The sequence below is a fragment of the Anoplophora glabripennis genome, unplaced genomic scaffold, assembly GCF_000390285.2.
Source record: "Anoplophora glabripennis isolate ALB-LARVAE unplaced genomic scaffold, Agla_2.0 scaffold68, whole genome shotgun sequence".
In the NCBI taxonomy this organism is placed as follows: Eukaryota; Metazoa; Arthropoda; class Insecta; order Coleoptera; family Cerambycidae; genus Anoplophora; species Anoplophora glabripennis.
Window position 1 is genome coordinate 379,820 of NW_019416739.1, and position 72,089 is coordinate 451,908.

Below are 72,089 nucleotides of genomic sequence, written 5' to 3' on the forward strand. Positions count from 1 at the left end.
AAACTGGATTAATTTTAATCACTGTCGTTGACGTCGACCTATTTTTGATCATTACTTTTTAAGTAACTCAGCACTTCGTTTTAGATCAATACTACTTTATTCTATCGCCGTTAGAACTGAAAGGTTTTTCAAATAATAACAAAATGCAGTTTCAGGAAATAAATAGAGTATTACGGGGGACTGGACGTACAACTTCTACAGTATAGTTTTTCCGAAGTCAGTTGAACATGTATAAAAACGCCTAGCAATAAAATTTAATGAGTTTCATAGGCGCCCCTAAGGAAGGTAAAAAATTATAATAATTTGTATATAATGTGTAGAAAATTTCTATTATATGTTCATTTGGCAAACCACATATTTTAATTATTTATGTCCTCTAACCATTTTATTATATTGCCATGTTGTAATAATATTAGTAAACAAAATATCCCTTTCGCAATTGTAATATGAATGATTAATAGAAGGTGCCTATAATACATTAAAATTACTGAATCAAACCTAATTCGGCACTGCTAGGAAATTTGTCAAACCACTTGTCAACAACTGAGATTTATTGCCCAGTCGCCCAGTGCAGCTGTGTTATCCACCGTTTGCCCGCGCGCCCATTCTTCAACTGAGCGTATACATTTCTACCACTTCCACGTTTATTTCGGCAAGACCTGTATATGGGTATGGCTAAATAAATGTGGGGACAAGATTTTTAAATATGTCAACCTGGTACATGTGCCAACCTCTTGGTTCTTCAATTGAGATCGGAAAGACTATAACATGTTCTATCTTTTAATCAAACGTTGCTAACATGAAATTAAACACTCATCACAATACTCGTATTTCTGCTTCTATATAAATTCTTCTAATTATTCTGTTCTCCAAAACATATTTGTCTGTTTGGTCAGGAATGTACAGGGTGTTGTTTAACGAATGGACTATACTGTAACTCAACTTTGTTCAAAAGTTAATAATAACAAACATACAAAAAAACGTTTTTTCCACAATATCATTTGACACTTAATAGATCTGGACCAAATTGGGTTCACAGGAGATTATCGTGATGAAGAATTCAAATTGGAGTAGTATTTTTCCATACTTTGTACCTGGCCCTTATTAAAGTAAATAAGGAACCTGTATTAAAACAATTAAAAAACTGTTAAAAACAACGATTATATCAATTTGAACTAAGAACAAGAAGAGTAACAAAATGTTACTACGCACTGATGCGTAGGAATTACTATTGGTACCAACTGTTTAATGTTCATGTTCATTATGTTTATGTTAATTTGTTGTAAAAATATTTCGGTTAAACATTGTTTTGTGCATTTAGAAATCAATTGATACCTGCTTTATATAATATTTTGTCGCTCAACTAATCTAATCAAACTTTGTTTAATATTTTCGAACTTGTCAGAAACTAATAGCTTCAGCACAACTTTGGTTTTGACCACTAATCAATATGTAATTAAACTTACAGAATTGTTTTACACTTGTCCATCTAATCACAGATTATTTTAAATGCTGGTTTCGAATGAATCTGACACATGTAGTTTTCATTGTAATTACTTTAAAAACAACCTCTGTTTGTAACAGAGTATGAAATTTTAAAACGAAAATTAAAACAGACAAGCTCAAGTGCTCAGTGGTTTGCTATCCTACCTTTAAGTCTTAGTTGATTAGCATGCATTTCAGATTCAATTTTGGGATGCCGCTCGCAGCTAAATTGTATTGCGTTTCAATAAACTAAACCCTCACTTAGCTTTCTGCAATCGTGAGAATTAGTTTCATTTCCAGCAGAAGTAGTATTAGGAATGAGGACCATGGTACAATATCATTTATTGAGGAGATATTATAGAATAGAGGTTCTGGAGTCGACTTTTAATTTAAAACAGAAATCAGATATAAACGTCTTAGCACAACAAACAGCATGGAAAACACCTTTTCTCAATACAATCTAAATCCAATAAAATTTCTAGGCGGCATGAATATTGATTTGTTTTCTAATAAATCAATTGCAGCTCGAACTTTTATTAATAACGAGCGTTCAAATAAAAACGTGGTCAAGTTGGTTCTGAAAATTTGGACGTAGGGCGTAGCGTATAGCAAATGAACTTAAACGTCATCTGTCAAAGCGCTATATCACCGCTATCAATTTGAATATTTTCGTTTTAAAAAGCGTTTAAAATGGTGTTTTCTCAAGAACAAAAAGTGTTTATCATAGAGTCCTACTTTAGAAATGGACGCAAGATTGATGGAATATGGAAGTATTCTATTGAGGAATGTTTCATAGAATTTCAAAATCAATTTCCCGGCGTTGTTGAGTACAAAATTTTTCAAAGTGCAGTTCAGCGTAGTGTTAATGTTTTTCGTGAAACGGGCAGTGTAACAAGAAAAGAAGGAAGCGGCCGACCTAAAAAGCGGACTGAAGAATTAAAAGAAAATGTCCAACAAATAATGGAAAATGCGCCAAGAACTTCTGTACGTGTTTTATCACAAATGGTGGGAGTATCACAGTCGGTACCTGCCACACAGTGTTAAAAAAAGATTTGCGTTTGTTCTCCTATCGTTTAACTTGTCAGCAAGAACTTCATGAAGTTGATTTTCCGCGACGGGCTGTATTTTGTGAATGGTTTTTAAACAACTACGGTGAACTTCATAATATCACCTTTTTTTCTGATGAAGCCTGGCTTCATTTAAGTGGTTACGTAAACTCACAGAATATGAGAATGTGGTCTTCTGAAAAACCAAATAACTTTTTTGTCGAGGGCCCTCTACACGTTCAAAAAATTGGAGTTTGGTGTGCTCTCAATCGAAGGAGGATTTATGGACCTATTTTTTTTAATGGTACTCTTACTGCGCAAAGGTATAGAGAAGAAATTATCGCTCCTTTTGTTAACCAGCTGGAAGAAAACGAAATTACAAACTTTTACTTTCAACAAGATGGCGCAAGGGCACATACGGCAGGCGAGACGATGAATATGTTGAGGGAAGTTTTCCAAAATCGACTAATAAGTCTCAATGCTGAACATGAATTTCCACCAAGGTCATGTGATATTACGCCGTGTGATTTCTTTTTGTGGCCTTAACTTAAAAACACTATTTTTGAACTGCCTATTCCTGATTTAAACCATCTGCAGGCTCGACTTATAGACAAGATTCGTGAAATTAACAATACCCCGAGCATCTTAGAAAATGTCTTTAATTCTTTGATGAACAGGTGTGAAAAGTGCTTGGAACAAGGACACTTTCAGCAGCTGCTTTAATTTATTGTTATAACAAGGAGGGGGACACTTTCCGCAGCTCCTTTAATTGTTTGTTATTGTTATCACGATTATTCTTTAAAATAAAGTTATATAGTCATTAACGTTATTGAAACTGACAGCTGCTATACAGTTCGTTGAGAAATGAGGTTAAGTTGGTCGCTATAAGCTACTCCCTACGTCCAATGTGTCAGAGCCAACTTCGACCACGTTTTTATTTGAACGCTCGTTATAATGAAATCACTTCGGATGACCGATACTCAGGCCACTAGAATAACTCCATGTCAACTACTTTGATGTATGTCTCACACTTAATGAGCATTTCGTGCAGGAATCCGATGATTTGAAACTTATTTGTTTGATCAGGATAGTATTTATATTGCTCTAAATGAAAGCAAACCATTTAAAATCTGACGACCATTTTTAAATCGTGAAAACATTGCGGAGTACACAGAGCATCATCTCCGTAAGCTTGTTTCAAAAGTTGAAACAGCTTCAAGCAACATAAAAATTAACAACAAATAACAAACTTTTAGCAGTTCAACCATAAATTTTAGTAACTGTTTTTACCCATCGAGAAAAAACAAACCGAAAATACATCGTGTTTCAATTATCCTCATCTTTTTTCAAATAACCTTACAAGAAGTCGATCGGATTCAGATTTGGTGATATATTGAGTTTTGTGAATGTATTATCTACCATTAAAAATTGTTTTTTAGCTGTACAAGGACGTATACTGTTTATAACTGTAATTATGTACACAGGGTGTTTAAAAAGGTGTTGCCAAACTTGAGGGGGTTATAGAGGACATTGTGGAAAATTTTTGTATATAAACCGCTAGTTGGAAATGAGCAATTTTGGCCCTGTGGCAATTTTTGTCTAAAAACGTAATATTATTACGTTGACCCCAAAAGGAATCGATATTTACGTAATTTTTATTAAGGATAACCCAAAAATAATAAATTTATAATAATTGTTCAAAATAATTCTATTAGATATTACGGATTATTTATTTATTTAATGGTAAAAATGGTAGAATTCAATTCAATTGTTGAAAATTGGGTTGGAAAAGTTTTTTCGTTAGATCTAGTAGTCTTTGAGAAAACTGGAATTCCACTCAAAATGAAATAACTTACAAATCTAAAAATGTCGGAGTATAAATTTCATTAAGAGTATGTTATTCATATACAATATTAAAATGTAATTAATTTGCAGATCGTCATTTATAGCGTTAATTTTTTTTAAGATCTTTCCCAGTCGAAATTGCCTAATATACATATAATATAATTTTCATACCTAAAACTTCAATAAATCGAGATTTATTTTACCCACTTTAGGTACAACCTCTTAAGAAGTTTCAAATGATAAGGGTCGACCAATACTTACTTCATAAGTTATCTATTTGTCGATATAAGATTGGCTTTTGAAGTTTCACGAAGGCAAAAAAATAATATAATTGTGATATTCTGAATTCTTTTATAATACACATATACGTTTCTTTTATTACCCGAAATCATAAAAAAAATAAAAGTAATTTTTCATTTTATTGCATGTTAAAATGTTGACTTGAAAATTCACATTTATTTTATTTAATTGCACTTTTATTTTTAAACGAAATGCCATATTATAATCATTCTTTTAATACCAAAATGTATCTACATGTCCAAGAAAATTTTTTTAGTTAAAGTGAGGCAAATTATTATTATACATACAGGGTGGTCCGTTTTTCACGGCTCACCATTGGCATCTGGGAAACTGTAAGATATACAAGGTCATTAAAATAAATCAAACAGATCAAAGATATCTGCTGCCGTTCCTCAAATATTGTGAAAAGACTGAAAATAGCGATTTTATAAAATGCCATCTAGCGTCCTTATTTCACAACAGAAAGAGCTTTTTGGTAGTAGGTGATATGAAGATACTAGGAATCCATTTTCGTCAAAAGAAAATTTCTTCGGCCACTAGTTCCAGTTATGCAGCATTCAATTGTTTTTTTTTTTCTTATGGGCGCCGTATTTGATCTTGATAGCAACAGATAGAGAATAAAATTACGAATACGTCAATCTGTACTATTTTATTTGAAGAATAACCCATAAAATTAAAGAAATCCGAAAATAAATAACAGAGACTACCAAAGTTTTATTTATTTAATAAACATATGTGATTATTCTTTACTAAAAAGCACAAAATAGTATCTAAATGTCTTGAACATACTCCTTGTGATCCAGTTGCATTCTACTTAAATTCCATACATCGTGTCCATCTCGGTTTAATTGTGCTCTGATCTGATTTTCCTACTATCAGATTTAATATCTTGACTATCCTTCTTCTAAAGCGAAAACCTCTTTTTCACAATATCGTGTTTTACTATAGACTTTTCAATTTTTTTTTATGTAAGTTGTGAGTGTGTTTTTATATCTAAAATTTAACGAGTTATAATACAGAAAATAAATTATTTTTACGGATAATTGAAATCTTTTTACATCCATTGAGTCGGCAGACTGCAAGTAATTCCATCTGCCGTTTTACATTACATTACAAGTAGTATCTACTGATTATGTTTCTTAAAAAAAGAAAGTAAGAAGTATGTAATAAATTTTTTGTTACAATATCAATATCTCCATTCTATTTTAAGTGTATACAATCTTCAAAAGAAGACAATGATAACTGACATATTTTTATATAGAAAACAGTACCATTATTTTATCAGGTGGAGACAAATTTAAAATTACATTTGGTATGTGAATTTTTTTCTGTCCTGAGTAAAACAAAATTTTGTTCTAAATTTTCAGACCAATTATCATTTATTTGTTAATATTTGCAAAAAAATCAAAAGATATACTCCCATTCAATTGTTTTTCTGTTGCTGAAAGATGTAATTCATGGCATAAGTTTTTTTCTGTTATTTTGCTATTTTCCTCTACAAATGTCATTAAGTTTTCTTCCCCAACATTAAGTATTATCTGATTGTTTGTGGCCACAAATGAATCTTTTGTGTACTTAATGTATATTTTGGCAGGACAATCCTCTTTTCCATTAACTGACTTAGGTACTTTGTTTAAAAACATGATTTTCAGTAATGCACCAGGGCGGATCTGTCGAAATACCCCATTTCTTGGATGAAAGAGGGGGCAAGCTAATTTTCATTCAGTACAACTTATATAATAAAAGTGTAGATCCCTAGATCTGGGCGAGGTCCAGAACTTTTTCAAAATTGCAAAAATTTAAAAAAATACTTTTTTTATCTTTTTTTTACTTTTGGAAGAATATTGAAGAGCAAAAAAAGTTTTAGAATAGAATTTTGCACAATATACTGTAAGTTAAAAATGTTTAAATTAATTATCGGTGTTGCAAAATAGCAATAATTGATGAATAAAGGCAATAATCAAGTTTTTTTGTATAATTTTTTAAAAATATTTTAATTGCTCCGAGGGCATTCTAATTTTGATAAAAAAACTTTAGAGTATAATAAAAGAACATACCAAATTTTATTAAAATCGGTTCTATAGTTTTCCCAAAATAATTTTTTTTGAAAAATTTTTTTCGAATTTTCAAAATATTGCACAGCCAAATAAAGCATAGAGAAAAGACCGCTGAATCTTTCAAACGGTTTTTGAAAAATAGAAATCGGTTGATTAGGACGGCTACAGTAAATTTTTAAATTGTATTACATTTATCAATTTACAATATAGTTTTTTTCAAAAATTATAATTTTAAAGTACTCGGAAAGACGCTTCTTTTTTAAAAAAGTTAAATTCCGTTTATTGGTTCTCGAGATATAAGCGGTCATTTCCGAAGACAATGCCGAAAACCGCAACTCGATCGGTTCATCAGAAAAAAATCTCCGTATTCTGGGTGATTTTGGTCTAACTTGCCTGGACTAAATGAGAATATTTAAATATTCAAACATATATGTTAACGGAAGTAAAAAGATAAAAAGTAAATGTCAAGAATTTTAAAAATTATGTGGAGCTAAAAGCTCACTTCCGTTATATGTTACATCGAAGTAAGGTTCACAGTAAATTTGCCTATTTTTTTTTCAGCTAAGTTATGAAATTACGTCGAAGTAGTTCTACATGAATCAACGGGTAGCTGCAGCTACTATTTTATTCATGGCCAAGAATATTTACAATCTAAAGTTCGTACTAGATTATCTCCAGGTGCATAAATAATCTCATCTGCATGTAAAAGTGACGATAAACTTTATGACTGAAACTTTATTGTCTATATAGTCTAATACCGGACACATTGATATCAACTTTATATGTACGATATATTTCAAATCAAGATAAAGCTCACACATTCAGAAAGGTACCTTTCAATGGACCAAATGGGCAGTGGGCAGTGGAAGAATTAAAAAATTATCAGTAACGGATCTAATAATTGTTAATATTTATTGGTACTGGACTGTGACAACAGATTTAACGTTTCCATAAGTGCGAAGATTATAATACAGTGTAGATATTCTGATTTTTACGCACCGAACAGATATTTAAAAGCCGTTTAACAGCGCAATTATATAAAATATAAAATTTCATTGACGGAAAATATTTGTGTTGACCTCATATCAAGTGATATTTATATATTTACAATTTTAAACCTACCTAATAAATCTAAATACTCAGTATTTGAAGCAAATTCAAAGTAGTATACAATACATATAAAAATACTTCAATTCTATACTGATTTGCATTGATCAGGTCAATAAATAAATTAATATAATTGACATATCACTGGCGCCTTGGCCAAAATATCGAAATTCTCCGCAAGACCACACCTATTTGAAAAAAATATGCATTTTTATATTCGGAATAACGTTGTCACAATGGAAACTTTGACATGGCGCCACAGCGCCTTAAAATTTTTTTCGGAAAAGTGTACGGGTCTTACAAAATTCAAAATTTCAAAAAAATCAAAGAGGTCGATATTTTTAGCTCATTGAAGCCATATGTAAACTATAATATGTATTTTGAGGCACTGAATCCGAAACCAGCATTAAACATGTTTATAATAAATTATTTTGTGTGATATGTTTTAAAGCACTGTTTAGGGTGCAATGATACAGTACAATTTTCGCATATAAATTTAATTTTTTTTTTTTTTGACAAAATATGCAGTTTGGTACACCACAGAATGATCTATTCCATCGTTCTTTTGAAAAGGAATGAGCTTTTTTAGGAAGTTTGCTATACCCCCTTAGTGATATTTTCTTGAATGATTCCAATATTCCTACTGCTACAGATTTTCTAAAATTGAAGTGATCCAACTTTCCACCATTTACTTTATAAATACGCCAAGCGTTTTGTTCAGCCATATCCACAAAATGACTTATTAGGGGAAAGTACTACACTTTTTTTCTCGAACTCTTTAAAAGCTGATGTTTTGATCAGCACGATAAACCGTCCATATTTTCGTTATATATTTTAATTGTATGGGGCTGTTGAACATAAACAATCTTCTCTTTCTGAGAATATTACCTGAGATGTTGAAAGAAGTTTCGTATTATTTGATGCTATGTTTACAATATTGTTATTGTGCCATTTGCATATGATAATTTCATTGCTTTATGTTGAAGCGAAGTCAAAGCTACCTCGAGGTTCCATTTCCATTTTCTGAGAAGACATAATTAGGCAGTCTTTGGGAATGCGGATTGTTCTTGTTTGTCTAACACCTGTCGGTTTATCGGCATTTACCATTAATTTATAAACAATTTAGCAATAATCTTTTATTCCAGTGGCTTCGTTTTTCCGAGTTCTAAGCAGAAAAAAATTTCATATCCATAAGTTATCAGCAACACAGCGGAAAAGCTGTCGCTCGCACGCGCGAAAAGTGACTGAAAACACGAAAAGTGGGGGAGGGGGCTTTCGCTCAGAGACTGAATTCGGAGGTTCAAAATGCGAAGGTACAAAAAAATTGCATTATCTCGGCTTCTAATGGACCAATTTTGATCTTTTTTTTTAATCCGATACCTTACAATTAATCAATAGCATTTGCCAAAATATTGAAGTTATCTTGTATAATGTGCAAATTCTCTTTAACTACCTGACTTCCACACATCTGCTGCCATTCACTAATGGGATAAGATTTAGTGAGACCGAATTTGAAAAGTACATGCGTTTCATGAAAATTTCGATTAATACATAAAAATATAACCAAAGAACGATCTATGGTCAGAGAACTCAAAGAAATAACTTAAGAAAACTAAAAAAAAAAAATGAAGAAATAGATCGTATAGTAGAAAAATATGATCATGTGGTGATCTGTCGCTGAAAATATGTTTCCTTTCATTCCTTCTATTTTTCTACACAATTGACTCTTTGGTTAACAAATTCAATGAGTAACCATCAAAAATCCATCCATCTTCACCAATTTTTAATTTAATATTATTTACCACTTCTGAAATATTGTTCAAAAATGGTTTTAAAATGAATTTTTTTGCTTAAAATTATCTGCTTCAGTTTGACAGATCATGTATACTAAAACAAGCTCTTTCAGTATTCTTTTTTTAACTCCATTTATCAATGAAGTGTTCGTTGCATCAATTATCTATAATATGTCACTACACTTTTCAAATCGGTCACCTTTGATATTTTGCACGTGTACCGAATACACTTCCAAGGAATATTCCGTTGCCCCGAGCCTGATTGTATCTCAACTCGAGTTCATAGGAGCGGAGCCGTTTCTATGGAGTTAACCTTCGGTCCTCGCCAGTTTTCCATGTTTGAAAATTGTAATATGAAATAAAGCACCTGTGAAATATACAATTCCTGTGCGCTGAACTAATAAACGGACGTTAAGAACTCCGTTCAAACGTCATTTTGTTATTTTTTAACAGAGTACCTACCTAATTAATTTGATACAGCAGAGAGGTTCTTTGAATTTCTTTTACAATTATTTAAAACAGAGGCAAAATATTTGTAGGCTCATGCATTAGTGTAGCGATAGAACAATGACTCTGTTATTATTCGAGATGCAGAAAGTATGTTTAAATAAAAATTAGAAACCAAAAAATAGTAAAAATTATTTTTTAGATACACAGGGTGATGTATGAAAACGTGATGGTCAAAGAATTAGTTTTTGTAGTATATGTTTGACAGATTACACTTGAAAAATGCCTATTTCTTCAGTATTACTGTGGTCTTATTACCGTGGTTTGTATCAATCTTACACTTGTTCAAAATGGTCTAAGTGTAAATGTAAATTTAGGATTAATGGGTATTGTTCTAATTTATGATGAAGTAAAGGAGAATAGCGGCTTCTCGCTTGTAAGCAGATGATTTGCTGAATATCACAATGCGCTTGTTGAACGATGGCACGAAAGAGAAAATTTGAGACCAAATCATGGAAGAGATGGGGATTACACCCTTCCACATTATATTGCAGTAGCTGAGGAACAAATGTAACATCTGAATTATTATTCGCTACTGGTTAGATTTTGTGGAAGATTTGTTACAATAAAAAGTTCAAAATACCCAATCTACACCGGATATCTTAGTTGCAGATAAAGATACACGAAATCAAATAAATAATGATCATAACTCATATCTAGGAACATGAAAAGTTAAATGATATTCAACTGAATCACTTTCAGCAATGTTTAGGCTGGACATTTTTATGATGGCTTCTTCTTCTCTTCGAAACAATCTGCCTGGATTTCTTGAAGACGTACTCTTAGTTGTTCGACAATGAATGTGGTTCTTGCACGAGTTGCGCTCCCTCGTCTTCGACAAAATGTTTGAGATTCCCTTAGTGAAGCATTACAACTGCTGACAATGATTTACGATCAGCAAGATCAGCGAGAAGAAAGAATATTTGTCTTAGTTCACCAAAAGTAGATGAGACGTATGTGCTTACAAGGGAGTGAATAAAATAATAATAAAGAGTTGTAATGTCACGTAAGTACTATGTTCTTTAAATAAAATACTGGTTAATATTTAGTGATTACATTTAACACTAGTGGAAATTAATACCAATAATAAAAGCAATAACTGAATTCATTAATATAAAATAGATGTGATAAAACTGTGTATCTCTATTACCACTAACAATTAATTACCATTAAATACAATCGATTTTTTATACTGCCTGCATTGCAGGTGTTGCAGTCGATCAAATCCAGTGGCGTGTCGATAAATATCTTTAAATATATATAGATATTTCGAAGCGATATTGTTTACTTCTTTTGTACTTGCATAGATCTATAGTATAGAGTCATTTACATAATATTCTATTCGACTTACCTTTTTTACCTTACCATCTAGGAAAAAAATGGTAAGGATGGAAGTGTTAGGAAATTTTCTTGGAGATTTCAATGAAATATATAAAAACATAATTTACGGTTGCATTTCAAATATATTAAATAAACTTTTGTGTTTTTTTAGAGTTAATATGTTTGTTGTTTTTAGATTCCTCCCATTTTTTATTACAATGTCTTATATTTGCTTTAAGTTTTTCATGTTCCTGATTTTTTCAGCCTTAGGTAACTCATCCCAAGACAAATCGGAAATAGTCTGGATTCTGTTAGAAAACATCAAAACAGAGGTGTTACAAAAATTATTACAGAGGAATACTAAAAAAAAGATGATCAAAAACTATTAATACTTTACATGAGAAAGTATACGAAAATTTTCAACGAAGAATTGTTGAAATAAAGAAACGAAAAACTACAAAATTTCGAAATGCCGCTATAAAAAATTACAGGTTGGATAAAGGGTTATTGAAACCAGTCAAAAAACCGTTTTCAATATCCCCAATTGTAAAATGTAGTTTCGTTTCCTTTAAGAGTGTTATTTTGCGGAAAAAATATTTTAAAAAATATATCAGGGACATTTTTCTCACAACATGTTTTCAATATTTTCATTTGATCCTTTTAAGAAATCTCGGAGATACAAACAATTAGGGATTGTAGCACATATTTGGAATTTAGAATTATGTTAAAATGTGTGTGGGATTATGTCATCGAGAACTGGAACATTTCCCTGTGGGTTCTAACACGGAGAGAGCTCCTCGGGGTGTTAATTCTTTTGTATAATTCGCACCGTTACAATATAATGCTCGTGGTAGCCTATTTTGCAATTCCACGGAAAGATAATTCGAAATTCTGACTCCTGTGCCTCGGCAAAGTATTTTTTATGTTATTAAATAATCCTATAATTACTGAAATGTTCATATTAACATGAACATATGGAGAAACTTGTCACAAATTTCTTAAGTAGTTTTTGAATAATTTATTTGAATGTGGCAAAAATAATACATTATATTCTTTATCAAGAACACCAAAAAGAATTGTAACTAAATAAAAATTCGTCAGCAACCCTTGTGGATGATTAGCATATTGTCTTGAGATCATAGAAAATTGGAACCGTTCGTAAAAATATTTGAAAATTCACATACAAGATGCTCCAATTGAAGAATAATTTAATTTTCTATTAACAGTATAATTTTTTCCTTACAAAATTTTGCCCAAACCACAATAACTGTTTCCCCAAGCGTGATCGCTAATTTATAATTTCTCAAATACTAGTTTTCTAACCCCACCCAACTCACAGCATTGCATTGCGCAGGACTTGATGCGCGCACTGACTGGGCGTAGGGGTTTTGATAGCAGGTCCGTTCCCGCAGAGTTTAGCCCGAGAATAACGAGAGCAGTACAAAAATTCTAGCTATAAATGTTGAACACTATGAATTCTAGCCATAAATATGGATCGCTTTCACCCTATTTTTTAGAACTTATTTAAGTTTGAAAAATTTTTCGTTGGAAAACCATTGAAATAAACAGATAAAAAACTAAAACTATGCTACAGATGACTTCAGACAATGTTGTTACCTACAGAGGACTTTTGAAAGGAATTATATATTGATGCACCGCTTATTTTCCACATAAAATTTTAACGGACGTGGAGAATATAGATCTGCTTGAAAATTTGAATTGCAAATAGAGAAAAGAACACAGAGATTAATATACGATCGTACCAATTGTCGTTGAAACAACAGGTATCCTACAAAAATGTTAGTCTAGTTATTTCAACCTCACATATATGTTTGATAGAGTTTAGTTTGCTTTGATTATAAACTGTATCCATTGTGTGATTTTTATTTCAGAACATATAGTTAATTGTGTGACACTTTCTATACACTGTTATTATTATCTCCTATTTTTACGCATTTTTTAAACAAATATTGTGCTCAGGTACATACAGAAAACTTTACGTATACCATGTACGATATATAAATCAAATAAATCGCCAGATATTAATTTTTAGAAAATGTTTTTGTCTCATCTTACAACAAACAGTTGTTAAATTATTAAAAAACACTAAATTAATAGTATTTAATTAATAATATTTAACTAGTTATTTCCTAGATATTAGTATTGTAATTAAATGATAATTGGGGCTTATAGCACATAAAAATATAGTTTTTGAGACAATTTTTAAAAATAATAAGCTTTTTAAAACGTTTTATTATAAACAAAGCTTCTGTTGCTCTTCAATATGTTTTCGACATTTGCATTGCTAACGGTTGGCAACCAACAATACGACATATGCTTTCATGGTGGCAAGCACCTAGGTATGTAGGTAGTAAATAAATATCATTAATAAAAAAAATGTTTCTTAATCCTTTACTATACAGCATGGATTGTTCGGTATATCTTCTTGTACATTTCTTATTTTGTATAGTTATAAAAACCAAATTATAAAAGATCTACAAAATAGCAATAGTTGGACAAAGTCACTTTTGTTAGCTCTTATGACCCATAATAATCTCGTGGAAGGTAAAGTTTAACTTTTAACTTAACCATTTGAGGTGATTATGTTTTGTAAAAATACCTATCTTTTAATTATTATCTTCCTAGCACTGTACAACGTATGAAAAAAAAAAATAACATGATAATTTTAGGAAGGTCTTTTGGTGTTATTGCATAACTTACACCTTTACCTAGAATTATTTTTTTAGATATCGTCGTAAAGGAAATAGGTATTGCTATTTGATGATTTGACAAATAGCTCCTTATAGTGTTTTCTGATTTTGTAAGAAAATATTCCATATCGAACTGGTTTACGTCTAAGGCTATAATAGTCTGAGAATAAGAGTAAATCTTGAGCTTTTCACTGCTTATAGAAGAAATTACATCAATAAAAAAGTAATTATTGATACAGAGATTGATGAACTAGGTATTAGTACAAGAAAAATTGCTACACTTCTAGTTTCTCGAAACTTTTCTCTTTTCATTCTTCTTATCTTCATTTTATGGTCCGGAAAAGCAACTGCTACTATAAATCGAATAACTATCACACTGAGCATATACAGGGTGTGGCGTGTATAATCTATAAAAATTAAACTACAGCTTCCTGATGACATTTATAATAGAAAACTCTTATACGAAAAAGTTCTATCTTCGAGTTTTTTTTTTTGTAAATTAAAGTTCATTTATTCAACTAAAATGAAGGCCGACCCTGTGTTATTTTTTAAAAACTTTGGAAATGTTTTTATGCGACCCGAGATGCAACCTTATAATTTAATCTAATACTAGTAATACTAAAAGAAGGTTAGGTTACATTGTCAAAAAATTTGTGCAGGCAACTGATTTTGTATTTGTATTGAATTCATTATTCACATCACTTAATTATTAAATATTAATCGACCCATCAGTGTTAAAAAGTAAAAGATTCCAGACAAAAGTTTTTATTTTGTAATTCCACGATAGTGACAGTGTAATTTTTATAAAGAAGTAAAAAATAAGAATAGCGTTCCGATTACATTAAACACGAGATTCTTATTTCTCACTTTGTATAATTTTTTAGTTTGTGCACAAATTAATTTTACAATGAACCAAGAAAACAATGTATTTACTATTTCCGAACGTGTCGATATGGTGTTAGTGTATGGTGCAGCCGGAGAAAATGCGCTCGCGGCGACTAGGTTGTACCGGGAACGACGCACAGTGGGGATATTTGTATGGAGGTGAGGAAAAAACATTTTTTTTTTAATATAGTAATTTAATGGCTGCTGTAATTTTATTTATATAGTAGAACATAAAATAATTCGGATTAAAAAATATATATATATTTGAGGGTGAAAAGTATCAAAACTAAAAAAATTGAGTTATATGCAGGAATCAACACTTAATACCAATATCTATTACTCTATAGGTATGTATTAGAAACCAAAAATATTATGTATGAAAATGCGTGTCAAGTTGCAGCAGCTAACGCTCCCCACCCTTCCGAATTTACGAACTCCAACAAAGCTAATTCCCTATGTAGCGTTCCGTTATAAATGCAACTAATTAAAAAAGAGCACCTAGGAACACTTGAAATTGATTTAAAATGTAGAAGCTGGTATTAGACAATGTGTTGGTAGCGGTTTCCAACTGTAAGCAAATGTAGCTAAAATTAGAGGTCCAAGTGTTTGGACTTTTTTATTCTATGTTCATAAAAATATTTTTAAACAGAAAATAAAAGTCTCTGCAATGTTTATTATTTCAATTTTAGCTTATTGAAATATCCTATTTTAAATAAAAAACAAAAATAAAAATGTCAGCTCAAGCAATAAAATAATATTCGTCTTGAAATTCTTAGGTTAAATTTCAGTCAGTTCAATAAAACATACAAGTAATAAGTTTGAAATGGAATGATTTTAATGGAGTTTGTTTGGTGCACGCAGTTGGCAACTATAGATGCTTACGGATGTGGTTTTGTTTGCGAACTCTTGCAGTAACAACAATGCATTTAAGATAGTAATTATTATTAATTTACAATAAGAAAATATCAGTTTTTTTTTAAATATCTATATTTCTTAGTTTGTACCGTTGCATTGAAAAATTCCCTAAAAATTGAGAAATATCTTTCTATCATTTAACGACGATTTGTCTATGCGGCTGGTCTACAGCATGTAACTCATCGCACAGCACACGGAAATGACGGTTCCAGAGAAAATATTTTGATCCATAATTGAACCTTAATTTACAAAAAAAATCGCAAAAATAGAACTTTTTCGTATAAGATTTTTCTATTACAAATATCGTTAGGAAGCTGTAGTTTAATTTTTATAAATTATACACGCCACACCCTGTATAAAAAGAGTGTTAACATTACAATAACAAATTAAAACTGAAAAACAAGTTTTTATTAAAAATTAACAACCCATTTAACTAACAGAACGTAAATTACAAATAAAAAGATATATATTACACATTTAACAATTATTAATTACCTATCTAGATTACATTCTCTTCAAATAACTAAATAAATTTCAAAAGCAATCAACATTAGTTATATAAATGGCAACCGATCAACAAAAAATATTATTTTATACACCTCCTAACAGAGAATAATGTAAAAATATATTTTATTTAAAACATTATTACAAATACGATCAGTATCTTATTGGAGTCCAAGTACCGGAATGTTCGTCTCTTCTGTAGTAATGAGGGCGATTATCCCTAAAGACAGTCACTGCCGGAAACTGGTTATCCTGGATATACTTCAGTGTGGCTCGAATCTATAAAAAAAACTTACTTAAGTTTTGCAGTACAGAAAGTAAATAGCAGTGACAGTGCAAACAGTACAATTCCTAAACTTTTTCTTAAATTTGATGCCCAAATTTGTCATCTTACGTCACATAGTGGTAATTTGAAGGACACCAAATGCAAGAAAAATGACATCAGTAAATAGCTTCAGACAATATCTTCTTCATGACCTCTTCTTCGATATAATTGACTTATCTGGAGATTCAAAGGATTCTTCCTTGTCATATTACTATTTGGCATTTTGTTTTTAAAGAAAATACTTACTATGAAGGAAAAATACTAAATACACACGATGAAGAGCTTATTTATTCGTTCACAATGTTACGATGCATAATACACAAATGGTGTCAGAAAACCATAATGGATTTTTATTGGTCCTCTACAATGGGATGCAAATAATCAAGAAAGTGGAGTCATTTAAAGAAAATCTCCAAAAGTTTAACAAATCTAACCCTTCCTTCCCAAACCAGATGGATATTTTTTAAGAAACTTTTCTCTCTATATATCAGCAGTGGTTCAATGTATTGTCCACAAAGAGTTTATTCCACAGGGAAAAATCTTAGTGCACAATTCTATCTTAGCATTTTGAACCGTCTGGTGCATCGTATTCGGCCAGAATATCGAGCAGAAGGAATTTGACGTTTGTCGCACATCGATCGACACTTGTGCCCGATTTTTTTTTTACTAAAAGTCGCATTTTAGCTGTCAACCTTTCTCCACACTCGCCTGATTTGGCACCGTGCGTCTTTTACCTTTTCGGAAAAATGCAATTGCAGATGATAGGAAAGCGTCTTGTGGACGTAGAAGCCATCCAAAAGATACCGATATCCTGAAGGACATCTCATACGTCTCACACTCATTCAACACTCATTTTTCACACGCATTCAACATGCCATCTCACACTCATTTATCATGCTTTTAGACCATGCGAATCGCTGTATTGAGTCAGAAGAGGCTTTTTTGAATAAAATAAATCTGTTCTTATTTTTAAAAGGTCCTGTTTACTTGAGAGGGCACCTTATATAGTACTATATTTTGAGAAATCTTTCCATTAGTGTAATATTTAGTTTATCTAGACCTGTACAATACATATTTTGAAAATACACACCTGCATGACAAAGTGAGGAGGTTCCACCTCTGGACATGTTGACAGATGTTGTAGAATGAAATCATCACTTTGTTCTAACCACAAGTCTACTCCTCTCAATGGTTCATAGTTAAATGGTCCAATCCTTAGCAGTCCTAAATTGCAGTCATATATGTCTAAGACCTAAAACCAAAATATAATAGTAAATTTCATCGGTATGATAATAAAATAATATTGCTTTTACTGAATCCAACACATCACTTTTTACAGAAAGGGGGATTTGATCAAAAAAGTTTGTCACGAATTCTCATTATTTGTTAAAGACGATTCAGTTAAGTCTTTAATCATTGTTTTTATGGCACATTCTTTTAGGTAGGTATATCTTCATTTCCATTAGGGATACATTCATTAATTTATTCATTAATTTTCCTTTAAAATGTATTAATTATTATTATTATTTGAATTATTATGGTGACTTGATATCAGTGATGTTCCTTTTTTATTATTATAACCTATTAAATCACTTGGGGGTGTCCTGTATTTAAAAAAATTATCAAAAGTTTTTAATTTGCATCGACAGCTAGAGGTTAGACGAATATTTTTCTTGTAAAATAATTTATGAGGTGGCAAGAGGGGAGTTGGAGCTCAGGCTAGCTATGGATGAGTTAAAGCAGAACAATAGCAAATATTTTCTGATTTCGCTACATGGGAAGGCTCCTTTATACATATTTAGCCACATGATTTAAGAATAAAACTAAAAAAACGTTTTCTGCCTCTCCTGAACAATTTCCACATTGTTACTTATTCTGATATACTTAAATATACAGGATGAGTCAGTCATAATGTCACTAATTTTAAGGGAAATAGGGAAACATTAGTAGAATACGAATACGTGATTTAAAAAAATAAAATGCATATTTGCGCTGAAAGAAAATATTTTCAAATTATTAGGTATTTTCCTTTTCGGACCGCTACTGACTACTAAGTCACAAAGGTTTACCGAGAGTGAATCTTGACCTACCGTCATATTCGGTCATTAATCTACCTTTTAATGCGTTTTTAATCCATAGTGAACGACAACGAATAAACAGAGCTTTTTAGCTAGACAAATAAATGAATAAGATATATTTTTTTAAAAAATAAATATTAACAAGTATTTATTTGTTAATAAAAACAAATGTATAAGGATAATAATTGTTCCCGAATGTTAGGTTGTTACAGTATTTTTAATATTGTCAACGCTATAACTATGTTTTATAATTGAATATGAGTTATTAGTATTATGTTCAATTAACTATTCAGTTTGTAGTACGTATTACGTGATTTGCTGCTTTTCAAAGAGTAGTATGGTACCTACTTGTTTAAAATGTCAGTACGGCTAAAAAATACTCATTCCTCCATAGTACGTTGTTAATAAAGTTGGGACCCGCTGCATTTTGATTTTGAAACCAATTGCAAAATTCAAAACGACTGAGGAAATCAGCTGTTTCGCTTCAAAGTTCGTTGCGTAGTAGGACGCCGATTAACGAGAGTTGAAATATAGACTAAACATATTTTTTAAATTCTCTGGCTTTATTAGGGTTTCCGAATACGTGGTTAAAATTAACGGCGTTATGACTGAATCGTATGTATAATACAAAACCCTCATTAAATAACTTTTTGTATATAATGTTACCTGCGGCACTCCAGTTAAATATCTCGCACATCGTAGTGCTTGGTCAGGACCTTTGTCTGGAAATGTGGCAGGAAAAATCTCTCCAGTCTTTATGTTAACGCCTATTCCATAAATTATAGGCCAATGAATTCCGCCTCTTATAGTCGTATTCAGTTCTCCGACACAGGCCAGTGTCAAATCTATCTCCATCGGATGTTTATGGAAGCAACCTGAAATTTAAAACACATGAAACGCATTCAACTTATAATTATTAATTCTTCACAACGAAACTCAAGAGAAGTGCGTGGCAATAACACGATTTTATAAAAAAAATGTTGCAAAATAAGTAAAGTTTGTTTTGTTATTTATGTTATTTATTTTTTTGTTATACTGTCCAACAGACTATGCAATTAATAAATTAATTGAAAGTTGATTCTAAAGAGTAGTACTGGAATGAAATATATCTGTTATGGACCAAGTGATCAATCGGGCATTACACATAATGCCCGGTAATTATGTAAAATGCCCAATATGAGTGTGCAATTTGATAATAATTATTCAAATAATCAAATTGACCGGGCATTATACATATTGTCCATCACCTTTTGGGCGGAGTAATACAAACATATTTAATTACTATTTTTTTATTATTATTGTCATTTAACTTAAAATAAACTAAATGTTAGACAATTTAAATAATCAGACTCATTATTTGGATTAATTAGCAAGGACTTCTACATTAAGAATCCACTAGTTTCTGCATTTAAAACTTAAGGAAAGTCATATTAAAAATATAGGTAACACAAAACATATAAAATTTGAAACAAACATTTCACAACATATCTTTGTTTTATAGAAGTTTTGACATATTATAAAACATAAAATAAACGAAAGTTTAAGCAATCAGACTCATTATTTGGCATAGTTAGCATATAATAGTTTTCAGCACTTTAAACTTAATAAAAGTCAAATGAAAATTTAGCTTTATTATCAAATTGCCCAATTGTCACGTAGCAATATAATAATGACCGTGCAATGTGATATATAATGAAGTTTAGATAGTAATTAATCACTTAGCCCGATAGAGCTAGACATTATTCATAATGCTCGCACATTATTAATAATGCCCGCATTAATCACCTGGTCCATAACATATCCATAACGTTGTCACAATTCCAGTCCTATTGAGTCTGTTAACGATTCAAGTTTTTTTCCAGTCATTTTTTATTAACAAAGCTATTTATTAGCACATTTATTGGTTACACTTTTTTTTTAATAAAATTTTTATACTTAAATATAACAAAAGAAGCGTAATTTTGAGTACATTACTTATTACATATTTTTTAACCGCCTTTTCAATTCTTTCTACTGTCTGTAAAAACTAATTAAGGTTAATTTGTCTTAATTTTTAGAACTCAAACATTTTGTGATTCTTTTATTCCATAAATCCGCAATAGTTTCAATTAACTTTCATGGTTTAAATAACACCATGGTACATAATCCAAATGGGAGGACTTTAAATGGCTATTATCTTTATGAGACTTGTGAATTTGCAACAATTTTAGATTATTGAGTAATTGTACTTTATTCTAATAAGCCGAGCTTTGAAATCTATTGTATGGAGGAAAATTACGGTTATGAATTAATAAATGTTATAGTTTGTTGAAGTTATAAGTGGTCACTTGGTCTAAAGTTATAGCCATTCGATTTTTTACATAGAGAAAATTGATTTAGAATGTTAACACCCATCTGTGTGACAGCTGCACCTTCATTTTCTTTAAATAAGAAAAAGTATCGAGTACGACTTCATTTCAATGGGCTTTATCATCACTTGGATGGCCAATAATTTATTGATAGTTTTTGGAAGAAAAAGAAAAAAATTATCCGTTTATCAAATTGATCAAATAAATCAATTTTGTTGTTAATCGGTTTGGAACTCAAAAAATGTAAAGAAGCAAAAAGTGAAGGTAATACAATAGCGCTACCTATTTTATTTGTAATATTATACAGGGTGATATATATTTTTTTGCCAAATAATGATCGATGATACCCACACCGCCACTGGGACGTTTCTAAAGCTGGTAATTTTTTTGTTTCATATCTACTGTCATATGCACACCGAAATCGATTAAATTATCTCAAGCGGTTTGGAAATAAAAAATTAAAAACTAATTTATTTTTTAATTACACGCTGTAGCCGAACAGTGGCTGTCTTAGGACCCCACATTTATGTAACAAAAAACCCTTATTTTTGGGCACAGACTACGCCACTGGATTTTTGACCTCTACTTAAGAAACACCCTGGATATTGGAATATTGTTCCTTCTTTTCTATTTCGACTTCATTACGATTGTATTTATGTAAGATATTTAATTTTTAAATATATAAATTTTTTAATTTCTGGTATTTTAATTTGATAATTTAAATACTTACTCATCACATTATAAAATAGTTCATCGGAATAATGTCGTGGATCACTAAATCCTCCTACTATCTGCAACTCTATGCGGCCTTCTGGATATCCCAGAGCTAATTCCTGTACTCTTTGGACCATTGTGCACACTGCTTCATCAGTTCCAGAGCCATCTAGATGAGCTAGCGCTACTGCACCAGAACCTGACATGAAAAATGTATTTTCAATACTATGATAAAATATTATTTTATTTTATTTTAACCAAAAGTCAATTCCCTATGGGACACAGCAAAGGACTGCCCTATTCTAAAATCAGGTGATGCATACGCAATAACTAATTTAACAACACAGAGTTTTTGCATAGATGACGATCGCAATCTGCCTGTATCAAAAATAATTTCCCTGAAGAATTTGCCAACGATAATACCCTCTTGATTCAACTCGGTAAAATTAACAGTTTAGGAAATATTTGTGATTTATGTCACAGTGCTCATCGAGTGGCGCCTCCACAATTTTTCGTTTTTAATTTTTAATTGCACAAAATTATTATGTTAGAAGCGTACATATTTTCTAAATAAGAGCCTAGAATATCTTACTGTCTGCTAATGTCATCTTCACTAACAAAATTTGACAAACACACTTTACACATAACACAAAATAGAAAAACAAAACAAGAATAAGTTAAAGTAAGTTAAAAAAATAATTTAAAAGAAAGAAAACTATCAAAATACATTTTAAATGTCGGCATTTTCCACCTTTACACACTTCCTAAGTCTGCGAATGTTATTTGTTTGTACCCGAAAAAGCATTTCTGGGCTATGTCTAATATTATCACAATGGAAATTAATTCTTTGTAGCAATTCATCCCTTGTCTGTACTGGGGTTGCGTACACTAAACTTCCCGATCGGGTTAAAGTCTGGAGAACATGGTGGCCATGAAATTGGGTCTCCTCTCCCAATCCATTTATTATTATTAACACAATGGATATATAATTTCGTACATCAATATTGAAATGGGGAGGAGCCCCATCGTGCATGAACCAAACGATTCTTCGGGTGTCTAATTAACATCGTCTAATAGTAGTTGCAAATTATTGTGCAGAAACTCCAAATATCGATGTCCATTCAGACGTTGCTCAAAAACATATGGACCTATTAAATTATTATTCTTTTCGTGTATAAACAAATAAAATTCGTAGGCTTAGGATGTGTGTGAAGGTGGAAGGTGTCGATATTGAAAATGTATTTTGATAGTTTTCTTTCTTTTAAATTATTTTTTTTACTTTTACTTATTCCTTTTTTGTTTTTCTATTTTGTGTTATGCATAAAGTGTGTTTGTCGAATTTTGGTAATGAAAATTACATTAGCAGATCGTAAGATTTTCTCAGATCTTATTTTAAAAATATGTATGCTTCCAATATAGTAATTGAGTGCAATTAAAAATTAAAAACAAAAAATGGTGGATGCGCCGCTCGATGTGCACTGTGACATAAAATCACAAATATTTCTTAAACTGTTAATTTTACCGAGTTGAACAGAGAGGGTGTTATTGTTGGCAAATACTTCAGGGAACTAATTTTTATACAGGCAGATTGCGATCGTCATCTATGTAAAAATTCTGGGTTGCTAACCATTGGGCATAGTCCGTCCCTGGCGTTCTGGACATAATGAAGTTTCACTTACAACATCAAAACCAAGCTTTACGCACGTATTATCGATCACTAAATTTGCATCATGCTGAAGTTAATGGTTTAGAGACTGTAAATGAATATAGCTTTTTAATTTTCACCTTTCGTAATTTGTTAACGAAGGCCCATATAAAAAAAATGTATGTGGAGAACTGATATTATTTTGACCTCATCTATCTGCACTCGATTTTTTGTATCAAGTACCGGGGCACCCTGTATACGAATAGGGTATTCGCAAATGTTTGACCAAATCGTTTGAAAAAAATAAATAGTTAACGACTTCAATTAAATTCTTAGAGATGATGATGATCGTGACGTTGACCTCTCATAATTTAGTATACCAGCAGGACTCTAGGCTGCGTAATGATCTGAGAAACCATTCGAGTGGATTTATCATTGCTGGTATGTGTAACAATTCGTCTTGAAGATTACACGTTCATAACAACCGTTGACTTAGCTTGAGGTGTAAATAAGTGATTGGGTGCGTCTAATGTGTTCGAGCAATTACGAACACATGCAAGCCTTTTGGCGCCCATATTTTTTAAGCAGAGACCGCATTAGATCGACCGACTGCATGTCTTTTCCAATATTTATAGATACCAGATATGTAAAATAATAATAGGTTATAGTCCAACCAAATTACACTTAGAGAAAAAAAAATTTTACCTGGACTTTTATAAGTGGAAACGAAAAAATAAATAAATCCGTGAGCGAGGGTGGTGGACGGTGGATTTGGGGGGTTGAATAGTGGTATTATTGCGATTATTGGCGAAAGTTGACATAAAAAAAGTATCTAATATAAAAGTTGTAGATCTTGCAAAAATCTACAACTTCATTCTAAAGCCTTCTTTTTATGGGAATATGTGAAAAGTGTTGTGTATTCCACGGAAGTTCGTGACATCGACCAACTGCGACATCGTATTGCCGAAGCTTCGAGAGGACGTGACAATGTTGCAACACGTGCGAGCGAATTGGATACGTCGCGCTGAATCTTGTGTACAAGCAAATGGTTGGGTACATCGAACATCTTCTATGAAAATCAGCAGTTTTTAAAAGGTGGCAAGTTACATTTTACTCAACACAAATTCGTGTATTTACCTCATTTTGACCTAACGGACATGTGGCAAAAATATTTGACATAAGTTTCATTAACACCCTGTAGGTATAAAATATAATTTGGGTGCAATGAAAAATATGTTTAATATTTCCACACATCGATTGTAAATTGTAAAATTTGAATTGTGAAAAATGAACTGAAAAAACTTGGAAAAAACTGTTTATTTAACATTTGCAGTACCATATAAAAGAAACAGCTATGCAGACAAAAATTGAACAAAGGCGTTTTATATACGGCAAGAAAAAGAAAGCCAGCATCGCTATAGTTGTAGAGCCGGCAAGGAAATTACTAGTTGCGAAACCTTTATAAAATGAAAATTACACAACGCAAAAAATAGACACGATTGGGCATTTCGATTTGTTATCATTACATTGGCATGTCAAATAAAATTGCCAATTAATTTTATTGCAAATTCCCCATACTCTTGGGCGCAACATTGTTATTATGATATTTTGTAACACCTGCTATCCAGTTCATGACTGCAATCTTTACCAACGTCAATTACGTGCAGGAAAATCTATAATATTAGTCGGTACACGAAGGTATGAGGGATTTTTTAAATTCTGTAAATAATTTAATCCGCATTGAGCAATGGGATATCGTACCAAACAGCGTACTTGAACACAGCGGTCAAATAAATACAACAAATTCGTAGAATTTGTATCTAAGAATATCAATTAATATCACACGTGATCACGTTTGCTGCATATAACGAAACAAGGTATTCTTTGTATTGTCTAATGGAAATCTATTATCTTTTGTCAAAAGTATGATGGAAACCAATTACAAAAGAGAGCAATTGAATGGGAAGGTGAGATCATATTGAAGATATATTATATGTAGATGAAATCGTCATTAGATCAAAGGAAATAAATATATTTCTCAAAAAAATATGTATATCCGTGCAATGAGGGAAATCGACAAAGTTTTGTTAATTGTAAGATAATCTTTATTACAATTGCAATTTCGCTTGTTAATGTTAAAATATCATATGCCAAGCTCAGTACAAATTATTTTTATTTTAACACGATTTTACAATTTTAAGTAGCTTCTTACTTTAGTTTTTTCAAATTAGGTTCAACAATTCTTAAACCATATCTCTTTATATGTTTCAATGAAGTAAACAATGATTCAGCATGATATACGCATGATAAGCACTTGATTGAGAAACTATTATTCAATCCCCACCAATCATCAACGAATACAGAATCGGTCAGATCGTATAATAGTCGTCATTTAGTGCGTATCATTTGTGGTTTAATTTTGTTACAGTTTTCTGATGTGTTGCAATAATATAAGACGTATAGCACCGACCCATCGAAATAGCTTATTTAAAACATTTAAAAGGAAAATTTCTTGCAAAAAAATCGTTAATAAACAATTTGGAAAAAAGCAAAAAATTCGATTTTCTGATTTTTGTACTTTGTTGCCTTTAGTTTTTTTTTTGAGTTAAGATAGGTATAGGCATTGTTTCATAGAAAAAAAAAAGTAGATACAATTTTCTTCAAAACAAGAGGTTGTAAAGTATTTTTGGATGAAAACTGACTGATATGGCCGTTCAAACTTAGCCAATTTCTCGATTTTCGTCGCGTTTACCTTTATACGTTTTAATTCTCATTTTTTTCAAAAAATGCAGGAAATAAGACGTTCAAGGATTTTCATCACATGACTTGTTCGAAAGGTCATTAAAAAAAGATAGGAGTGAAAATGCACTTTTGCAGTTTTTTTCATATAGCACGAAAACGAAGCAAAATTTCGGTATAGTTCATAGGAAAAATTTTGTACATAATTGAACTTCTCATCGAAATGGCTTATTTAAAAAATGTAAAAGGAATATTTTATGCAAAAAATCATTAATAAACAATTTTAAAGAAAGCAAAAAATAAGATTTTTTGATTTTTTAGTTTTTTAATAAAATAATTTAGTAAAAACTTAAGAATTTAAGTACAATAAAGTCCATTAATAATGTATATAGAACGTGTCGACGGATGGAGTTGACAAGAGGAGAAACTCTTTTGTTTTTGACTATATCGAAAAATGTCGCTCTTTATAAAAAGTTCTGCCCCTCGAAAATATGAGACTGTCATACAAGCAGCTTAGATTAGATATACAGAGTGCTCATAAATTAAAAAAAAAACACGAAAATACTCAACACTAAACAAATCTGTTTATAACCTCAAATAATGTCCTAATGCAAAATAAAAATTTCAATTCTGACTTTTACTCTATATGTATAGTTACGTCCCACTTCGAAAATTGAAATTTTGATTTTAAAATTTATATTAATATAATTTTATAATTTAGGTATATAATGCATTTGAGGTTATAAACAGATTTTATTAAAAAATGTTGAAAATTGCTTGAACGTTTTTTTTTATGTAATCAATACTCTATTATTTGTGAATCGTCTTTTTAACATGTTGATAATTTGAAGTAAAATATAATTATACTTACTCAGGTTCATTCAACCACAAATTGTATATATCTTTTTACAGTGATTGTACACATCTCACAAATATGTGGATATATCTTAAGTGTAGTCAGTATAACAGAGATAAAATTACCTAATTAGTCTAAACAGATAAAAGCGTCTCTAATATTTAGCGCGATTAAAGACGAGACGTAGTTTGGAGTCCCCAGCAACAGCGTGTTACATATTTATGAATATGCATCTAAACCGTTTACAATTTTTCTAGAACTCTGACATTATTTTTAATATATATAATATAACTAGGAACCTAAACTAATAACTTTTTAAATGTTTTAGGATGTACTGTAAACAAATGGTATTTATAAATACAGGGTGTCCGCAAATTTCACTGACAACGTTTAACTGCATATTCACGACGATAAATAAATACGATCTACGAAAAAAAAGTTAAATAAAAACTTTTTGGTTTTTTAGTTACAACCTTTCAAAGTTGTCAGATATAAAATTAATTTAATTAATAACGCTTTTGCCGATCGCATTAAAATTTGGCACATTTATTTGGACTATTAGGGCGTATTATTTCTTAAAGCTTTCTTAGTCAAATCGATATACTGGGTATTTTTAAAAAACGGGCAGCATCATTGAAAAGGTGATTTTATATTAAAAAATATTGTCTCTTGAGAAAATCGTCTACAGAAAGCCATTCTTGAGAAAAATGGCATTATTTGCAGGTTTGTATGTTTCGGTTTGCAAAGCAATGTCACGGATTTAAAACTTTGATATTAGTAGGCGATGAAAATAAGATGTTGATTGCTATGGCTATAAGGTAATGTCATTATGGTCGTGTTTCTTTAGGATTCTCGTCACTCCACACATGCAAATTATGAAAATTTACAACTCTGATCCTTGTAAAACAAGATTTGTCGGTGCAAAAATATTTTTGAAGCAAATTATTATCTTCTGCGAAGCCATACCAGCGAGTGGAAAAATTGTAATTGTGCGTTGGGATCTAAATTTTCAAGTTCTTGAGCAGGAGTTAAATGAAATGTCCAAAGAGGTTGCTTTTTAAAGTTTTGTGAACATTAGTTTTACATACATTTAATTGTCTTGATACACTGCGGACACTTCATAATTTGCATGTGTGGAGTGAAATTTGCGGACACCCTGTATTGTCTTCTTTAGGAATAAGAATTTTTAACCTTTTTTTATGTAAAGAGCTATTTTGTAATCATTATTTCTCATCTTTCATATAACTCGGGTTTGAATATATTGGAATTATTCATTAAGCTATTTATAACGCATGTTTGCTTTCATTTTCAAAATAAACCAACTCTTATCAACACCACGGCATTGTAAAAAATGGTAATTTGTAAAATACGAGTCGTTTCTAAAGGCGTAAATTATAATAAGAACGGCCTGAACCCAGAACCTTGAATAAGTTTCGAATCGCATATCGAGTGCCACATAAATTTCGATGTTTGTCTCCGAGGGACAATGATTTAGGCATTCTCCTTCATACTGAATCTCCTAAAAAATACTGTCGTCCCCATTCCACAGGTAAAAGTCCTTTAATTTAGGAGTAAAACTGGTTAATATGATGAAAGACAACATACTAACATGAAGATCAAATTAGAGATTATCGTTTTCTTTGAATAGAAAGGCCTTTTGCGCAAATCATGAAAATCGTTTTGTTCAAAATTTTATGGCAGTAATTTATTTAATTGATTTACTGCAAATGATTGCAACACATTTTTAACAGTTCGATACACGAATGTCATAACAAAACTTTATACATATTGAAGATATACTCGTAAATCGTACTTGTTTTTAGTATTTAAAAAAACGGGGAAAATATAATTCATGGAGCTGACAAATTCCACAATTTCACAAAAGTTTTATTTTAATACAAGTTTAAACACATGTTTCATTATTTTCTATTAGGAAATCTTATATTTTATTTAGAGTCCGGATTTTTGAACAATTTAAGTTGTAGAACTCTATCCGGTAAAATAGGAGTAAGAGTAGTTACCTACGAATAGTTAGAGCAGTTTTTAAAACAGTCAACTAGTTGTTGGCACACTGACGGTTACAAAACTCCAGACGATACTGGAGCCAATATACAGGGTGGGCCATTAGTGTGAGAAAGTAAAATAACTCCTTTGTTATTCGTAATACAGAAAAAAAGTTTATATAAAAGTTGTACAGAATCAAAAAACCTAAAGGCCAAAATTAATTTAAAACACACAGGGCAATGAGTAAACATGGGACACGCCAAATATTACACTTTTTAAATGGAACACCTGTATATTTTTAAACATATGGATTTCTGAGAAAATTCTGTATATAAATATAAATACAAACAGTTAAACATTTTAGTGCGGGGTTGCCAAGTTATGTAGAAAATTCTTGAATTTTGAAAAAACATGACCTCGAAAAAAACTTTCAACTACTAACACTTAGGGTTATAGGCAAATGTTAGGCAAAGACTCCTATATTAGCTAATATGGATATTTTATATAGGGCATTATTATAATACGATCATTTTAAGAAAGTTCAAACTTGATTTTCTGAAATTTTTCAAATGGGACACACTGTATTTTATTGTTCTATTTTATTCACATATCAGTTCACATCAAGTTTTATTAAGTATGTTCTACACTTAAAGTTATTAGTTTTTAAGATATGGCAACATTTCTGGGAAAAACTAATTTTTATTATTTTCGGTCGCACGAAATGGCTTTGTAAAAAACTGTCACTTTGTGTCAACCTGTCAGTTCATAATTTATCATTCCATTTTGAGTTAATTTTATTAATTAATATGTATTTGTGGTATTCTATAAAATAATAAAAATTAAGTTTTTAATGTTGCTATATCTTAAAAACTAACAATTTTAGATATAGAGCATGCTTAATAAAAGTTGAAGTGGACCTATATGTGAATAAAAAGAACAATAAAATACATTTGAAACATTTTAGAAAATCAAGTTTAAAATTTCTAAAAATGATCTTATTATAAAAATGCTCAGTATAAAATATCGATATTAGCTAATATAGGAGCCTTGTCTAACATTTGCCTACCTTTAATTATTTCGTTCCAAATGTTAGTAACTGAAAGTTAATACAACTTCTTCAAGGTCATATTTTTTCCAAAATTCGAAGAATTTTCTAAATAACTTGGCAACCCCGCACTAAAATGTTAAACTGTTTTTATTACCATATATAGAATTTTCTTTAAAATCCATGTTTAAAAATATACAGGGTGTTCCATTTAAAAAATGTAATATTTGGCGTGTCCCGTTTTTGCTCACCACCCTGTATGTATCAAATTGCAGTTTAGGTTTCTTGATTCTGTATAACTTTCATATAAATTTTTTTTCTGTATCATGAGTAAAAAGGGAGTTATTTTACTTTCTCACACTAATGGCCTACCCTGTATATGGTTCCAATCCGAGGACCAGTCCATAAATAACCTATGAAAGTATATTTGGCTGTGCCGTCGAGTTGTGTGTGAATACTGAAGCATTAGTAACATACACTCTAGTCAACTTAGCTGTGATAGCTCTGGTTGTAACTCAACAACTGTATGGAACCATAAAAAAAGCTTTAGCGAGGTAAGGAAATAACAACACAGTCAGTCTGGTTTGGATTAATGGTAATTCAGAATGAGGTGACAAGCTCTCTAACAAGGGAGGGTGATGTCTCGAATTTAACTTGATCAGAGTTAGCTCTGGGTATAATTTCGACTACTGCCAAAAGGCCCACCTGGCACGAATGGGAGAAAAGAACATTGGTCTTCAAGCCAGTTAAGATATCACCAATATAAGCTGGGCTTAGTCGAAGGGGCTGAATGCTTATTGTTTAAAGAATGAAGAAACGGCAGAATACATCTAGACAAAACTTCTGGCAACGAGGTCATTTGCTTTATTAGGAAGTTAAACCTGTTGGACGAAATATAAATTAGGATAAGGAACTCAATATAAACTAACCCAATCCCAATAGGTAATAGTTTTAGTGGTAATAAGGTTTTGAAAGAATCTCGTGATTTCAAAATTCAAATCTATTTAAGTAGAATTGATCTGTACAAGATTGTAGACTCTGAAATAAAGCAACAAAGACTACAAATCACAGGAAATGGAGTTTCTCCCTCTTTCACTAAAAATATATGTGTTTCCTCCTAAGTCGAGTCTATGCTATAACTTGATGAAGTATTTTCTGTCATTTTAGCCTTAATATAATATCTGAAGCTACTGACATTGAGAGATTAAAGTTAGAAATAAATATAGGAAAGTTGGGATAGTGCTATAAATCAATAAATAATAAAATCATATCAACAAATGAGTGGATAATACTGAGAACACTGTTAGCAACAACTCCTGAATTTGTCGAGGTTAATTTTTTCGTTAAATTATTAAAAAATATATATTTTTTCCTTTATTTGAAAAAAAATAGTTATTTTGTAGTACCCAACTTTTATAATGGAAATTAATAAAGTATTAATAATTAATTTCAATTACCTTGCTGCATTTGAAGTATGTATAAATGAAATATAAAACATTAGATAAAATTGTAACATAAGGATTGACATTTTTATCAATATTTAAAATTTTCTTACCAGAATGACGAACTACCACGATAAGGCAAGTGGTAACATCATCAGCTCCGAGAATGCTTACATTTTCTAGAATCGAACATGTAATTAGTTGGTTATAAAATTATGTTACTAGTTACTCACTGTCATGGGGAACAGTAGCGGCTAGTTCCCGTTGTTGGACATACAGTAACCCGACAGGTCCAATTATTTTGTTCGGCACAGCCAACAGTTGTGCTGCGGTCTCTCTATATACGGGGTGGGTGTGGTAGAGAGATCGCGTATCCGGAGGACAGTCTTCTTGTAGGACCCCATTTAGAACTAGAACCATTCTGCAACTGAAATTAAAAAGAACTGTAAAAATATTTTGCGCTTTAAATATTGAAAATAACAAAATTGCAAAGATTAACAACAGATAACAACATGTTAGGACTTTATCTAATATGAAAGTCATAATTTTGATATAAGAACATAGTGCCACAAAATAAATGGTAAAGTGAGAATTCTGAATGGATTCACAACAATTTGACAACAAAAATTTCAATCGTGACAAGATATCACAAAACGATTTTATTAATTTTTGGCATGATTTCGTATAATCAGTACAGTATAATGAACTGGCTGCCATGCATTGGGTATATGGAATATGTAGAGTAATTCATTAGCAAGGCGATATACTAAAAAGTTTCCTGGTCCAGAATTTCTCACTCCGGTATATTTGCTGTAATAATTAACCGAAGATATCGAGGAAAAGATGTTCAGTTTTAACTCATATAGAAAAACGTGAATTTGAACCTCTACAAACTTTGGAAATTCTGGAAAAAGAGCTCGACAAGTATTTGCAAATGTTAATGGGAATTCCATTCGGCGAGTGACAATTAATATTTTACCAAAAATGGACAGCATTTCGAATAATCCCGATGTGTATTTCTCTCTTACATAGTATTGTCGATGATATTGGATTCTTGTTAAAATAATCTATTATTTGACTGCTCCAATTATTACTATCTCTTTCATCGTTTTTTCTTAGCATGTCGCTTTTCAAACCTTCAAAACATTCTCAAATTAGTAATTATAGAGAAATATATTTCATTTGGTAGTTGTCTTTCGGGATAATTTACAATATATCTGTTGAAAGTCACAGTTGCTTTATATTTTTATTACTTTTAATAAAGCACTCCAACATTTTTCTTCATTGGAATAACGCAAACCGTAACTTTTTCACTCAACGCCGTGGCACTAATGGTAAGCTTTTACAAAAATTTTAAACTATTCTACAGGGTTTTAAAAGTTTGACTGCCTTAATTTTAACAGACGATAGAATACATTAAAATAAACAAAATAATCTTTGGACAGCTTTTAGGTATCATTGAAAAAATTCTAAAGTAAACAGAATAAACAAAATAATCTTTGGACAAAAACCGGCTCGATTATTTGGGGATTTTCCCGGGTTATTTCGTTATCCTCCGTTTCAAATTGTCTCCAGAAAGCCATACTAAATTACTAGCTACAGATATATAGACATATAATATTTATTTCAATAACTATTATCCTTTACTGGTTACGATATGAATAAATATTAATATTAACTAATAATTAATAATACGTATTATACCAACAATGAATTTACCACGCCAAGCACTGCTCTTTACGGCACTGACAAAGCCAAGTGAACCGCGTTTGACACCAAACTAATTATAAAATACCATGCAAAACATATTTACGACCTAGTAGACCAATACAGGTTTGCTTTGACGACCAGCGCGCCGCCGTCGATTCTACATCAGGCGGATTGGTCTACCAATATCGGACTCGCCCAATGGCTATTCGAGTATAAATTACGAGACACATCATGGCTAAAGCATAGGAAGAAATTTTAAGAGAAGTGCAGACGGTCTTGTGCTTTGAGATTCACAGGTTCCAATTGATATCGTAACAACTATACTAAGCTGTCCAGCGATACGCAGGTCAGGTAGTATCTGGAATTGGACCGTGTCTGAGTGTTTTTTGCGTACCACTATTGAGGTGTTTTCCGGCGAGTGCGCGAAAATTGGATTCGATGGTGTCGTGCGTGTTTCGATTTTTGATAAATACCTAAATTATTTTTAATACGTATGATTATTTGGACGACGTGAATCTTTGGGTACTTTAATTACATATTTTTCAAATTCATAATTGGATTAAAAGTTAAGTTCCTTTTTTAAGATATTCATAATTACTAGAATTCGAGTTAAAATTTAAACACAACACTATCTTCGTACTACAAAATCGATACATTCTATTTTCTTTATTTAAAACTAGAAAACAATTAATTGTCTTAAAATTTACCAAATTTTTCACAATAATAATTGTTTACATTTTTGTTATTGCGTAGGACAAGCCTGCAGCCAGCACACGTGGTGTGCATCAGCTGTGTAGCATTCGGTTAAGCGCTGTTGCCACGTTGTGATGAAACTCCCCAATATTAATACTCGCTCTATTTTGAGAACTATTAATCTGACGCCTCTGTAATATACAACTTTTTTGTTCATTTATGATTATTCTATCTCATACTGAAGTCATTACTTCTTACATTACATTACTGTAGTCAAACTTCTTACATTTTGTGTAATAGTTTCGAAGAATTATGCGGCGTTGCTAGATTTATTAAAAATATTAAAATATTAATTTTTAAGGTTGATTTTGAATTTTTTTGGTACTTATATATTTGAAAAAATAAACAAATGCTCAATTTGCTCAGTATAAATTCAATATGGCGCCCATAAGAAAAAAAAATTGTTGATGATGGTTTCTCGCAACCGAAACGTTGCATGAATATCTAAAAATAAAGTAAAATTCCTCGAAAAAACTTGCTGTGAAACAGTGTTTTTTGCTATTAAATTATTAATAATTCTATAAGTTTTTTTTACTCAAAAACAACGCATCGGAGAACAAAAACTCAAGAGAGTTCTTATCTTTCAAATTGAAGGGGAATTTCAAAAATAATTTTATTTGCGGAAAAAACCATTGGCGTATCATTTTATTAATATCAAAGTCAGTGCTCGTACGCACGCCACCGTTAAAATAAAATAATGTTTGAATTGAAAAACATGCTTCTTTATTAACTACCACTACGTACCAAATATCACTGAAATATCTCAAGCGGTTTCGAAAATATTAATCGATTTCCTTCTTTTTCCTAAAATTTTAATACCCCATATCCGCAACGGAACATTTTTGGACCATACTTTATAAAGCAAACTATCATTAATTTTCCATGTAGAATCACACCCTTAATATTCGCATATCATTAAGGAACGCCCTGTATATACTTTTAACTTTTAGATAATTATATTTTTTAGTGCATGTAGTTGTTTCTTTAGATTAATAAGAATTTGAAAAATTCATAAATATAATATGAATCAGCTTATAAAACACATGTAAACACATTTTAATGCTCTTAAGGTCAATAATTCTTGCAATATCTTGTGCGAATGAATAATTCTATATCCATTCCCAATGATAAGCGACACTGACACTCATTAATAATATAAATATTTCCAAAATATTATTAAAATTATATTTCATTGTTATTTACGTACTGCCATCAAGTATAACCGGTTACGATAATAATTAATTACTCGAGAAAACTTCGCAAATTATACTTGCTTAAGCGCATACTTCAATTTAAATCGGCCATTAATTGCTGGCACTACAACTTTGTACAGACCGTAATCCACCTGAGAAGTATCATACGATGGACCGCAAGACTGGACACTCCATTTATCAATACCAACGGGCACGAATAAATTAACATTGTCTTACGATGAACAGCGGGATTAAATGGCATTAAGTGATTTATCATAAAACGCCGCGAGGAAATCCAATATCCGCATTTTATGGGGCATCGATGTATCACTGGACATAAGCGATTCACTTCCCGTACCTTGGTCGTCTACCACGGAGATTAATTTAATGGTGTATTTATTGCGTTAGTTGAACATGAGTCATATTAAGCTCCTGTCACAATAGTAGTTATTTTTGAATCGTTGCTGCAAGAAACTGGAATCGATTAACAATGACTACTGGAACCCTGTTTTAATGTCGGAAACTATAAAGGAAAGAGAAAATTTTAACAGATATATATTTGTTAATAATGAGTTGTCCGACAGGATTTGATTCTGATTGTGAGTGTTCGTAATATATTTGAAAAATAAATCATTATTAATGTCAATTATTATGTATATACAGGGTGTCCCTGAAAAGGATGGACAACAATTGACCACAGGTTCCTGTAAAAATAAGAATATTTAGTCTAACTTACCTATTACCAAAGTGCATGCCTACTGAGATATAGCCTTCTAAATATAGAATAGATAACCTAGTTTTTTTTTTAAATAATTTGAAAACTATTTTTCTTAGAAACCTCAAATTTGGTACACTTATTTTTTTGTATAAGGGCAATGTAAATAAAAAATTTGGTGATCAAACATATACAGGATTTTCTCTTTCTAGCGCCTGTGCGCCACTGGCTATCCTGTAATTTTTTTGTGTGTACACCAGTGACGTCAGAATTTATATTTTTTTAAAATAAGCACTATTTTGTAAGATTTTTTGCTTTTACAAAATTTTTATATCGTTTATGGATTTCGAGTAAAATTAGCAATAAACACATTAAATATAGGCAAAAATTCCGATTTGTAAAAAATAATTTTTAATGAATAATATAATGAATAATGAAAAAACTTCACATTAAAAAAAAACAAAATTAACTACACATTTTTAGTCTGATCAATCAATAAAATCAACACTAGTATTTTAAATAAACAATATCAACTAATAATGTAAGAAGTCAACATTAACATTTTAAATAGACCTAAATTGATATTTATAATCACATTAAAATAATATTACAGTAAATGCTCAAAGTGACTTCCTTGTTCTTGAACGCAAGCATTAATTCTTAGGAAATTAAAATGAATTTTATCCAATAATTGTGCATTACCTCTCATAACATTAATTTCATTCTGTGCTCTTTCCTATAATTCGTTTTCTGTATTTACTGAAAAGCTATAAACTGAGGTCCTCAACACTCCCCAAAGGAAATAATTACATGGGTTTAGGTCCGGGTATGAGGTGGCCATTTTAAGAGGGCATTAGTTCCTTCAAAACAAACAAATACTGTGACATTAGTTTTCCACTGATGACATATTTTTGGTAATATTTGAGTAGCCAACTGTTCCCTTATCTAGTAATTTGTGGTTTAATGCACGCTCAAGTTAGTCGCTCATTTATACACATTTCTGAATACCAGAATTGAGAATGAGATGAGGGCACCCTAAGTTGAGTGAAGCATAAGTTTGATATGAGTGAAAGGTTAGTATAGATTTTGGGAAGCCTCTGAATTTGACCCAAAACTCTTTAAAATAAGCTAACTTGTTGAAACTAATCCATTTTTATTAAAATATGTTGAATCACCAGCATCTTTGTACACAAAAAGAGTCGTCTGTACTTTTGTTCAGACTCTGGTATTGTTATAAATTAGGACCCACTGTCAGTTTGGCGCTAATATCCATCATTTTCGTGAAGATGTCCCCCAATTCATAAAAAACTGTTTCATGAATACTTCAGTGAGGGCTGCTTTCGCTGTACAGCAAGAATAAAACGCTCTCTCAAAAGAAATAATAAAGTATTTTATTGAAAACTAAGTTGCATAGAAGAAGACGTATTGACGGAGTGAGTGTTCGTTGGAGGGTCCCCTATGTGTAGTCGGTCGTAGGTATATGAGTACGCATCTGGTCGCCGGCGCCAGCCCGCCGTAGACCCTTCTTGGAAGGTTGGTACATCCGGCGGCGATCTTGACGTAATGCTTAAAATGGGTCACTTGCGAACATGTGTACCCACGCCAAAAAGGTATGCGATTTAGGATATTAGTATTCGATAGTATTTTTTTTAAATAGGACATGCGCTTGTAGTGAACTCTTTTGTCTTCAAGAGATGAAGGTAGTGAAAACTTCTTTCTCTTTTTACTTCTAACCTTACTTTCCTTTTTCATCTTTCAAATTTACTTTGGTCATTAATCACCTACTGTTTTTAAAAGGAGTTGCAGAATGCTGTTTGTCACCTTGATAATGAAACTTCTAGTTTCTGTGTACAAAGATGTTGAAAAATATTAAGGATGTTCCAAATCGTACTCAAATCACCCTCACAAATGAGTGCTAGATTAGTGATTTTTTAACTTTTTTACTTATTTTGGTAGGTACCGAGCTAGGTATGCTAGGTATGTACTTTACTATATAGAAGTAATTTTTTAAGTTTCCTGATACCATTTGACTTTGTTCTGAAATAAGATGCTAGATGATAAGTAGAGAAGATGATAGAAATATAGTGAAGAAAGCATACGTACAGGTGATCAAATGGTTTCCAATAGAGCTCCTGAAATGTTTCTTATAACTTTTTTATAACCTTCCTGAAGTACCTATAGAAGTAATGGAGAAGTTTACATAATTTTTATGAGGTTTTATAATATCTAGTGATAAAATTTATTAAGATATTTTATAACTTCTCAGAACCTGGAACCTAGAAGTGACGAATTTAAAGTAATTACCAAGAGTCACTGCACTTCACTTTATTCACCTGGCAATGACTTCCATTGACAACAATCCAAATACTGAACAAAATTAAAGTCAAGCACTAATTCAAACTAAACAGCCGATTTGAATATGTTACACCAACAACGTACGTTGCTACGTCGACTCTATCAGATACAAGCTTAATTTACCTCATTTATAGGAAAACAAGCACAGTACGCGCCTAAAGTATGGAATAAATTCAGTAAAAACGAAACAATTTTTTTTTGGGAAAAATCCTCGAACAGGTCGATTTTTAATTTAAAAAATACATATTTTGGCATAAAAGGCGATTTTCAACCGTCATTTGTTTTCGAGTAATGACATTTTTTTTAAATAGCAACCTCTTATTTTTTTTCTTGATTCTGAAAGATCGTTTTATTGTTGATCCAACAGTATTAAAATATTTACCAAACTTTCCAAGTATTGTAAGCAATATAAAAATTATTGTTGAATTTAAAGTACCTATTATGGCACATTTAACTGTTACACAAAGAATTGAAATTTTAATTCTTATCGGATGCTTATGGGATAAGACTAGAACGCAGCAGGAAGTTTGCGATTTATTTAATGAAAAACATCCAGATCGCCGTATCAGCCAATCAACAGTCAGTAAGATATAATCTAAATTTGGAGAAACTGGCAATGTTGTAGATATTCCAAAACCTGGACGTCCAAGCGTTAGTGAAGATCACAGTCAGGACATTTTGATAAGTATGGTAGATAATCCTTATAATACTTCACTATTGGTTGCATTAAACAATGAAATTAGTCAGACCACAATGCTACGTATCCTGAGGGAGGAAAAATATCATCCCTACAAAATTCAACATGTGCAGGAACTCAATGAAGACGATCCCCACCGCCGCTTACACTTTTGTGAAATTATGATGGATTTATGTCGAGTAAATAGAGATTTACACCGGCAAATACCTTTTTCAGACGAGGCCACGTTTTGTCTCAATGGTACAGTGAACCGTCAAACTTGCAGATACTAGAGTAGAAAAAACCCTCATTGGATGGCAGAGACACATACCCAACACCCACAGAAATTAAATGTGTGGGCTGGAATAGTTAACAAGAGAATAGTAGGGCCTTTCTTCTTTGAAGGAATCTTTATAGGAGAAAGATATTTAGAGTTTTTACAAAATGACCTTGTTCCAGCGCTTGCAGTAATTTTTCCTGACGATAATGACCCTGATATCCCTGATGACACCATATGGTTTCAGTAAGACGGTGCACCTCCGCACTATGCGCGCCCTGTTCGAGATTTTCTGGACAATTGTTTTCCTGGGATCGGCAGACGACGACCGATAGAATGGCCCGCGAGATCCCGAGACCTTACAGCCCTGGACTATTTCTTATGGGGCTACTTAAAGTCCAAAGTGTACGTTAATAGACCACATAATTTAGAACTCCAAAATTGTATTATAGATGAAATCACAGAGTTACCCCAGAAATAATTCTTAATGTGCGAGTAGAATTTCTACAAAGATTTGCCTATTGTCAAGAAGTCGGTGGGTGGCAATTCGAACACTTAATTTAGGTAGAAAACTTAATGAATTGTATTTATTTGACATATGAATTGTTATTTTTTTAATGAATAAAATTTACGTTTTCTAACATTCAACCGTCAATTACTCGAAAACTTTCCTATGTAAGATGGCAACATTTTAATACTGTCGGATGAATGAAACGATCTTTCAGAATAAAAAAATAGGGGGTTGCTATTAAAAAAAATGCCGATGACGTCTTTACTCGAAAACAAATGACGGTTGAAAATCGCCTTTTATGCTAAAATATGTATTTTTTAAATTAAAAATCGACCTGTTCGAGGATTTTTCCCAAAACAAATTTGTTTCGTTTTTGCTTACCGTGGTATAGGAAATATAACCCTTCACGTATTTAACAAAAAATATTGAGTATTTATTTTAGATATAGTATGCAGATTAGTTTCCGATCACAGCTGCGTATTGTCAAAGAGTAACTAAGGAAGCTATAACTTTTCTTTTCTTTCAATTGACACAATCGACACTGGTACTTTTTCATACAAAATTACGTTTCGGACAGCTTTTAGGTATCATTGAAAATATTCTAAAGCAAACAGAATTAGAATACACAGAAGTAAATAAATATTTCCCGTTGAGTTACGCCGCGCCGTCGCCATGTGGGCGTCGTCCATTTATTTTGTGTATTTTTCACTCTGTTGATGCGATATGACACGTTGTGTCGCAGCGGACAAGTGATGTCTAGCCAAGTATTAATCAATTATTAAAAACGGAGTCATATTCATACCATTAAGCTATATTTAAAACAGTAAAATTAATTCTAAGTATTTTATAATAAAAAAATATGACATGATAAACTTATGATGTTACGAATTATTTATTAAGATAAAATGTACATATACTAGATATAGGATGATAGGAAAATAATCATGCAAAACATAATTATTTATTATTTAGTTCACGTTTGGAAATCATTTACCCAAATTCCATAGCTATATGTTTACTAAATTTAATTGTTTACGATAATTTGAAACTAATCAACAACTAGTTTATTATGGAGCAACTTTTGATTTGATTTCTTCATGAATGCAATATTTGATCCAACAATCAACATGGATTTTAAACATTAGCTGTTCAAAATGTTAAGATGATGTACTGACAACAGAGTTGCGTATCCACGATTTATTCCGACCATAAAATTGTTGAGATGGAAGTTCCGCAAGGATCTATACTGGGACTTACATCATCTTTCTAATAAATAAATGCGCTTGGTGGCACGGTATTTCACAAGATCTACTATTACGCTGATGATCATTCATTACTTTTATCTGACAAATCACTACATATTATAAAACAAAGTCCTCTGACGCGTCTGTCTGTCTGTCTGTCTGTCTGTCTGTCTGTGCAACTACTGCACCGATTTTCATGTTGTTTTCACCAATGGATAGAGTGGTTCTCGAGGAAGGTTTTAGTATATAATTTGTTAAGTTTTTGTATACATTAACGATATTTGTTGGAGGTGTCGGAAAAAAATAAGCAGTCTGGGAGCTTTCAACGAAAACGCTGCCTAAACCCTTTGAGATATAACAAATAATGTATGGTGGAATTGTGTATCTTATATAGGTCTACGGAAAATCCGCGATGGCATATGTCTATCTCTTAAGGAAAACATACTATATCAATTTTAATACTTTAAAAAATGGGCAATTATAAAGCGGTAATTGGAAAGCTATTTACACAAATACGGTATTAATCCTTATTATTTTAAATACGTTAGTTGGCTTGAGTATTTCATAAAGATTATTTTTTCCCTATACACCATGCAAATTAAATGAATACCTCAGGAGATATAGCAAAATCAAAATAATGCGCGACGAAATTAATTTCGTGTCGCCGTGATTCGACCGGTGACCCCGCGCCACGCGTCCGAGCCGGGGGGGGGGGAGGTGTCCGAAAGTTTATGTAGTGTATCAATGTATGGTGGAATTGTGTATCTTATATATGCCTACAGAAAAGTTCCCGATGGCATATGTCTATATGTTAAAGATAACATACTACCTATATCCATTTCAATACTTTAAAAAAGCGGTAATGTAAAACTTATTTACAGAAATACGGTATTAATCCTTATCATTTTAAATAAGTTAGAGGCTTTAAGCATTTCATGCACATTATTTTACTCTTTTACATCATATAATTTAAATGAATATCTTAGGAGTAATCGCAAAAAAATTACGGACGCGAGAATAAAATTCAAGCGTCTCGCTTCGCTTGATGCGATCGCCGACCCTCCCCCCGCACCGTCTTGCCTACTGTTTAGCTAATACGAACGATAACGCGCGCGTGATCCTTTAATAAAATGACTTAGAGCGAATGGAGGTGACGACTGACGACTGTGATTTTTTCTGGGTGTTGTTGGAAAGTTATAATTGCGTTCGATATTTTAAGGTCACATTTTTGTTTTGTATTTGTTGCCTTTAGGTAGTCGGAACATACATAGATACTTGCAAACATACTTTTATTTCATTGAGTTTTAATAATTTGTTTGTTTTTTTCTTATTGTGAATCATTTAAAACTTCATAGTCGCATTTTTGTTTCGTGTTTGTTTTCTTTAGGTAGTTAGATACCTAACTACTTAATTATTAATTAAAATTGATAGTCCTGAACATAGGTACTCTAATTTAATTCGTTTTGTTTTCACATTGTTGGTAGTTACCTATATTGTTTTAAATTTAAAGGTTTTGCATTTTTAGTTTTGAGTTCGTTTGTTGTCTTTAGGTATATAGATATATCGTGAATTATTTTAAAATTAATATTAGGGTCGCATTAGATGAAAGATGATTGATTTTTTGTTTGTTACGATTTAACTCAAATACTACTCAACTAATTTTACCGAAAGCTACATCTCCTCGGAGTAACATAGACTATTTTATATTTGCCCGTGCGAAGCCGGGGCGGGTTGCTAGTTAGGTATAAATTAAATATACGAGTACATCAAATATTTTGAATTATTAGTATTGTGCTGACAATCAAAAGTTAAAGATAAGCAAACGTCATTTAGTTCGTTTCCACGATTGGCAAAAAAGTTCTGGTCATTTGGGTGTGAAAATAAAATGGCAAATAATGGGATAGAAATAACTGAACCTCTTGGAACAAAAGTTTATTTAATTATTTTTTTTCACATGTGGCAAATTATTAAAACAAATAAAGAAAACTAAAACTATACCGCAAGTAAGTATCTTCATTTAATTAGAAAAAAATATATATACGCCAGCAATTGATAAGCTTTTATCTGAGTCTCGATTAAGATATGACCATTTATTTTTGGATCAGTCCTACTTCAATAGACGTTTGGGCCGAATGTACTTGAATATCAAAAAACATCCCTAACGAGTTACAGCCCATTAAAGTTGGAGTAGAAGAAAACTAAAAATACACGATCAATGCTAAGATATAGCATGTTTTGAAATGAATATAAGTAAAATGCACTGACGGTATGGGGGTAATACAAGGTAACCTCCCTTTGATTCACCCTGTATTCATTTATACTCTATATTTTGATGGCATACAATATCAGTGGACAAATAATTTGATTCTAAAAGTTTTTGTATTGACAGGATGAACATTAAATGAAAAAATTGGAGGGGATTCATCCCACTGCATGTAATATTGTTAATATTAAGCATTTTTTAAACCATCTTATTAAAACTACTGAAATGTGATATTGATAGTAGTGTTAATAATTAAGGGTATTGGTTCACTTAAAATAGTATACTTATTTACAAAAAAATTTAATTTAATTTGTAAAAAACAGACTAATTTTACTTTTAGTGAACAGACAGATATGTTGTTCAATTTAGGCGAATGTCATGGCAATTTGAGAGATGCTTTAGAAATAATGATAGTGGTCCGATATATCGATATATAAATTACAATAAAGAAATATAAGAAAAATTTCTCAACGCTTACAAGGTCTAACAGTCCATAGTGTGGCGAATCTTATGAGGGCAACCGTTAATGCTGTACCATATTCAAAAAATGCAAAAGTTACTTGCGTTTTGAAGAAGAATGTTGCAAATGTTGAACAGAAATCGCAATTTCTCTAATCTTGTATTGTTTACTCATGGAGCAACAACAACAAGAAGAAATGGTATTTTTAACACCCATAATATGTTTACCCGAAGTGATTAAAATTCTCAAGAACAATAGGTACGTACATATTCAGTTTGAATGTATGGATAGCACAGAACATGCCTTGTGGCACCCTCTATTATCGTCTGGGAGATTATCGCAGGTTTTTAAAAACAATTTAAACGACTTTCTTGATAAGGCCCCATAGGAAGTGTGGTTCTGCACGATTACTCTTTGATTGTACTCGGTGATTGCGCCAAAATTTTCCCACGTGGCCAAAATGCCACTGCTTAACCACCGCGTTCTCCTGATCTTAGTCCCCTGCCATTTTTATCTTTGGAGTCTTTAATTTTATTTACAAAATTAACTTTAATGCTATTAAGATGTAGATTTCCAATAGATGGATTTAGTAAACAAGAAAGAAATCAGTGACGTTTGTTTATATTTTAAAACAGTTTATTGTTATTGCAAAAGCTTGTAAATCTTTCTACAAATCAATGTAATCTGATATATTTCATACTGTCTTATGAATTTTTATATGTCACCCTACTACTTTCGAATACTGTAAACACTTTCCTATATCATTGATACATGGCTAATCGAGAGAGGGTCCAAATTAGATCCCTGTGGTACTTCTGAAGTTGCAGAATTGAATTTGATTTGAAATTATTTAAAATTTATGTAATAAATAATTAAAATCAGCTTTATTATACACCCACTTAGCAAATATTTGAAATTATTTTCCTTTTTGACGTTAATATAAATACACTATTTAATTGTGTGATATTTGCAATTAGATTATATAAAATAATTTCCACTTTTTCAAATGTTAACTTTCTATTATTTGTTACAGATATTTTAAATATTTGAGTTAATAACTGAATTTTGTAATGTAAGTACATATTAAAAAAATTGAAGATATATTTTAATGAATCAAGGATATTATGGCTATATATTTATAGGCATACAACTTTTTTAATTAGATTTCAGTAACCAGAGTTACTTTGATAAATTGTAGTACATTGGAAGGTACTTACCAGTAATTTGAGAATGTTAGACAGAAATAAACACTATAGATACTAAATTATAATGAAATTAAAACGGTTTAAAACTAATAAATGAAGTAATTCGCTGTTTTTAAACGGTCGTATCGAGGTCGGAATGAATAACAGACTGAGCAATAATTTCTCGATAGCTTATCGCATATTCCACATATATTTAAAAATATTTTATATTTGTAGACATTACTCTGAAATGAACAACTCTTCGATTCATAATCAAATAAATAGTCTATATAAATCTCGTAAACAATTTAATTCGGTTAATTTAAAAATTATTAAGCATTTTGAGTGGACGGATCTTATTGGACGAGACAAAGAATATTAGAAATTTTATTGAATGTAAAAAGGACAGGTAAATTGTTTATTAGTCCCAATTTCATGGATGCTGATGGTCAGCAATTGAGTTTCTTTTCACATAAACAATCATTCAAACAATTGATCGAGATCTAGGTCGAGCAAAGGTTCCAAAGCCATTAATTCTGTTTTAATTTTTTTGGCATATTGGCAGTGAGTATTCTTGTGGTGTGAATGTGTCGAAAAATTCATTGCACAACGGTTCTATGTCTGCATAACAAGAATCACACTAGGTTGTAATCATGGCTGCCTAACACGCGAACACCTACTACAACAGTTAAAATAAAATTATTCTAGAATATACTTCCAATGAATGGTATATACAGGCAGGTAAGAAAGAGTGGTAGGAAAGCCATTAAAACCCAATTTAGGAATTTCTAATTGTTAGGACATTTCTAGTACGAAGGAAGAGATAGATACCAAATTTCCTCCACTTGAGGTTCCAATAACAATGCAGTCGGCCTCCTACCAGGCCAGAAATCCTTGCTGCATCATGGGTAACCCAACGCACCGTGAACACCAGACGACGTTCCAGCGCAATACAAAATATCGCGGACCTTTCGAAATTTCCACGTATCTACCATAATGCATACAAGGTAAAGGACAACACGCGTACGAAGAAATCAAGAACGGCGAGCCACTGCGGCGAACGGAAGCCTCTCAGATGTTCACAATGATCATCGAGGCTTTCCCCCGTGACAACCGATACAAGATGGAGGAGATGAAAACTTCGTCGATCTTTCGAAATTTTCGCTAGACGGATCCATCTCAAAATCCACCCCACGACAGGCCTCCGGGTTTGTATTAACAATGACACTAAACCGGACTCCGTGACAGTAGTTTTGCCGGAATCCACTCCACTGGTGAACGAACGTGCGCCCGCGACATTCGCAGTTCTTCAGCCAGGGTGAGAGTTTGCACTCGTCATTCTAAAATAATTCGTATTCATACCACATTCTGTTCTATCAACCAGAATACAAATAAACGATTTCTGTCAACCTTATTTCTCGAGTTAGTTCTCTACAAAAAATACCCAAACCTCGAGCTCAAACGCTCTTAGCTCCACGCTGAAACAAGCTTTCCAAAAGAACCAAGTGCTATACAGGATGATACAAATCAAACATTTCCAAGTGTCCTAAATTGGAAAACTAAATCAGTGTAGTGCTCCAACGGCCGCATAGATCACAACATGTCCAACAGCAGATCGTGAAATCTCCACCTGAGTTCCTAGAACTCAGTACGTCAAGAGAGAAAGAAACGAGATGCTAGGGAACTATCCAGCCCCAAGCAAGCGTGCTGTTTTTCAAATTACAGCCACTCCATTATATTTTTTGGAAACTTTGAGGAGTTGTATCTTTTAAGGGGTGGGCATTTTACTAAGCTAATTTTTATGCAAAATGTGTTCCCGTTAGTTGTAGATTACCCAGCTCTATTAGAATAGACCAAATAACTTTTTTTAAAAGATAAATCTGTTATTTTTTTGACAATATTTGAAGTTCCGCTTAATAGATTCGCTAAAGCGATAACGGAGTAAAAGACAGCCACGAACGCTCTCAATATTTCAGATCACATAATAGAAGTATTAACTGCAGTAAGATTTCTTTGGCAAATACAGAAACGAGGAACCGATAACAATCTCAAACACCACAGTCGTGATAATAATTAGATAAATCTTGATAAATGTAAATTCAATTCGAAGCTTAGCCTTATAGAACGAGTTCCAGTAAGTAGTTCCCAGTCAACAAATTTATGTTCCTATTATGTACTTGGGTTTAACATAAATACGCACTTGACAAAGTTTCTTTCTGTCGTAAATATTAACTTACCTTAGTATGTGTAAGTAAATAAGAAACGACAAAGCGTACTATCGCCAGACCTCGTGTGAATTAGTTAAAAAGTAGATATTTACGCATTATCTCGAATTATGAATGCATTTATTCGTATACATTTATAGGAGCTTACAATAATCTTGAATTAAGTAAATAATCTCCTTTCGACTGATGTAAGGTTGTCCAAACTTATCTCTAAGAGTTTTCCAGAAAAATCAGGTTCTTTTCTAAAGTTCGAAAAAGTAGCTATGTAATAGCGTCAAGAAAGCCTTACAAAACCACTTTTCTCTCACATTTTATCAGGCCTGGAGCCGACAGTGTCAATATTTACTGGCATGTTTAAAAAGTGATTTAACAAACAGAAGTAAACCACTAACAACAACTAAAACAAAACCCAAAACGAAATAAACTGAAACTCGGAACACAATAAGGAGAAGAATACTTATGCCGCTGATTTACATCAATTGCTCGAAAGAATTCAATAATACAATAATATACAGGGTGTGCTATTTAAAATAACAAAGTTATGTAACGCCCACGCGAAATGGAACACCATGTGAACATAATTCCAGGCAACTTTTATTAAAACCATTTTTTTTTAATAAATTTTACAGTTGCAGAGTTACGGAAGAATCCCTCTTAGGAGGAACACCCTGTATATTGAAATATATGAGAAAATTACCTGTACATAATCATGTTTATACATATTTCAAGGCACGTGACAATGAACAATAAAATTTATTTAATACCGGGTAAAATATTTGCAATTTTAAAATTAAAAAGTGATACGAAATTCTAGAAATAAGGTAGTCTTGGTAATAAATTCCAGAAAAATAAAATTTTTATTAATATACGAAGGTCGTTTCAAAATTTTGCACACCGTTTTATGATTCAACATTTTTTTATTTCACATAGTGACTCTACCGGCCTTCAATGTAATCTCCATTCTTTTCAATAACAGTGGTACAATGTTTCGGCAGGTCTTGTATTCCCATCTGGAAGCCATCTTAGTTGATTTATCTGATTACCTTACTTACTGCACCAGAAGCTTTCTCAATGGTATAAAAACTTTTCCCTTGGAGCGGTTTCTTGAGTTCCAGAAACAAATCACAGTCTGGTGGGCTCATGTCAGAGTATAATAGGGTTAATGGTAAAGGATTTCCCATCCAAAATTCTCCAAAACCCTGCGTACGAGTGCGGCAATATGCGGTTGTGCATTATCATGCAGAATTAGCATTCCAGATATGAAAACGTTGGCCCTTCTTTGGCAAAATATTTCGCAGAAAGTCCATGTAGTATCGCCCTGTTATAGCAGTCTCTTGGGGCGCTCTATCTGTTGCTATCACTCCATTTTTGTTAAAAGCCATAATCATCATCAGTTTGGCTACGGCATTTTGTTGGCCGAGTCAGGATGTTTCAACTGGAAGAACTGATACTTCAATTCTGGCTCAAAATCTCGAATCCATGTTTCATCTATGGCAAGATCCTGTTTGAAGACTGATCTTGCTCAGTCCCGTAGAGTTAAAGCAATTGTGCGATTCTCTTGCGTTTCGCTCTTTGCTTTTAAGTCAGATGATGAGGCACCCATTTTGCAGCGACCTTTCTTTTCTGTAGTTTCTCGGTTATGATTCTGAAATATTTTGCTAATAATGACAGCGGAAATGTAGTCTGTTGTAGTCACTCCTTGGGTTGTCTTCAGTATTTGTCCTGCCTTCGCCGAAACGGGAGGCCCACCGTGACAGTGTGCGTCGATCCAATACTCTATCCCCACAAACTTCAACTAGAGCTTTGTGAATGTCCGAACGTGTTTTTCCTCGAAACCTCCATTACTCCATTTTAGAATTTCTTGCTTAACACAAATTAACATAACACTGAATCTACGTGGTGATAGATGAACGTTTGGTTCATAACTTTCATTTCACTGTTACAGATTCGTATGAGCTCTGAACTTTGGAAAATGTACTGCGTTTTCTAGCATCCATACAGCTTTGTTAACATACGAGTGAAATCTTGATGGTTTCAAACGACGATTATTTAAAAATTTAATTCAATTTGGTTATAAAACAACGAATAGATTTCCTTATAGGGAATATGTTAATATTTAATAAATTATCGAACAAAACAAATAACTGTTATATCCGGAATGGCTGGTCAAGAGTACTCCCGATACTCTTTCTTTATGGAAGATTGATTGTTAGTTGATGTGTAAACATCACGTTTAAAAATCATAAATAAATAATTAATACTTGACTATAGAAACTTTTTCTCGACGTGTCAGATTAGTATTGAAAAATGTTGTAACAATTTGTTGCGATAATAATAGCCCCCATTCAAAAAAGTTTCTCAGTATTCAGTTATTTGTTGTGAGAGTGATTTTGGTAATACTACTGTCAACAAATTACTAGAAATCGTCTATCAATTGCAAAAGAATCTTAGTTAAATCATTGTATGAATAAATTAGTACCACTAATTTAGCCAGCGTAAAAGTTATCGACAGTGTTAAAAAATGTAGTGTTTGTCCGATTTCTTTATACGGTTGAATGATAAATTAACATTAAAATGGCTCCTTATTATTCTCAGTATTTGGTGAATACCGTGTGTTCCCTAGCTTAAGGCACAATTTTTATTGAGAAAGGAAAAATATTCTTGACTATCGTTTAGAGAAAAACATTGAAAAATTCAACTGTTTCATAAATATGTATATCCGAGTGTATGTTCTCTCGCACTGTCGTCAAATTGGTTCTATTTGATCAGAATTTAGACAATTCTATAGTTTCAAAGACATCCTATCCCCACGATTATCATTATTTGTTAAGAAACGACTTAAAATGTTGGTATTTTCCAGCAAAGTTTTTCATTTTAGCCTTTTACATACACCTTGGGAAACACTAGAAATTGTTATTCCTCTAAACAGTAATTGAATTGGAAATATTTCCTTAATACATTTGCATTATTTTCATTGTTTAATAATACGGACTGATCGACTTCCTGCATGTGGTAATGGATTGTTTTGCAAGCGTATACAGCGAGTATTCAACAATTCTCGGTTATAGGCGGAATACATTATCTTTTCAAATAGTATACTCATTGTCAAATACCGCAGCTACATTTACATTGCTCACAAAAGGTAAATTATTGCTGTGGAATACCAAGGAATGGAATAATATTTCGTGACTTAATATTGCACTGCTTCTACAATTTATGTTAACTCTTACAGGGTACTTACGTATGAATGGAGAATGTGAGACGGTTGAAGCAGTTCAGCTAAATAGGATGAGTAGATTTTTAAGTCATATTTTTTCCGGAATAGATGATGCCTTAATTCCGTCCAATTGTTTCCAAAGTAAATGAATGTGTTTACATTTCATTATAGTTTATAGGCGATTAAAAACTCCACTTACATACATTTTTGAGTGTCAGTTTATCAAAAGTTCAAAAATGTATCACAAATTAGTAGACATATTCTTAAAAAGAAAGTATCATTGTGTTGAGAATGAAAACACCCTCAAACATGTCATAACGTGCTTCTCTTCAAATATTTCTTTATTGGAACACTTTGATTTTTGTTACTTCTATAATTTGAGAGCTCTTCTATCTTCATCTTTCTACATCTTTGATAACTGATTTGCGATCGGTAACAACCCGTTTGCAGGTCAAGCATGGCCCAAATTGCAAGCAAAAGTTTAAATGCAGAAACACAGATCAGGTGTTGCACGTGTTGTGTAAACAAAGTATATTTTAAAATGACGTATTGAATGTTTTTACGACACAGCACACACAATTACACACACTTGGTTAAAAATCCAAACAAGTATTTTGTGTATTTCTCTGTATTTTTTTTTATCTTTCATTGTTGGTTCCAGAACAACAGTAAGATTAATATAAAAGATACAAAAAGTTACAATCGCGTTCATTGACACAGGTGTTAAAACAATGATACTAGTGTCATTTGTAGTATCTCTAAAATCACTAACGTCATTTTTTGTTTTCTATTTTCACACATCATTGAACAAATGTATTCAAGCTAGTACACAGATATAAACATCAACCTTATTCGGGCGCTGGCCAAGTGCCACTGTCACCAAGAACAACCTCTCTTAGTTTGGGAATTCCGGGCCACATTATACAGGGTCGGAAAGTCCCCATGGTTCATCGGCCGTTACGTGAGAGCGATAAAGTAAGTCATAGAAATCCGTGCGATAGAGAAAGATAGCTATAATGAAGGCGTCTAATAGTCACCGCCCATTTCGCCCTTCTACCAATAAGATCCACTTCTTATTTGTGGAAGATATATTTTTAAATCTGAAAATAATAACCGTTTACAAAAATGCTTTCCTCTTCTCCGCATGTTGTTTTAAACCTCAAAAACGAATCATGTGTATTAATTTCCCGGTAGATGATAGATCGTATATATCGCTCAGCATAGTTTAAGACGCCTGTTTTAGAGTACGATTAGATACTTTACAGCCTATTTTTGTATGCTTCCATGTACAGATAACTTCCGAAATTGTGAAATCACAGATATTGAAACAAAGCTCAGTTGATTTCTTTAATAAAGTGGTTATTGATTTATTCGAAAGCTGTGACAAAACCACTTGTAATTATCGGGTATTGCCATATGGACAAAAATACAAATAATTCATTGTATTAGACACTTTAACTCCACATTTGATGTATCCGGTGCATACATTCAGTTTCCATATTACTAAATTCAATTCACATATACAACGGAGTCATTTTATTACAACTACACATTATAAAATCAGCGGACTTTCTCGTAGAGTGCGTGCAGGTTTTATTTTTGCCGGCATTTTCGTTTTGTATTTTATGTATTCAAGTATCGAGATCATCGTGCGGATAAACTGATCTCGGTACCTGATAATTATACTGTATTTACGATTTGAAGTTAACTATTTTATACGGGTAACGGTCTTAATAACTCACGATGGTATTGGAAAAAATAAATATTTCATGGAACGTTTTAGATATGCCTTCACGAGTTAAGAAATAGATCACAATAAAATATGTAATTCATATAAATCTAATTTATAGTGTGAGATTTCTACGAGTTTCGTTGCAAACGTTTGTAGTTTTTAACTTAAGCAAATATTTCACATAATATGGGGAGAATTTCCATCTTTGTGATAAATATATTCAAAGAATCCATAAAGTAGAATAATTCACAACTATATACAGTGTGTATCAGCCAAATGGAATAAATTCAATAATAAATAAATGGGGGCGTGTTCGAAAAATGCTCGGACACGTCGATTGGTATTTTTAGTTGCGCATTTTTTTCAACAAAAACTTTTTATACAAGGTGTGCCATACAACAGTGGTCAATACCAACTTTCTTATTTTAAATGCAACACTCTGTATGTTATTCAATTTTTGGATTCTTAAGAAAATTCTAGGCATATTTCATGTACAATGTCCTATACATATCTTCAACTGTTTCGGAAATATTAAGTGTTTTCAGATTTATTGCAAAAATTAACATTCAAAAAAAGAAAATTATTTGATTACGGGAATTCGCTACAACGTACTTAAATCTAACAAGTAATACTGTTTATTTATTGATAATGTAAAAAAAGCAAAAAAAAATGTCAATGTAGGAGATATTCAAAATGCTCGACGCCAACGTCTTGGCAACATCCTAATCTTAAATAGAAATTTGTTCTAACGTTACTCAACATCTCAGGCGTGACCGATCTAATCGCAAGCGTTATTCGTCTTCTTAAGTCAGCGAAGTCGAGGGGTTTAGTTTTGTATACAATACTTTTGACATATTCCCATAAGAAGAAGTCTAACGGTGTCAGATCAGGGGATTGTGGTGGCCATTCCATCGATCCGCCCCTTATTTTCAACCCTAAGGGGAAATGTTTTAAAGAGAAGTTATTTCCCTCTAAAAGATTAGCCCGAATATAAAGTGTTATTTCCCTCTAAAAGATTAGCCCGAATATAAAGTTTTCGTTCATTATATTGCAAAAGCGATTCCTGACAATTTTTCCGTAATTCGAGCGAAAACGTCCGTCACTAAAGTCACGTTTTTTAGTAAGCTTCTACAAAAAAAAACATAATTCCTGAAAACAAGTTGAATCAGGAACTAATAGGACCTTTATAGAAAATAAAAACAAATTTGGTGCAAACTTTACTTTGTGTTATGGTTATAGTTATTAGGAAGAGCAAAATATTAATAATACCTATCTAACATTTATTAGGAAGAAAGAGGCAACGAGTTAGACCTTATAATGAAAGTAATATCGGGCTCCTCATGTTATAAACGCCTGACATGTGCATGGTAATCAATTAAATACACGAAACTGCCTTCTGTATCAACTCATAAAGTGAATTCACGAACAATGCTGTCATCACTTAGAGGCTCATTCACCAGTGCTGAAGTTTATTATTGCGGTTTATTACATGTTGACTTAATTGTGTAGGTATTTAGGATTATTTTATCTGCCACTTAGGTATCTTGAATGAAAATTCAATTCATTCTAAGTAAAATGTGGATACAAAAGGATCTCTTTGTGGTAGCTGTTTTATCAAATTTGATGTCAGAATAGCAATAATATCAGATATTTCTTTAAATGTTAATGACCAATGAGATAAGTGCACGAACGAAAATAGGTATCTCATATTGAGCTGGAAGTGCTAGTTTTTCTGCTTTTATGCATATACAGTGTGCCCCGTTTTTCAGGTTAACACCTCTGGAAATGTGAGAAGGCTGTGAACTTTCCGCAAGCCAATTTTTTTACAAATAGGACCCTGGTGGGGGGTTATATTCTACTAATCGTTTATAGATATGACAAAATCCTGGAAAGTCCATAGCCTTCTCACATTTCCAGAGGTGTTAACCTGAAAAAACGAGGCACAGTGTATATACAATTTTATGTTTAATTCAAAATTAATAAATAAGTGAATTAAAAAGAAATAAATGCAAGGTGTATTTATTTGAAGCAGCGGAAATGCTACAACATAATTTTGAGGTCAGATTGGGTCATATAGATCTTAGTATAAATTTGCTTTATTTACAAGTTACATGGTGTTTAAACCTTTCATGATCGTCACAAATACGTGGATATCTCCAAAGATGTTTGACATAGATTTATGAAATTTGGACTGAGGACTAAATAAAAGTGAAAATTCACTCAATTTTGGTACAATTATATCAACCAATAGAGGCATTGTCATTAAAAATCAAAGAATTTAGGCATCACTTGCAATATTGTGCATCTGCTACACTTTATTTTATGATTAACTTATTTATTACGTTTTGTTTTTAATTTTAAGTGAAGACATATTATATGAATATTTAATATCCTGTTCTTGTTGGGTATTTAAATGTATTTCTAAGAAAAAATATACTTTTAATTTTATTCGAAAAACGAACCATTACTGTTATTTTTAATTTAAAATAAGCCTACTACACACAATTAAAATGTAATTATGAAAAGTATAAAAAGTCATTAGTAGGAATATTTAATATTCTAAAGGAGAGTAAAACCGCAAAAATTGAAAATTGCTATGCTGTAAAACAATGGTGTGAGTGAAAGCAATAAAGGTTCGGAGAGAATATAAACCAAGTCTGAGTAGAGTAAAAAGTTACTCAATAACAGTTAAATTTAAATCATACAGTAGAGTAGAACTCATTTCTAATACAATAGTTTCACTCAGTTGTACTCATACTACCTAATAGAGTGAAAATTTCACTCAATCAGGTGTGAATTGATACATTATTGAGTAAAATTGAGTGAAATTTGAATGAATTTTTTTACAGTCTATGCCAACATTGACTTTCGATAGTTACGCTGCATATAAAACTTTTGTATTTATAACAAAAATTCATATATTCTGTTTATTGTGAAATTTTCCATTTAATCTACCATGTTGCTTGCATTTATATTTAAGATATGACATACACTTTGCAGGTTTATATCTTACCCACACTCCAAACATGTCAGTAGATAACCATCTGACTAAATGGAGTAATCCAATGTTGGCATTAAAAAGAGAATTGGGTTTAAATTATTCGGAAGCAGCCAATACAAGGTTTTAGTTTTAGATTTGAATCAAATTTGACAAAAATTAAAAAAAAATTAGCATCTCAAGATGACTTTTCGTTATATATTTGCGTCCAAATATTTCAAATATGTTTTGAAGTAACTATGAGAGTAGTTTTGGCATCGATAAAATCAATGAGTATTAATTTTATATCCATAATTAAGTTAATATCCTTAACATATTTAAAAATAATTTATTAAGTTGTTTCTTCTTGAGACGTTAAAATTAGCAATAATTTGCATATATTATACGAAAATAGCACATATAAATGAATATATGTTAACGATGCATTAATTTATGTGTTTATTTTTTAAAATAGATTAAGTATAGGAAAATTGTGACAGAACATATTTAATTTTGTCATATCAAATATAAAATATTCTTGTCTGATTTTTTGTAATGCATCTGCAAAAATTCTATAAATGATGAAGCAATTTTTTGAAAAAACAATCACGTTTTTATTTTTAATTTTTCGACTTTTTAAAGCAACTGTAATAAATGGTAGGCATCCCCTATCTCCCTCCCAAATCTCAATACTTCAGCTTGGACAATGTAAAAAATATGCAATTTTGAATTAGGCTGTCGAAAAGCAACTTTTTTGACAATTGAAATATCTCGAAGACCATTAGAGAAAAATACAGGGAAGCTTGATAAAGTCCCTCTAAAATTACGCGTAGAATCCAAATATACAAAAATATACAGGGTGCTCCATTTAAAATAAGCAAGTAGATGGCGACTTCCGTATAACCGGAAGAGCTATTTTATCAAAAGAGAGCACCCCTTAACGGTCCATCAAAATTGAAATAGAAACAGTCTGAAATATTCTAATGGGCCGTCACCGTAAAATAGCCTGTAATTTTTCTTGCATGGCATCCTTGATTATCAGGACTAGTAAATAAACCAAAATATTGTGCAATAAAAGCAACTATGTGACATGTATTTTAAACGGAAAAAAGAGAGGATAAAAAAAGTCTGAAATTTCCTAAAACTTGTCTTCCATTTTTTTTAAGATAGATAATAAAATTTTCAAAAATTCCTTGTTAAATTTATTATGTTTCTCCAAGGAACCATAAAGTTAATATATATTTTTTTATTATCAAGTTTTAGCAAATGAGAACGTTAATTTTCATATTCCGAATCATAAATTTTATTACAGCTGAATAATAAAATGTATTAATGTGTGTATATGTTCAATAATATAGAGTTAAGGCATATATTTTTATTTTTTAATTTAATGTTTTTAAATAGACAAAAAAATTAAAGCAAATTAAAAATTGTACTGGAGCCATCTCTTGAAAGTACATACAGGGTGTATCACCAAGAGGGCTCAGTAGGATTATCTCAAAAAGTAATCAGAATTGAAATCTGAAAATTTGTATATAGGGGTTTATCAAAAAGGTCTATTCAATGAAAATAGTGCCAACTTTCTCGCACTTCCGGTTATACCGGAAGTAATCATCAACTCTGTTATTTCAAATGGAACACTGTGTATATTTATGCATTTTTAAATTCTACGGCAAATTCTAGACTAATTTCATATAAGGTGCTATAGGCCAAAATGTGACAGTTTTAAAGTTGTTATCAACTTTCGAAAAAAGGGATGCAAGTTATTTTTGAAAACAAAATAACTTCGACATTTAGCTTTATTTATTAATGAAAATTGGCGTGGATAATTTAAAAGCAATGGAATTTAACTAATTTATGTCAAATTTGCAAAAATTCATAGTGTTTAAAAACGTGTGGCCAATATTGTAATGTTGAAGTTGAATTTACTCAAAAATTTTAAATGGTACAACCTGTATATTATTGCATAAATTAAATTTACTTTAAAATTATACTAAGTTTCTTATACCCAAAGTCAACAGTTATTGTGTAAATTGGAAATTATCGATTACAACACAGAAAAATCTACGGTATGGTGGGTTTATTTAAAGCATCGTCTCTTTTTAATTTAATATGCTGAATCATTTGAAATTTTCGAGTAATTTCAACTTTAAAGTCGCAATATTGGCTACACGTTTTTAAACACTCTGTATGAATTTTTGAAATTTTGACATAAACCTGTTGAATCTCATTGTTTTTATATTATCCATGCCAAATTTCATAAATAAATAAAGCTAAATGTCGGAGTAATTCTGTTTTCAAAAATCACTTGCATCTCTCAATTTTTTTCGAAATTTGGTAATAACTTGAAAACTGTCACATTTTGGCCTATAGTACCTTATATGGAATTAGTCTAGAACTTACCGTAGAATTTAAAAATGCATAAATCTACAGAGTATTCCATTTGATGAGTCGATGATGACTTCCGGTATAATCGGAAGTGCGAGGAAGACGGCACTATTTTCACTGAATAGATCTTTTTGATAAATCCTTGTATACAAATTTTCAAATTTCAATTCTGACTACTTTTTGAGATAATCCTACTGGGCCCTCTTCATGATACACCCTCTATATTTTTAGTGTTGCGATAAATTTTAAAATAAACAAGAAATGTGACATTTAATATGATTTCGATGAGTACAGTGATTCTCTAAAAATGAAATATGAACCAGTTTTTAAACAATTACCCAAGAACAGCTGAAGATAAAGTTTGATGATGAAAAAAACAAATTTTCAAATTTCAATTCTGACTACTTTTTGAGCTAATCCTAGTGGGCCCTCTTAGTGATACACCCTGTATATTTTTAGTGTCGCGATAAATTTTAAAATAAACAGAAAATGTGACACTTGAAGATAAACTTTGATGAAAAAATTATGAACTTCATTAAAAAAATAATGACTATCACAACTACTTGGTTCTTCCTACGTCTGTAGTTTCTAAATCGAAAATTAAACAATTAAATCATGCCAAACGAAAAACACAAGATATGTTGACATCATTAAATAAAAAAATAATATATACTCACAAGGAATGCCAAGGTCTTAATACGGGTTGTGAATATTACAAACAAGCGAGGGTTGAGTACATTCTAAACCAACTGTTATCGGTATCCGCGTGTTCAGTTCCTTGCGGACCAGAAAAGCGAACTCGTCGGGACGAACGTCGTGAGGAAACTGAAGGTGGAAGGCATGAGCTTTTGCCAGCACATGGCATGGCCCAGTTGACAGCACGGCTTCTGAGGGCAGGAGTAATTTAACAGCGCTGGTCGTTAATATAAGCGTCTTCAAACTAAGGAGTCTAACGGTATTGGCAATTAGACCAGAAAGGACCAAATCCTATTCCTGCAGGATGGAGTTTTCCATACGATATTTAATGCAAATGGAAATGCGTTCTTTAGCAATTTGTTATCATTTTAGTAGACAAAAATAGTAACCATTTTTAGACATACTCGTATACTATAGAGGATTTTGACTTTTACTAGTTGTATAATCGGTTTATTTATAGTTCTACGGCATGTTATATTTGACTAAAACATCAGAATTTTAAATTACGTAATCCTTACAGGGTGTTATTGATAAGTTTTGTCAAACTTTAATGACGTATTCCACCGATGAAAATAATCAACTTTTGCCCTATAAAAATTTTTGATAGGACGCTTCCCTACGAAGATACAAGGTGTTAAAAATATTTATATGATTTTTACTTTAACCTCGCTGACAAAAAATATTGAGTGATAAAATTTGGGGGATGACATTCTTTTAGTAGAGACTATTTTTTCATGGATAACTTATTCCAAAATATACTCCAGTGGCGAAGTTATTGGGGAAGTAGGGGACCTTTTTTGAAAAAAAATCGTACGCCACTGGTTTTTTAAATAATTTTAAATGTACAATTAATTTGTGGCAATAAAGTATTCGTAAAATTTGCTGGTCTTTAGATAATTGGAAAATCAAATAAGAAAATATACTTAAGTAGGTACCTACCCACGTTGCTATTTATCATTTTCTATTGATTGCTAAATGTGTAACAATAAATTCAATACCTAATATTTTTGAAAGATTTCAAAACACTATACAACGCTACTATTTTGTGTGTTGCAAAAAGTTTGTTATTTTTCATACAACTAAAAACAGATTTTAATAAAAAAAATATAGTATTCAATAAATTTCAACTGTAAAATTCCAGTACCGTAGGTGGCAAGTTGTTACTAGGAAACAGTCATAATTTTGAAACTGTCACACATTTTTATCGCATTTCTCTTCTAGTTATGGTCCGTTATACAACTATTGAATTAACAGATATACATTTTATATACGATTGAGCGAATGGCAATGCTAGACAAGCTGAACGACTTTATAGACATACATTTCCAAATCGACGTTGCCCATGTTTGTCGCTACCAAAACGTCAAGCAAGAGGAAGACCTGTTCGTACAGTTCATTTAGAAAACAGAATTTTGGAATCTGTAAATGTAGACCCATCCAGCAGTACCAGTCAGATATCAACAGATTTGGGTGTATCACATGTAACAATCTGGAACGTTTTATGTGAGCAGCAATTACGCCCAGAAAGTATTCAATGTTGAAGACCATATTATTAGTGCGCAAAAAAGTAATTATAGGAGAATATTATCGATTAGAGGCTTATTTGAAGCAAATGTCGAAATGATATATTCCAAAAAAATCTAAGATATTGACAAGAGAGGACATTTTGTAATTTATTAGAGAAGCATCAAGTCATACATATCTTTTGGAAAATATAATATTGGAAATAATTGTCTATATTATTGCATGTGCTTAATAGGTTTTTGCTATTGTAGGTTGTTCCAGTAATGGGTGTTTTTGGAGGATTAAGAAGAGATGAGTTGGTAAAGCTCTCGATGGAAGATATAGATGACAAAGGAATGATTGTTGTAGTAAACATTAACGATACAAAAACTGGAGTACCAAATTCTTTTACTATTGTGGAAGAAAATGAAATGCACGCTTTGCAATTGTATCGACAGTATATATCTTTGTGACCAAAAGAAATTAAAGAACGACGGTTTTTTCTGACATAGACATGGAAAATGGAAGTGTTATGTTTTAGTATTAATGTGAATAGCCAAAAACAACTTCAGAAACAAAACTCGTGATTAGTTTATTAAACCCCTTTTATTGTTCAAAAGCCTACTAGATACTGTACGGGTGGCTAGCAAGCGATAGTGTCGGTACAAAAAACTGGATACTTTTTCTCGCATTCCATTGCTTTTAAATACAAACAATAAATGTTTACATATATATAACAGAAGAGTGGATACTGTATCATCAGGATATGTAGAAGATAGTATAACGTCCAAGAACAAACTATCTTTAATAGCAGGAGTCGAAAGAACTAGTGATGACAATTTTTCTCAATTGATTGTGAGGGAAAATAAACAACATTTATTCGATGGCAAAGAAAATTTAGGTAGTTTTTCTGGTGTTACTGTTAAAGGTTGCTTTTCAAACTGTACTACCGTTTTTAAAGATGGTTGTAAATGATTTTTGTTATTAATATAAAACAAATTATTATTATATATCAAATATTAATGTTAATAAACTTTGTACTTTAATTTTTCGGCTCCATTTATACATGGCACATTTACTATTCTACCCCTGTAGAAAAGAAAGGTACAAAATAGGGTCAAAATGTGGGCGATAACATTTAGGTCCCCTTATTTCGCCCTAGAGTGAAAAATAATAAATAATAAGGAACTGTCACTTCTTCGTTCAAATGTCAAAAATATTTGACTAATAGCTGTTTTACATTGACAATTTATTGATGAATAAATTGACGAATTTCTTCATGAATTAATTCACGAATTTATTGGTGAACAGTGTGGTTTTACACTGCTACAGACTGTCAAGTTTTTTGACGTATGAATCAGTTCTACCAATGAATCAAAGAAGCAAATAAATTTCAAAAATGTCACCTTTCCACTCATAATTGTAGTGATACAACAGTGGTACCGTTCTGACACATATTATATAAATATTATCTTTTGTAAGTAACAAATCAGTAAAAACTGCAAAACTAGCACGACGTCACACAATTATTTACATATTCCAAAAACATAACCTCATTACTGATGTGAGGCTGGAAATCTGTTGTGTTGGTACTTCCGAACTTCACGAAGAAATTGACGAAAATTAGAACATGCTCTAATTCGTCAAGAACTTGATGAATAAATTGATGAAGCGACTTCAGAATTAATTGATCAATAAATTGTCAATCTAAAACAGCTATTATGAATAAAATTATCATCTTAATAATCTTCATCGTGTCAAATCTGGTAAGTTCTTAGGCTTATTCTAATCTATTCTAATATATTTCCTCTTAAAATCTATTAAAATTAAAACATGTCCCTAAATATTCATATTACAAATTATTTGACGTTTTATTGAGAGTTTTTTTAAGAATTTATTAAGAACCTTTAGTTGCAGCTCCTCCCTTTTACGTGCATTTAAATGATCAATGAATCATAGCCATTAATTACCTCACCTATATTTATTACACTAAAAATTCGTGTAGTATATTATTACTTATTTTCTTAACTATAATTAGTTCCCCATGAATTAGTTTCTGCTTAGCTATTACGGCGATAAAAATATAGTGTCCGGGGTAACTGCTATCTAATGCAGCTTTGCTGATTCAATTAAAGAACCGATAGAATAGATGCACGAGACTGTAATTTCAACCATTCTTCGAGTCCATAAACAACTACGTAAGAGCTAGTTTCCTGGTTTCGGTAAGGCACGACGTTTTGATCGTTTCCTTTGGAGGAGTATTCACGATATTGTCTATTATAACTTATTTGCGGTATGTAATATTCCTAACAGCAATATAAATATCTCTTAATGGTTCATATATTAAATACCCGTTCAAGATTTTTTCTAATTAAAGAAAGTTTGGATTCAAATTTCATAAGAACTCTTGCATTACACTCCAAGTCTTCAAATGTAGTTCATGATTTCTTTTGAGTAATATCTATATTTTTTCTCAAAGCATTTCTTATTGAAAGTAGAAGAAATATCGCTTATATCAGTTGTATACCTCTCACAAATAAATTGTCCAATGTACGGCTTTTCTATAAAGGAATCACATTTCTGGTGTACATAACCTTTGCATACATCACACTGTACCCAGTCAGTCACTGTTTCTTCCAAACATCCGGGATCATAATACATGGATTTAGTAAAATCATCGACGCATATACAGGGTGTTAATGAACTTATGTAAAACATTTAAAGGGGTGAAAAACGACTTAACTAATGTCACAAACTTGTATCGGAAGTTTATAGGTCATAAGGAAAAAAGCTAATTAAAAATGTGTTTAAAACTGTTTTGGAACTGCTGAAATACATGTATTTTATCGCGGCGAGTATTTACAAAAAATTCTACCTTTTTGTGGGGATATGTGAAAAGTGTTGTGTATTCCACGGAAGTTCGTAACATCGACCAGTTGCGACATCGTAATGCAGAAGCTTGTAATACGATGCGAGAGGAAGTGGCAGTGTTACAACGCTTGTGAGCGAATTGGATACGTCGCGCTGAAGCTTGTGTGCAAGGAAATACGTCGAACATCTTCTATGAAAATCAGCACTTCTCAAAAGGAGGTTCTTTGCAATGTTGAGGTAAGTCAGATTTTAAAAACAAGGTGTAACTTTGCGTGCAGCTTAAGTTTCCCAAGATTTGACTACGAGGAAATACAGTGGTAAGTTTTCCTGTGATTTTCAGGAAAACATGTCAATCTGGCATAAACATGAAATGTTATGACGAGCACTTTTTTAAGTTTAAATGAAAGATATATTTTTTAAATCCCCCCAAAAAATTTGTTCGACAAAAATTTTGGCGTTTTTAGTTTGTCCCCCAGCCCAAATACGTCGATTTGGCGACATTATGGTTGGTGACAACCAGCAAGCTGGGAGGGTTTGGTAATAAGATTTGAAATGAAAGTATCTTATTGTCCGACAAAATTCCTGAGCAGTTTTTGCAGTCCGACGCCCCGAAGATGTCTATTTAACAACAACATGGTTGGTGATAACCAGCAATCTAGTTTTGATTTTTTTCTCTTATAATTGAAATGTATAACACAATAATATACTTGTCCGCCAAAAAAATTGGAAAATTTGCCTTAAAAAGGGAAAAATAACTATTTTTGTGGTACCTAATGTTCATTCCGCTATAAAATAATAATTTTTTTAATGAAAAAATAAAGAAGAATAAATAAGAAAATTATCTTGTTAACAGGAGCAACAAAAATTCATAAATAATTATGTCTATAAAAATTTATTCAATTAATCTCCATCAAAATGATTCATTTGTTCAAAAAACTTATAATATACATTTTATTTTATAAACTATTGTAACTATTTTATAAAAAATGGTAATTTTATAAAAAAATATATGAAATAAAATAAAATAATACACCTATATAATAATAAATGTAAATATAAAAATATTAAAAAATATGAAAATATAAATATAAAACTATAAATATATATGTACATTTTATTTTATAAACTATTGTAACTATTTTATAAAAAATGGTAATTTTTATAAGTATAGATCATATAACAAATTAATTAACAATTTTTAATATTTACTATTCGGTTTTAACAATATTATTCTGCATTATCCACTTAATAAGGTACAATTGAAATGCAGCAATTTTAGTTGTGTTAATTAATTTTCTAAATGTTCAGATATTGCATATATACAATTTTTTTGTAATTGTATAAAAAAATTAATTTAAATTAGTCATATTTATTTTGAAATTTGAGAATTTTTAACATTTTTTTTATTGATATCTATATATTTTTTATTAAATATAAATTTTTCCTCTACATCATGTGTAAGTATTAAAACCGCAAAATTTTATCGTTTAATTTTGCCGGACAAGCAAAAAAACCGATAATTTTGTCGGAAAATTAAATTCTCAGATTAATATTGCATATTTTTAAATAATGACGCTTTTGTCCGACAGCTGGTTATAACCAACCATGTTATCGATCGTAAATCGACCTGTACGGGGCGTCGGACTGCAAAAACTTCTCAAGAATTTTGTTGGACAATAAGATACTTTCATTTCAAATCTTATCACCAAACCCTCCCAGAAAAATCAGCTTGCTGGTTGTCACCAACCATAATGTCACCAAATCGACATATTTGGGGTGGGGGACAAATTCAAAATGCCAAAATTTTTGTCGCACAAATTTTTTGGGGGGGTTTAAAAAAATATATCTTTCATTTAAACTTAAAAAAAACATTCCATGTTTATGCCAGATTGACATGTTTTCCTGAAAATCACGGGAAAACTTACCACTGTTGAATTTTCCTCGTACCTAGTCAAATCTTGGGAGACTCGTCAAACTTAAGCTGTACGCAAAGTTACAGCTTGCTGGTAATCATTTTTTTTGTGCGTGGGCCCGTGGACTATCAACACAAATCCGTGTATTTACCTAATTTTGTCATAACGGACATGTGGCAAAAATATTTGACATAAGTTCATTAACCCCCTGTATATGACTTAAAAAGGTAAAAAAATACTATTCAACGGGGTGGCCAAATACAGGGTGTTCTATTTTAAAAAAAACCTATGTTTATGTAATATCGGAAAAATTTGTAAAAAATCAGAGTACGCCAATGGCTTTCTCATAAAGAATAAAACAAACAACCTTTTTTTAAGAGATTCCGAAAAACTGCCAAAAACCGTGCCACTCTGGACTATAATCGTGGACGTTTTCAAAATTTAATACGAATAAATATTATATTGTTATTTAAAACCCGTTTTTCTTGAAAACGTTTAAGTTTTGGATATATGTTATAATAATTTCTTTTCCAAAACTGTTAAATTGTGAAAGTTATTTCTCTAACGCCTCGTGGATTATTTCGAAAGGTTATTCGTATAGTCTATCTATCAAAAATGTATTGGATGCACTGTTAAATTAATATTTAACTAGAAAAATAATACAACTTTAGTATTACCCTGTAATTAAAAATGGAAACGTCTATGGAAGTTGATATGACCGTTTTTTCTCACATTCTATCAAAGAGTCACTTATAGGATTTTGAAGGTAGAATGTTGTAACACCCTGTACGTCTTACACATTTTTTTGTTTCGTTCTTTCTTGTTCCTACAGCAAATTATTTATCTCGTTATCAATTCCTTATCTTTTTAAAGTAATAAGCTTCATGGGGCAATAAATTTTGTGTATTCATAAAAAAACAATTTCAGATAAGCTGAAGGAGATAAATGTTATAATTTAGATTTCGTATCAGACTGTCAAGGAGAACGATGGTCAAATATTAGAATTTATCAGTAGCCCATGATTAATGTCCCAATCTTTTCAGCTAGTCTTCCTAAGCGTTACAAATGTTCTAACTATGGCAAAGGTTTGGTTCGACCACGTTGAACGATTGCCTTATAAGGCGGTACCTTTATTAGTTTAAGTTGGTTTCAGATTTCCGTTCGTAACAAAATGTGTCATAAAGTATGGTGGCTCCCGTCGCATATTTAAAATATGGATTACTTTTTTATATTAAATTTTATGGGATCTTACAAAGGAAGAAGTAGGAACTGTTAATTCGACCAATGAAATTAATTTTGTTAATAGTGCTACGGAAGCTCACAACCTTGCCGACTTCTCAATTAAGTTGCAATGCTTTCTATATCATTCAAGACTATATTCGATTTGAGATTGAGATACACATGTATATTTCGAACGAGGGTAAATTTCTAAAAGAAAAAGTATACAGGGTGTTCCATCTAAGAGCTGTAACTGTAAAATTTATAAAAAAAGTTGTCTGGAATCATGTGGATGGATTGGGCTGGGGGGACCAGTGAGTTGGCCTTCAAGATTTCTAGATATGACAAGTTGCGTCTTCTTTTTATGGGAATTTATAAAAAGCAAAGTTTACGTTATACCACCAACTACCGCAGCGCATTACAGCACCATTTCAAGAAATTACGCCAGACATGCTGACCAGTGTTGAACAGTCTTTTAAAAACTGAATTCGTTTGTGTATTAATCAAAATGAAGGACACTTCGAGCAATTGATGTAACATCCATTGCAGCAATGTGAAACCTCATAAAAAATAAAAATGACCGCAGTTCACCTGTAAGCGATTCATTAAACGCTAATGACTTTAATACTTATTTTTCCAATATTGAAGAGCGTCTTTTGATTGAGCTCCCGCTTCCCAACAAGTTACCTTCCGAGTATTTGACTGCCCCGAGATCACAGAAGACTTTTAAATTCAGAGAAAACATTAAAATATATGTATCTAACTACCGACCAATATCTCTTGTTCCTATTCTGGCAAAGGGTTTCGAAACTCATTTAAAAATGCAAATGCAGAGTATTTTGAAAACAATAATTTATTCCATTCTAGTCAATACGGTTTTAGGAACAAAACAACTTTAGCTATTAACCAATTGACTATGATTATTTTAAACAATTTCGAATCAAACAATGTTGTCAGTGGACATTTTTACGATTTGACCTCTTAAATAAACTAAAATTTTACAATTTTGATGACAATAGCGTGTCCCTTATTGAGTCTTGTCTATCGAACAGAACTCAGTATGTTTTTATAATTCTTGTTCTTCACACCTAACAAAAACAGTTCATGGAGTTCCCCAAGGCTCAGTATTGGGCCCTATTCTATTTCTTATCTACATCAATGATTTCCCAAATTGTGATATAACTACTGATATTATTTTATTTGCCGATGATGCTACCGCTTTAAAGTCAAATAATAACTTAATTAAACTCACAGAGGATTCAGTGGATACGCTGCCGCTGAAAGGACTGGTTTATTGCTAATAGATTGAACTTAAATGTTGACAAAACTCAAACTTTGCTTTTTACACTTCGGCATATCAATACTTGTATTAACTCAAATAGCATTAAATTTTTTGGATTTCACCTTGACACTAAATTGAGTTGGGAAAAACATGTCAATGATTTATCCGCATGTTTATCTAAGAATATTTTCCTAGTGCGAAATTTGTACATCGTGTAGCCTGTACTCATATCTGCATATTATGGTACTTTTCATGCCACCATGACTTATGCAATTTTGAACTGGGTCATTCGTCTCACAGTGATAAAATTTTTGGTTTACAACGTAAATGTTTTGGAATTATGGCTGGAATAAAATACAGAAATGATTGTCAGGAGCACTTCAAACTGCTAAATATTCTTACAATGCCGTCAGTTTACATACTTGAATGTCTTATTTATATAAAAAATAATCAGAATATATTTGTTTGACAAGAAAATTTTCATTTTCATCATACAAGAGAGCGACACAATATTAGGCCAAAATTTCATAGATTAGCGAAATCCAGAGATGGCACAAATTATTTTTGCATTAAATTCTTTAATAGACTTCCATCTGAGATTCGATCACTAAATTCAGACTGTTTAAGGCCAGAATTAGAAAATATCTTAAGAGAAAAACCTTTTACTATTTTGATGAGTTCTTTGCTGACCAGTTTTTAGATATACGTATAATGTATGTTCGTAATATTCACTATTTTATGCTTTAAACATTTTAATGTACCTGTAGACACCAATAAATGATTTGATTTGATTTAATAATAAAATTAAAAAAACATTCTTTGGCAATTTAAGGTATTTTTATTTGAAGGTACGTTTGCTGTCTGAAACTTCGGAAAAAAGATCCTTATCATTCAGGATATTCCTTATACGTAAATATATGTAAGAACGATTTTATGGCAAATTATATATGTGTTTATCTTAATTATTTTGTAGAAATATTCATGATGCTCATACAGTTTAGTAGTTATCTTTACTATGCATATAAATGCTAAAATTACTATACCTGAGAAATTCTTAAATATATGCTTATAAATAACTTGTTCAGCCATGCGTGGCGTAGATTCTTCATCGGTCGTTTAATAATACCTTGGTGCGGTACACCTCCTCTTAGCCTTATAAGGGAATATATCCGGATTTATAATTATGTGCACTTCTAGATGGAACAACTTGCGGATGTCATAATTTAAATAAATTATACTTTTTTAAGAACAATTTACTTGGAATCTTACGATCTGGGATCATCTATATATGCAAATTCTTCTTAAAAAACATTAAAATATAATCAAACTAGATAATAAATATTTATTTCTATTTGTAAATTATTTCTTCACATATACTGTAAGTTTTCACCTTTCTTTTGAATTATACTAAATTCCTACATAAAAAATATAATTTTATAGGCACTTAATATGATACTATCACGCATCAGTATGGTAAATAGTCTCGAATGGATGAATTCTAGAACACATTGAAAATATGCGGTTTCTAGTACAATAACGGAAAATACGCCCCTTTAAATTTTTGATATAAGTTCCTTAACACCCTATACAGTAATAGATACTTTTTATTTGCCTAAATGAAGAGAAATGCAAAATATGTGTAGGTATTTTTTCAGTTGGCCATATGATTTATTTTTATTTTGAATAAAAATTAATCTTTTATACAGATATTTTATAAAAATAATCACTGGAAAGTTTGAATATCAGGTTTACAATTAAACATATTAATTAAATATCTAATGGCGATTGATTTATGTTGTGGCCGCTAAAATTAATGAGAACATGATACGTAACATCTTGGATCGTCACTTATTAAACTCAGCCGTTGTAAATTAATTAAGGTACTTAAATTTACAATTTTTTAGACAACCGTGACCCAGTTTCACAATAACGGTCGGTTCTTTGTCCTTTCGTATTTGCAGAATTCGTTAATTGAGCCTATTTAAAATTAACGCAAATCCAACTAACTGAGTTTAATACACAAGATGCAATTTCACGACAGTTTTTTTTTGTAGCACAAGCACCTATCATTTATTTAATTTTTTACCACGGTCCTATTTTTATAGCCTACAAAATATCTCTTATTTTGCCTAAAATTAAAAACAAGAAGAACGAAATAATGCTGTTACAGTCTATTTTTTAAAAGAGCTATTTTCTTTTATTTTTTGCGTGCGTACAATATAGGTTATGGCAATCTATTCATCCGATCAGTTCAGCAATTCCTTTAATAGAGACCTAAAATATTGTCTCTAAAACAGATCTGTGTAGAAACCACTGTGGCAGTTTAGTAGTTTATGACTTTAATACAATGATATTTAAATTAAAATTTAAAGAGAATATGAACCAAGTCTGAGTAAAAAATTATTCAATAATAGTTAAATTTAAATCATATTGGAGGAAAAGTCAACTCTAAATTGGTTTTATATACTCAGAATAGAGTCAAAAGTCACTCAGTTAATAGTTAGCAGTAACTCGGATTTTACTAAAACTCACTCATTTCTGATGCAAAGCCTCACTCAGTTGTACTCATACTAAGAGAGTGAAAATTTCACGTATAGTATACATTTGTAGATGTATATACTATATAGCATAAAAAGTAAGTATATTAAATTGTTTAAAATAATCTTTGCATGTTTGTCTGAGATTAAGGTTAAATATTGGACGAATTATCCTCTTCTGACAAATAAAAATCCTGGAAGCATCGCCCGCACTTCCCCATAAGATAAGGTTGTAAGAAATATGAGAATAAACACGCATAATAAACACCAATTAGTTGATCAATGGTAAATATATTTTTCAGCTGAAGTATTGCATAGAAAATACTATTTAACTTCTTACATATGTGATTTATGTGAGTAGTCCACCTCATATTACTATCCAAGTAGACTCCTAGGAATTTGGCGGTATTTGAAAACTGAATATTTATATTCTTAACTAAGGCTGATATATTGCCCGAAATTTCCGTTCTGTTGAAAAAATGCATACAAACTTTGTTTGCATTAACCAATAAAGCGTTTCTTTCGCACCAAGTTCTAAATTCCTTGGACAGAAGGTTCATATTTTTTATTAGCTTTTCTGGAGACTTTGCATCTGTTGCTAAAGTTGTGTCATCTGCATATAGAATAAAATGTTTTGTACTCGCATAATGTGGAAGATCATTTATGTATAATAAGAAAATTAGATGAGCAAGAATTGCCCCCTGAGGTACTCCAAGCTCTGTTTGCTGAGGACCAGATCTCTGGTCACCCATTTTAACTATAATTTTCCTAAATTGTAAGTAAGAAGTCAGCCATTTCAAAAAGCTACCACTAAATCCCAAATTATTTAATTCCCCCAGTCCTTAGGTCCGCTGGAAAGGAACCACTTTTTACCGAAAAGTTTATTATATTCGACAGAATGTGAGCAATATGTGGTGCTATGATTATTACCTACAATTTTCATTCCATTATTTTAATCAGACAAAAATATCCAAATGATAAGACTCCTTTGGAGGGCCATATCTCAGTAACGGTGATCTGGAGAACCAATGTTTATAGGAACTTTTTTAAATACTTTTGGCTCTACTTTCTCCTCCTTAAATTTTGTACCAACTTTTCCAAACACCCTGTATATCTTGCCGTGTATTTGCAGAAAAGTCTATATTGGACAAATAAGCAGATATGTTACCACGAGATTAAAGTCAAAGAAAAACTACGGCGAGGAAGAATTTGCGAGAGCTCTAAAGAAGCAACAGAAATATAGAACAATCGAAATAACTTCAATCGAGATGAGTGTCTAGAGTTCTGTAACTGTAACTTGGAAGCGACAAACATAAAAATCAAATATCGGAACATCACAGTCCGTTGACACACACTATTGGGCAGAGAACTTAATCTCCAGTTTTAGAGGTTCCTCTGAAGAAAACAGCGAGATGTGTCTCAAAATATCAAGTAATCTAAAGCGACGATATAGTAGCCAGCCCGGAAATTTTCCAACAATTAACAACTGTTACGGAAGTCTGCAAACTAAGCTAATAAATCCATAGATTTAATTAGAATAATCTAAAGAATAAAAATAGTTATTATTTCAAATGTAACGATACTATAAAAGAGTCGTTCCTTTTATTTAAAGGTAAATTATATTATCAGGAAGTAATTTGAGTAAATATTTATGTTCCTCAAGAAAACTTTTCCTTTTAATTTAAATGCAAACTTTCGTTTTCAAATGAGACCCAACAATATTATGATAATTTACATTCTTCCGGTAATATCTTCAAAAACTAAGTCTTTTGTAAAAGTACTAAAAATAACGAAATAAAGGAGACATTAATAACCAATAAAGAGAGATAGTAACGCTTATCTGGCACGTAATTTCTTTTGATCCACGAACAAAATCGGTCACAATAGATTTTCCGATTCCCGATGAACGTAACCAATCATATGTTCCGTTTTTAATATTCACTATTTGAAAGCGTTCACTGAATTTTATGATATATCCCAAGGTAGCTGTAAGTAAAATAAAGTATAATGATATATTGCAATCGAATTATTAAAAAGTTAATAGTTTAGGTTAGTTAAAAAAATCTAAGTTAAAAAAATAAGCGAATTCTGGTGAGAAGGAAAAGGTTTTGGCCAATAGGACACCAGAAGTACTAAGACAATTTCAATCAACACGAGGGGTTAGAACTACCCGAAATTTTTAAACGATACAAAAATATTTTTTTTATATGCCGGTGTCACTACACTGTACATAAATTTCTCTCAAATTTTATACAATTTTACTCAATTTCTGTTCCCACCAGATTGAGTGAAATTTTCACTCTATTAGTATGATTGTGAGTGAAACTATAGCATCAGAAATGAGTGAGTTTTACTCAAATTCGAGTTACTGCTAACAACTAATCGCTTTCACTCACACCCATTTTTTACAGTGTAGATGGCTCAAAAACGTACCTAATTTTTTTATATATGTGTGTCGAGAATTAAGTGCATCTAAATTAGAAATAGTTACATTATGCAGGAAGCGGAAAATGTTCTG

The 72,089-nt window shown here is 31.5% G+C and overlaps 1 protein-coding gene across 2 annotated transcripts; it reads right to left on the reverse strand.

The window, feature by feature from the left end:
• Window positions 1-16,401: 16,401 nt before the first annotated feature.
• Window positions 16,402-58,364, reverse strand: LOC108905210 (protein N-terminal asparagine amidohydrolase). 2 transcript variants are annotated; one of them, XM_018708001.1, is made up of 7 exons: window positions 58,229-58,364; window positions 31,905-32,098; window positions 31,785-31,850; window positions 21,957-22,139; window positions 19,545-19,753; window positions 17,891-18,052; window positions 16,402-16,754 (listed from the first exon to the last, which is right to left on the reverse strand). In XM_018708001.1, the coding sequence occupies exons 2-7, from the start codon at window positions 32,089-32,091 to the stop codon at window positions 16,629-16,631; spliced, it is 933 nt and encodes a 310-aa protein (XP_018563517.1). In that variant the 5' UTR covers window positions 32,092-32,098; window positions 58,229-58,364; the 3' UTR covers window positions 16,402-16,628. The 2 variants fall into 2 exon arrangements, with proteins under 2 accessions (XP_018563517.1, XP_018563516.1); XM_018708000.1 differs by lacking the exon at window positions 58,229-58,364 and adding an exon at window positions 45,046-45,165.
• Window positions 58,365-72,089: the final 13,725 nt, after the last annotated feature.

Bases quoted from the DNA above. Each gene is read 5' to 3' on its own strand.
- LOC108905210 (XM_018708001.1), bottom strand. From the start codon at position 32,091: ATGGTTCTAGTTCTAAATGGGGTCCTACAAGAAGACTGTCCTCCGGAT. The intron at 18,053-19,544 runs GTAACATTATAT...TTTTGGTTTTAG, and splicing joins ATTTAACTGGAGTGCCGCAG to GTCTTAGACATATATGACTG. The intron at 16,755-17,890 runs GTGTGTATTTTC...TTTTTTTTATAG, and splicing joins CTCCTCACTTTGTCATGCAG to ATTCGAGCCACACTGAAGTA.